At 36.9% G+C, this 70736-nt stretch overlaps 2 protein-coding genes and 2 pseudogenes across 2 annotated transcripts; all 4 read right to left on the minus strand.

Moving 5' to 3' along the window:
- Positions 1-25139: 25139 nt before the first annotated feature.
- Positions 25140-28247, minus strand: LOC113328571 (pectin acetylesterase 8-like). Its single transcript, XM_026575650.1, has 13 exons — positions 28052-28247; positions 27665-27786; positions 27474-27556; positions 27213-27342; positions 26964-27043; positions 26784-26870; positions 26574-26698; positions 26395-26455; positions 26155-26208; positions 25996-26073; positions 25796-25901; positions 25519-25664; positions 25140-25418 (listed from the first exon to the last, which is right to left on the minus strand). The coding sequence occupies exons 2-13, from the start codon at positions 27783-27785 to the stop codon at positions 25311-25313; spliced, it is 1179 nt and encodes a 392-aa protein (XP_026431435.1). The 5' UTR covers position 27786; positions 28052-28247; the 3' UTR covers positions 25140-25310.
- Positions 28248-30629: 2382 nt separating this feature from the next.
- On the minus strand, positions 30630-36470 carry LOC113328581 (annotated as a pseudogene).
- Positions 36471-37032: 562 nt separating this feature from the next.
- LOC113328580 lies at positions 37033-39865 on the minus strand (annotated as a pseudogene).
- Positions 39751-44012, minus strand: LOC113328582 (XIAP-associated factor 1-like). The gene is made up of 6 exons (XM_026575656.1): positions 43853-44012; positions 43676-43766; positions 42042-42177; positions 40972-41109; positions 40769-40890; positions 39751-40106 (listed from the first exon to the last, which is right to left on the minus strand). The coding sequence occupies exons 2-6, from the start codon at positions 43717-43719 to the stop codon at positions 39935-39937; spliced, it is 612 nt and encodes a 203-aa protein (XP_026431441.1). The 5' UTR covers positions 43720-43766; positions 43853-44012; the 3' UTR covers positions 39751-39934.
- Positions 44013-70736: the final 26724 nt, after the last annotated feature.

Raw genomic sequence — 70736 nt, forward strand, 5'->3', positions numbered from 1 at the left:
TTCCGTAGGTTGTGGAGACCAAAGATTGAACTTAGGGTTTCCTCACCATTCAAGGTTAGCGTTTTATTTGTCTAGGCCTTTAAGTGTTTAGATTACTAATTTCAAAAAATGCACACCAGATTTGTTACAAGGTTAAGCATAATACATCAGTCATTTTTAACCGGGAAAGAAGATAATTGGTATCCTTTTTATGCGGTTGTTTTAAAGCGTTTTTCTACTTAAAGTCACATATGCAAATTGAGATTAGTTAATTCTAATTTTCTTGTATTAAAGGCCAGTTTACTAACAATGGAGGAGGAACTTGCTAATTTTCTTCAGATACTGCTACCCATTAGTAGGTAGTTGCTTAATATTACACAAAATTGGTTAAAAAGATCAAAATCAACAATTCCTGGGTGAAATGGACAGTTAGATTTTATATTGTTTAAATGGACAAAAATGTAAAAATAGGCAGGATGTAACCAGTTTCATCGTGCCCATTTTCAAATATTTTTTCTTATTTTTAGTTTACACAGGATGTATCCAGTTTCATCCTTGCAATTTTTTAAATTTAAGCTAAGGATGAAACTGGTTTCATCCTTACTATTTTTTTTTGGCCATTTCATCCAAACTATTTTTTACTCGTCCATTTGAACCGTGATTTAAATTTTTTTGGACAAATGACCCATTTTCCGTTAATATTACAGAGAAAATCGGTAGCATAATATATAAGTGGTACGAGGAATAGATGAAGAATAAAGCAAAATCAATGCTGAATATCATAAATAAATTAAAGCCATCTCAAATCAGAGAAATTAGGTCAATTGCCCAAATATTTTTAAAATATGGTTCTAATGGACGAGTAAAAATTAGTGTGGGTGAAATGGACACCAAAAAAAATAGCAAGAATGAATCTGGATTCATCCTGACTTAAATTTAAGAAATAGCAAGGGTGAAACTGGATGCATCCTGATGTAAATTAAAAATAAGAAAAATATTTGAAAATGGGTAGGATGAAACTGTTTACATCCTGGCTGTTTTTACATTCTCGTCCGCTTAAACAGTATAAAATTTTACATGTCTTTTTCACCCAGGAATTGTCGTTATTAGGTTAATTAACCAATTTTATGCTCAAATTATCATGTTTCTGTTCATGCCAGGCTATGTTGACATAACCTCCGAAAATGCTTCTTATCCCCACTTCCTTTCCCGTGACGTGTAGCAAAGGTTCATAGTAAGGGTGCACAGGAACCGAGCCGGACCGACAGACCGTCTTGTACCGAACCGAGGAGCGGGGTACAGGTACCGGTCCTAAAAATAGGAACCGAGGCTAGGGAGGTACAGGTACACGGCCCTGACCTAGTCCCGTGCCGAACCGTACCGTCTGTACCGATTAGTTGTAGCCGTCAGATTTAGGGGATGATAGATCAATAATAACCGTTGGATTAAGTGGTGGTATATAAGCAAACATTATAGGGCTAGGGTTTTTATTCTCAATTTCGTTTCTTTTTTTCTTTCCGTCTCTCCTCTGTCTCTGAGAAGGAGAATAAGTGAAGAACTCTGTTGGATTAATCCTCTGTCTCGTTGATTGATATTGGTTTATATGTCACTTCTTACTAAGAGGTAATCAGATGTTGCTGATTTTGATTTCTTTTTTCAATTTAGGTTAACGTTTCTTCTAATCTGCATCTTCTTATCTGTGTACTTCTCTTTCATTATAATCATGTTTTCGTTGATGATTCGTGAATAATCAATACAAAGCTTTGATGTGTAATCATTACTTTTGTGAAGTTTTGAATCTTTTGATCTTGAAAGCTATGTCTGATTATGTTAGGGTTTCAATTTCACAGGGTAAGACAAAGGAAAAAGAAAGGAACTGAACTGGATTAAGTATCAATCAGATTATCTAAGGGAGTGGAGAAAGAGAAGGAAAAGGTTAGAGATTTGTTGTTGTTTTGGATTATGTTGTTCCTAATTCACTGTCTAGTGTGTAGTGCTAATCTTTGAATGATAATGGTGATGTTTTAGTAATTTGAGTACTTCTTTTTCTTTTTGTTAATGAAATTAGGGTGTTAGTAATTGTTCTGATTTCTAATTTACATGATTGCTAGAAGTAGGAAGATAATTAGTTAGTTACTCAATCTTTTTGGTGTTGTCAAAGTGCATTTACTTGCAGTGATGCTCCAATTCTGTGGTTTTGTAACTTTTGTTTATAAAGTTAATATGGGTTAGGTGTTCCTACTTGTTACAATTAGCAATCTGGGATTACGATTTGGTTCATTATACTGATGTTAGACTTTGTTGATGATGTTATATAAGTACCAAGTAGTGCACTGTAATTACATGTTAGAACAGGACAAGAATGACAAGTAGTTAGTTCTTATGTTTCATGAATCTTCTTATGTTTCATCACCTCAATGTTTGTCTAAATAAAATGGATTTTATTGAAATGAAGAATCAATAGGTACTGAGAAGTTAATGTGAATAGGTTTTGTGTTGCTTAAAGTTTTTGGAGTAGATAATCTTGATTTGTTTATCTGACTTGATCAAGTGTATTGTTGCAGGTAATCTTGATTAGTTGCTGAAATTTGTTATTGGACTAGAGACAGGCTAAGGAAGCCAATACAACTTGATCTTCTATCTGATTACATACCAAATGATGATGTTGAACTTGAAGAAGGTAACATACAATTATACAAACATATATTGATATACATATTACATTATTACTTGTGTTTGGGAGTAATAGATATAGACTAATAGTTACTAACTGATATTATTTGTTTTTGCAGCGTTACTTTGTCCTATCAACAATAATGCCACCACTACAAGTGTTGCTGACATGGATTAGAAGATCAAGATTCAAGACTTTGTATTTGTCATTGCCACCACTGTCCAGTCATTGCTATTGCAGCTCTAGCTGCATTGCTAGTTGTTCTTTTTTCAGATTTTCTCATTTTCAAGACTTAGTGTATGTGTTTGTGTGCTACTGCCTACTGCTACTTGTTCTTTTTTCGGATTTTCAAGACTTTAGTGTGTGTGTTTGGCACTTTGGTTTTCTAGTATTATTGCTACTAATTAGTTGTTGCTTTGTTCTTTGATTGAGATATTACTTAATATATTGAAAAACAGGTAAACACATGTATTTAGATTGTCTGGGAAAATGACAAAAATATATGTCTGGAAAAGTACCGACTGGTACCGGAACCGTACCTGGTACCGTACGTGTACCGAATGGTACCGGAACCGAGGTACAAGATACAGGTACCGGTCCAAAATTTTGGAACCGAGGCTAGGGAGGTACAGGTACTCGGTCTCGCCAAGAACCGAGCTGAACCGTACCGTGTGCACACTTAGTTCATAGTAGTCCATTAATCCCCAAAAGCTACTTCATGAGGCTAAATGATTGAACTTCAATGTTTAAATGCCTAGCATCCAGTAAGGTCTACTAGGAAAAACGGTTGCAACAGTTTCTCATGAGTAATATATATCTTGGAACATTTTAGGTCTGTGCTCCTCCGATAACAGAACAGCAATGAAAAAAGATTTGCAACTTCACAATGGATATCTCTACTGCGGTGCTTTGGGCAATATGGTCTGAGCGAAATTAAAGAACTTTAAGGAAAAAGTGTCACATCCAGATCTGTGTGGAGGCTAAATCATCCATATATGCTTGGAGTTCTGCCTCAACAAAAGCTTCAATTTTTTTAGGCTCGACTGAGAATTATCATATTTCAATTTATCATGAAAAAAAGCTTCAGTTTTTCTTGGGATAAGCATGTTCCATCAACTAAAAATTATCATCAATAACCTTCCCTCTACTTCCAAAATATTTGGACTATATCCCTTTTGCTTTTAATTTATTTTTTGTATCTCACAGTTATTCATTGCAACATGTAAATGATGTTCCTCTCTACAATAAACTTAGGAGCGATGGTATTTTAGGAAATCCCGATTTCATTTTTCTCGACAAAAATAGGTAGTAGTCCTTTTTTTTGACACGAAAATAGGTAGTAATAGTTCATTACATCCAATGCCGAACCCATTGCGAACCTCATAATATTTACGATTTTCAGAAGACGAATTTTTATGGGTGTCACATATACATATATACTGGGGGAAGGATGGAGAAGATTTTAGCCGACACATAGTAAAACTATCACATAACTTATGTGTACCGATCTGTTTTTCCTCCCTTTTTTTATTTGGAAAAGACGTCTGCCTTCACAAGAGACATGAAGATAATGTGTGTACAAGCTTTATAAATCCACAACCTAAAAAAAAAAAAGAAAACTTAATCTAGCTAGGTATCTATTTCCATATATGGCAACTTCAGGTGAATGTTTTCAGAAAACAGTCGAGCAGTATAAATTAAGCGTATTCATCGTACTAACCTCAGGTGAAATTTTCTTGGAACTTGCAGTAATTCAGTACAAAAAAAACGTATACAATGTTGGAGAAGAAAGTAAAAAAACTTGGACAGGTTTTATGCAACTTTTATATTCGTTGAGGCCATGTGAATTAGCCTTTGGAGATTTGAAGTAACCAATGTGATATGCTAACCAAACCTTAATCAAAGGATTAACGGACACGAAGACCTATGATTTGCACGTGGCATCTGTATACCTGAATAATTTAAAATTATAATATTAAGAAAAACTGTGGTTTAAACAGTGTCGGACACCGTATGAAATTTAAAACGAAGTAGAGTGGTTCAAGTCTAACCTGCTACTTGCTTTCTGAAGTCGCACATAACTTGTGGTTATGTATGTTTTACTTTTTATTTTTATTGGTATTCTTTCCTAGTGGTGTAAATTGGACTGTGTCAGCGCGGTCACAGTCCAACACAACACGTTAAAATTTGAGCCCAGCACAGCCCAAAACATGACTTAGTCCAGCACGGCACAACACATTAATTTAATGGGATGTGTTGGGTTTGACTAATAGGCACAGTAGCCTAGCACGGCATGTGGCACGGATTAGCACGTGGCACGACACAGCACAACACGTTAAGAAAGCACGTCATAATATGTATAAAATACTACACAACATGGCACAGGACATCATATTTTGTGTATATTTCACAAAATAGCTTTTATTCTAGCCAACTGTTGACATTTTATTATCGCTATGTTGACTTATTTTCATAATAACACATATAATATCTAAATATTTGGAAAACATTTATATTGCAAAATATAAAATAGATGTGCCCGGCACAGCACAACACGACACAACACGTTTATTTTTCTGACACACCCAACACATCACGCCTTTTAGCACGGCACACCATAATCTCCGGCACAGCACAACACGGCGCATAGCACGTGATTTCGTGGTCTGCGTTGTGCTGTGCCGGCACGTTTTACACCTCTCCGTCTCACAAAAAAAAAATGAATCTTTTCGTTACTGTTAAGTGGTTCACAAAATGATGATATTTGACATGTATAGAGACACATAGATAGAGAAGATGACCGCCATAGATTATCATCAATGTGGCTCAAGGGCAATTCATTAATGATTCCACGACTTGGACACTATTTGGAAGGTTAATTTGTACTAATATAATCAGATTGGATGGCACTTGTTTAACACAAAATTGGTTTAAAAGACTAAAATTAACAATTCGTGGGTGAAAAAGACATTTAGATTTTGATACTATTTAAATGGATAAAATATAAAAATAGCCACGATGTAAACAGTTTCATCCTACCCATTTTCAAGTACTTTTTTTTATTTTTAATTTACATCAGGATGCATCCAGTTTCATTCTTGTTATTTCTTAAGTTTAAGTCAAGATGAATTCAATTTCATCATTGCTATTTTTTTGGTGTTCATTTCACCCATAATAATTTTTACTCGTCCATTTAAACCATGTCTTAAATATATTTGGACAAATGACTCATTTTTCGTTTATTTAATGAAGCTATTTTCTAGCGGGTGATCCATCTTTTTGTTTGGAAAGATTCTTGTGGGGGTGCGTTACGCTCTCCAGTTGCTCCGTATGGAACAAATTCATACTGTGTTTGTATGCTTTGTGATATTATTGTCACTAGTAGGAGGTACATGTCTACATGTACATGCTTGTAACTTGTACTCTTCAACAATGACGTTGAAAAAGAACATTACTTGCCAGGATATATTAAATGACCAATCAGTATCCGGAAAATATGTTTTTGAAATGACCAATCTCTTGGAAAATATGCATTTTAGACCCACCACTTACTCATCCATATATATTTTTGCGTTTGTTACTTTACACTTTGGGTATCCGCCAATATCTAGCCAAAAAACACCAAAACAAATAACGAAGTCATACACTCATAGCGACAGAGGTTATCTTTTTCCATAGCAAACGCTTAGCCAGAAATCATAATTGTGGCGAAGCCTTGGCTATATGTGATGTTTGTCTCTTAGGCTGAGAGATGCGACTTTGGTTCGACAGATCTAGCTAGGTTTTTATTTATCTAAATATAATATATATCAAAGTAATTAATCCCCTTCTGAAGAAATCTCCAAGCATTATGTATGCACCTACTATGACATCGCTGTCAAGTAGCCAAGTAAAAATGCGCAATTGTTGGGCGTTATTAGTGTCTTGGCCAAAATCAGATATGCAGAATGCATGTCTGAGTTGCAGCTAGACAATAGCATATGCCAAACAGGGTTTGGACATGTCAATGACGCGAGTTTAACGTCAAGAAATGCCGAATGAGTTTGGCAAGTAAACTGTATGCATGAAGCGTGTAGGCATGCAAGCAAGACTTGCATTGGCAAACTTGCATCATTGGGAGAATGATGCTCAGCAATGATTGCGGTACTTTGGATGGCAGACGCAATCATTATGCAACAAGGTTGGATGGCATGTGCTGGGCACATGGCCTTGACGGTTTCGAGTTATTTATGCGGAAGTTGCTTTTCCTTATGTATTTTTGAAGGCTAGGACTTGTTTGTTTAGCTTTAGAGTGTAGTGGCGTCAGTTGGAACGGTTGGCTAACTGCCTGGCATAAAGTAAATCTGTAACTGCCTGACAGTTACTTGTACATAGCTTTTGCAAGGCTATATAAGCATGATCTTAGAGCATCTCCAATGGGAGGATGTTAGGCTCCTTTTTTTAAGGCTTGTGCTATTTTTTCCTAAAAATCATCTCCAATGGGAATGTGTAGAGATATTGTGAAGATGATTTGGCAGGTAGTTAGATTAACATCCTCTAACAGAACCTCTAGTTTCAGATGATCACCTAAAGGATGTGAAGATATCTTTTCAGATTTTTAAAAGGTAAAGTTAGTTATTAGTTTCAAAAAAATATATTTTTCAAACTAAAAGAATATAATATGGTATCCAATAAAATAATTCCAAGTAGATTCCCAAATACAACAAGACTCTATCCGTTGGAGATGATTTTCTTCAACTTCCTCTATCTAAGAAATTTTTGAATACAAATCATCAAAGGATGTTTACTTTACCCATCCATATATGTAGGACAAGGATGTGCCATTGGAGATGCTCTTATGAAGGGATTGGGTAATCCGGAACAAGAAGAGTGTGTAACCCTAAGTGTGCAATAAATAAAAGGCTACGACCTAGTTTTAAAGCTAAGTTCTGTTGGTGCATTTGTCCCTTGTTTTGGCTTATGTTTATGCATCAAGCGAAGTGTGTGCATTTGGTTGAAGGCTTAGAATATTTGTGAGCAGAACCTCTATTTAGTATGGGTTGAATAGAGGTTTAGTCAAGAAGTTGAAGTATTGGCTAAGTACAAGTTGACTGAGATTGTGTTGTGGAGCATAATTTTCGTTATCAAGTTAGTATTGCATTATTGCGAACCTGTGACAATTCGTATATTAGATCCCTGGTTAAGGGTCTTTCTGTTCACGTTGAGATATAGAAGGCTGATTGAGTTTGTTGTTGTTCTTGAAGTTGGCCGCGAATTTCTTTTGAAGTGAAGGATCCACACTGAGAGTGTAAGGCATGGGAAAGACGGGACGAAGATCACGCCAAAGTTTTACATTAAAGGTACGTGACCTTTATCTTCAACAATATGCAAGCAATAGTCATACACAAAGGACGTCCTCAGAACAACTTGATAAGGGTAAAACGAGTTGTTCTACATATCAGAACTGCACTAAGGGTACCGAAGACGCTACAAGTGTTGATGAGAAACATCACGATGCTGGGAAGGCTCAGCATGATATTGGCAGGGGCCAATATCGCAACATCAGTCGTTTGCTAGGGAGTAAAGCACAAACATAGAAGAAGATGTCTTCTAGACTGATGTACATTGATGTGAAGATCAATGGAAAATGGGTATTAGCGATGGCTGATACCGGTGTTACCAAGTCTTTCATTCATCCAGACGTTGACATGGCATTGAACTTAACAGTTACTAGCGCGGCTAGCACAATCAAATCTGTTAACACAGAACCACAAGCCAGTCGATGGAAAGTTCGCAATGTAGATGTGCAAGTTGGAGAATGGAAAGTAAAACTAGATTTTCTAGTGATATTCATGGATGATTATGACCTGATTTTGGGCATGGATTTCTTTTGCGCGGCGAAGGAGTCGCCATTACCTCATAGGAATGGGATATCGATACATCACCATCAATACCCATGTTTTGTCTCTATGGTGAGGCAAAGTGAACCAGACAATTACTTAAGCCATATCTGTCAGCGATTCAGGTGAAAGAAGGTATACGCCAAGGCCTGGATACTTTCCTAGGAGTGTTGATTGAGATGAAACCAGGAAAGGTGATAGAAGTTGCGGATGGAATAGTTGAGGTCTTAAAGATTTTGTAGACACGATTCCTGTAGAACTTCCTAAGACGCTACCACCGCGGCGTAGGATCAATCATATGATTAAGTTGGTGCCAGGGGCGAGGAAGATTTCTGAACTGTTATAGGCAAGATATATACAACCGTATAAAGCTCCATTTGGTGCTCCAGTTTCGTTCCAAAAGAAGAAAGATGGCTCGCTTCGTATGTGGATTGATTATAAAGCTTTGAACAAGATAACTGTAAAGAACAAGTACCCAATTCCGCTAGTGGCAGACTTGTTTGATCGTTTAGGCAAGAAAAAATTCTTCACCAAGTTGGATTTGCGCTAAGGTTATTACCAAGTGCGCATAGCAGAAGGATATGAACCAAAGAGAATAATGGTAACAAGGTATGGCTCGTTTCAATACCGTGTGATGTCATTCGTCTTGACGAATGCACCTGCAACGTTTTGCAACCTGATGAATGATGTGTTTGATGAGTACATCGACCGCTTTGTTGTGGTATACTTGGATGACATAGTCATTTACAATGAGACTTTGGAAGAGCATGGGATGCACCTTCGCAAAGTGTTTGCAAAACTTAGGGAAGCAAGTTTGTATATGAAGAAGGAAAAATGTGAGTTTTCCCAGACCACAATTACTTTCCTTGGCCATGTGATATTGCAAGGGTGCGTGCATATGGACCATAAAAAGGTAGAGGCCATTATGGATAGGCCTGAACCAAAGAAGATTGGAGAGCTTCGTTCTTTCTTGGGTTTAGCTAACTATTACCGATGCTTCATAGTTGGCTATTCAAAGAAAGTAACCCCTTTGACAGATTTGTTGAGGAAGGTGTTGATGGTTGCTTTTAGTTCAGGGATAAAATTGTAAAACCCTGCATCTAATGGGTCGTCACTCTGCAAAAAGACAGAGCCATGTAAAAGGGATGAGTGTTCAACCTCTTCACTGACACATTCATTTAGCAACTCAATACTTTGTTGTAAAATTTACACAGAATGGTGCATGTACCAACAATACCAGATATTCTCTAAATTTTGGCTCCTTGCATATATTCACTTAATATAAGTTTCTTTGAATGTTTTCTGTGCTATGTTCCCCGGATGAACCCTTAATGTTGATATGTCACGACGATTTGTTTTCACTCGCAGCAGAGTAGCACGAATTTCCAAGTATCAAGGATAAGGTCTTCGCATAAGGTATTCAATCAGAAAGCATGTTTCTCTCTGACAATGAACTTAAAAAAACTTTGCTTCAACACATAAAATTCAATCCATTACCCTGACTAATTTACAAAAGTTAGGGTTTTGCGCCTGGCGCAGTATATCAGACCTTGCTTGTCGAAATTAAGCCTAGACGAACTAGGTAATTAATACGCCAAGGATTAGTAGGTACAAAATCCTACCCAAAAATAGAAAACAAGAAGTAGAAGATCCGCAGAATGAGAAGAACAACAAAGGGAGGCGTGGCCATGCCTTGGCCAGCCGGCGCCACTTGCCATTGTCCACGCCCCATGCTACCTAACCGGCCCTATTTCCCTCGACCAATCAGGTCCCTTAAACCCGCCACACAAACACATAAGTTGTGGCTGGGCCCATACTTGCTGACCCTATTTCCCATCGACTAATCAGGTCACTTTAAACTTGCCACACTTACACAAAAAGTGTCGCCATGCTCGTGTTTTGGTCGGCCCTCTCTTTCGACCAATCAGGTTGCTCAAAACCTGACAAAGTATTAAAAAAGGGATGTAAAAATTGGCTTCCTAAAAGTTGCGTCAATGCGCTAACTAACATGCCAAACGTGCATGCCCAACATGCCAGATGTGCCACTTTGCCACAAAAGCATGCCGAACACGGCAACATACCATAAATAGTACACTTACGTTCCAACCCATCCTCTGTCCGTGGCCAACGCCATAACAGATTTCAATATGGTTATCCTAACCAGAAACACGACCCCGCATGGTCGAAACCCTAATTTCCAGTCGTGGTGCAAATTATGCCACTTCGGGCCCACAACATGCCACGAGCCGTGTGAGACCCATGAAACCCTAAAAAAGACGCCATATCATAGCCGCCTGTGGTAATCCTACTCTTGTGGACGTTTCCACATGATGGCCTGGCTATGGTTCCTTTGGCGTGGCTATGACACCATTTGCACAAAACGCCGATACGCCACGACCACATGCCGCATGCCGCATGCACTAATTTAGGAAAAGTTGCTACTACAACCAAGACAAGTAACATTTCCAAGAGCATTGGGATTGATGTGGCAACAAAGCCAATGTTGTCGGAGACATATTTGGGTCTAACACTAATATGCCAAAAACAGTTGCCACGTCTATGCCATTGGCATGCCGCTATCCCATGGCTACGCCAGGCGCCACTATGCCAATGGCGTCACTTTGCTATACGACAAGATATGGCCATAATCAATGGCCATCCTTCCTCATGAGATGCAATCTCAGCCATCCAAGTTCGCCACCGAACTGACAGACTTGTGGCAAGTTTTAGGCTACCAGCCGCTTAAATCTCGTTGACATGGCTACGCCAGGCGCCACTTATACCACCGTGCCACTGGCATGCACGAGCTATACCATTCATGCCGCAGTGCCACTGGCATACACCAAAACGCCACTGTGCCATTACCAGGCGCCAACAGAAGGTATCCATAATCAACGGCTACCCTTGCTCATGAAATGCAATCTCAGCCATCCAAGTTTTCCACCGAACTGACGAACTTGTGGAAAGTTTTAGGCGACCAGCCAAGACGTGCTTAATAGCATAACATGCTATTTTTCTATGGCAAGACTCTTGACTTCGACTTGCCGCACGTAGCAAAGTGCTACATGTTTTCCAAGAAAACACTTGAGACATAAAACATGTCACAAACTGGGGGATACTCATTTGGGTATTGGTCTGGGGATTTACAGCGTGCGGCGTGCAAAACTCCCGTTATATGAAAGTGTCATGAAGTGGGACAATTAGTGGAGGAAAAAAGTAACGGGTGTAAACGGATCCACTTCCTTCATCATGGAAGCATGGATTTCTGACGGTTATACGTTATTCCACTCTTCCATCACCCAATCGTTCCCAATTCCTACGAGACCAGGATACGTTTCAATATGACTTGTATAAATAGGCTTTACCTATTTCCACCAAAAAATAAGTTTTTGGTCGGCAACAACATAGTATCCAGAAATCACCAAGAACTGATAGCTTTTCACTCTGCAAGCCAGTTCAACTTTCTGATATAAGTCATAAAACAAGCCACATCTTCAGAATTAACCATTCTGGTCTCAACACTCTCTTCGCTTCCCTACCTAAGACCAACCCTTCTCCTTCACTTTGTGACCGAAGCAAGCCTGGAACGACCATTTCTTGGTTTAGGCCAGGATTGTACGATTAATTTCTCGAATCAAAAGTACTGCCGTGCAGTGCATTGTTTAGGGTTTAGATTCGCTTCTCATCCACATACCCAAAATTACCAAAATCAGCATAAACAGTTTTCACCCACAAACAATTGGCGACCACAATGGGAGGTTAATCTCTCGGTTGCAAATTCAACTCTAAATTCCATCATCCTACCAGTGAATGCAACGCTTTGAATCGCATCGTCCAAGAAAAAATAGATTCAGGGAAATTGCATCTGGGGACTAGAGATTTTACGCCTTACCACGGATCGACATAAATATGTTTCACAGACAATAAAGAATGATTGGGTCTTCCAGCGGCAAGGATGGCGTCACACAAAAACTCGGATTTATGCCCTGAAGATTCAGTTTTGGTGAAAGACCCTAAAGCGAGTAAGTTTTGTCAGAAAATGTTTACACAACCTATTATTTTGGATTTAGATTTAAGAACCTGACGAAGGATTTTATTTGAGATAAACAAAAGAGCCTTTGTCGAACTCACATCACTTGGTTGAAGAGAGTTGATACCAAACAGATTGTTGTTCCTTTACTGTTTGGAATATGAACCAAAGGAATTGTTCCATGTACGTGAATTATTATAGGTCGGAGGTGTGGGAATACAAAAGGAACTAGGTGAACTATAGGTTTAGTTGCTTGGTCTCAACTATACGAAATTAGTTTGATTTTGTGTAGTGGCTTAATCCTGAGAGTATCCAATTCTGGACAAGGTCCCGGGGTTTTTATGCATTTGTGGTTTCCTCATTAACAAAATCTTTCTGTGTCATATACTTTACATTTCCGCATTATAACTGTTTTATTATAATTAAAGTAAATCACACAAATGTTAATTCCTATTTATTTGATAAGCAATCCTATTGTGTTTGGTTAAGTCCAAATCTTTTTATCAAGTAAATAGACTTCGTTGTTGTATTGTCTCGATCTCGTATCCATAGACGATCACACGAAGTGTGAAACGATTAGTTGCATTGTCTCGACTCAGTCCATAGACAATTACTTTCGGAGAAAGGACTTATAGGTAGGAAAAGTTTTAGCTTGAGGTATATTTGGGTACCCTCGCCTTTTTAATTGGTATCAGAGCAGGAAAACACGAAAAGATATAAAAATCTGTGTTTGGTGTGATCCAACCTATAAGAATGAACTCGAGTTCTCATGAATCGACTTCAATTAACGTACCGCCAAGATTTGACGGAACAAACTATCTATGGTGGAAATCTGTTATGAGATCTTTTCTTCAATCACGAGACTTTAATACTTGGCTATTAGTCGTCGTTGGTTATACTCGTCCAAAGATAGAAAATTCAGAATCTGAGTTTAAACGCTTAGTAGATTTTTCAAACGAAGAAAAGGCGCTTGCAAAGCAGAATTCATATGGTTTGAATGTTATAATAGATGTTGTAAGTCGTGATCTACAACATCATGTATCAACATGTCAAACATCAAAAGAAGCTTGGGATAATCTTCAAATCGTATTCGAAGGAAACACTTCAGAGAAAGAAGTTAGACTTCAAACTATTACGTCCGATTGGGAAAACCTTCGAATGGATGACAACGACACTTTTGAAGAGTTTAATCTTAAACTCTCTGAGATAATCAATGCCTCTTTCTCTCTTGGAAAAACTATCTCTGAAAAAGATATAGTGTGCAAAATCATCATATCGTTGCCACCAAGATACGATTCTAAGAAGCATGCAATCATTGAAGCAAATGATCTCTCAACTCTCTCACGAAGCACAATCATTGGAAAGTTAAAGATATTTGACCATGAATCACAGTCTATTCAAATTAAAGGAATCACTTTTAAAGCTGCAAAAATTTCGAAATCTCCAATGGACAGGAATAGACAGACGGATGATTCAAACAGATTGCAGAAAATTCTGATGATGAAATTGAACAATCATTATCATTGATTACTAGAAAATTTCAAGATCTCATAAAAGGGCGAAATAAGAGATTCATTAAGGATACTCATCGATCTTCTCGTCCACATGATCGAGTTCCTGTCAAAAAGGATCATGAAGAAGATGATGAATATCAGCCGCAATAATATAAGTGTAAAGGGTTTGGTCATATTGCTAAAGACTGTCCCAATCTTAAGAAATACACTGTAATCAAGGAGTTGGTTATAACTCTAGATGAGACCTCTGATTCATACAATTCTGAAGAAGGGGAAACAACTAATATTGCATTAGTTATCAATCTTATTTCTTTCTCCTCCATTAGTGATTTATCCATTTTAAAAATGGACATGTCTTCCGATGTTATTAAATCATCTAATGGTAAAGGGAAAAAATAAGACAAGATGCAAAAACGGTCTCAAAAACAGAATTGCTAAAAGTTGCATAAACAATCCAAGTCAATCTCAAGATACTTCGCTCTTTCGAGGTAACAAGAAGAGAATTTCTCATACGATACTAGATCAAGGACAATCTTGTTGTTCAAATTTCCATAATGAGAGAAAATCTCATACTAATACCACTTGATCAGTATTAGAATTCTTTCCTCACCATGTGTGCCAAAATTTGAGTGAGGAAGAAGAACAATAAGGCACTTATGTGTAGATTATGGAAATAAAATCTAGTATTTGATATATTCGAATATTATATATTCAGAAGTATGAAAATTATAAAAAGATCATTCTCCTTCTTTGGTCATTCCTTGTCCGAACCATGAGTCTGGATCCAACATCTTCTTTTGGCAAGATGGTAGATCAGAAAGATCAACTTAAGATTAAGTCTGGATCTTCTCTTGATATTAAGAGTAAAATTAGAAAAGGAGATTGGTTTAGCAAGAAGGAAAGAGAGAATACTCTGAAAATGATAAGTGTATTAAAGCATTGACACACTTTTGTGTTCAATCAAAGACAGAATTGCATGCTCTTGCAGAATCCTTCACGAAATTTTCTCACCTGCAAGAAATTCTGGTCAAGCAACAAGGTTTTCTACTTGAAGAAATTCACAAGCTGAAGACTGAAAGTAGTAATCCGCCTTCATTTAGTACTGATATGAAGGACTGAGTTGCAAAAAGGAAAAATAGACATCAATATTTGATTTCTTTCAATGATTGTATTAAGTCTATTACGAATAAAACTATTATGAATAAAATTATTTGATTTATAATTTTTCTTGTGATGGTTTTTGATTTACATAGCCTGTGCTTGAATGATTTATTATTACTATGGATGTTTGATTTCAGTTTTATTACCTTGATATTCGATCTCATAATGTTGTGAACCCTTTGGTTTAAGTGACTTTTTGATTTAGCAGGATTAAGTTCTAGCCCATGTTGGTAGGATTTATCAAAGGATCATGAGGGGTTCTAGTAGAAAAAATATGTGAAAAAGTCACAATATGTTGAATCGATTTTGGTTTAGTGTTTCGATGGTTTTCAACTTTTGCTTGCAATAGTTAAAAACCGGTTTTCAACCTTTCTCTGGTAAATCTTGGTGGTTGTTATTGTTTTCTTTTTTTTTGCTTAAGGTTGAGAACATGATGATATTTCGATATCAATTCTCCCTGGAAGAAGATGCAAACATATTGGAGAAGTGGATGTGAAATTTGAGGTAACAATGTTGTTAGTTAATTGTTTTCATGTTTAAGAAAAGCTTGATTTTATTTCATATATATTTTTTTCTTTTGCTTAACAAAATTTCGGTACAACTGATGATTTATTCCATTATGTGTGTATGGACGTGTGTGTCATTCTATTGGTTCTGGTTAAGAAAAATTATTGTTATCTTGCTTTATTGTGTGGTATCAATCGTTTAGGCTTGCAAAATTTTGATTCAATTGCTTTCGGTTGAGGTGAATAATTATGCAAGTTGATTTATTTTGGTTCGTACGAATTATTATGGCTTAACGAAAGAATAAGTTTACGGGATGGATTGTTTAGTCCAATTCGATTATGGATAAGAGAAGCTAAGTTATCTTAGTTATACTTATCAAAGTGGAGGTTTCGGTTATTCAAGTCTAATCGAATGCCTTAAGAAGAAATGCTAGTTAACTAACCTAGTACTTGTCTTGTTTAAAATTTAAAGGTCTAAGTTATACGGATAATTAGAACCTGATGATAAAAATAGAGTTATCTTTATTTTGGTCTTATCGAATGAAGCGATTGTATTTGTACAATTGGTTTAGCAAAGGGACTAAGGTGCTTAGTTGATTTTTGGTTGACTAAACTAAATTGGGAAAATTGCTTCGGGAAATTGTTTCCTTGATAGCATATCAAAACAAATTACTTTTTAGTTTTGGTTTTGATATTGGTTATCAAAAATGGTATGTGGAGCCTCATGCTTAACTCTATAGGTTTGCAAGTGTATTTTGAGATTTGTAAGATTCTTTTCAGTTTGTCCTTTATTTTTTTCGTTTCTTTGTCATTTTGTGGCAAAAAGGGGGAGAAACATATGGAGTAAACAAGTGATACTAGCATTGCTTTTATATTGATTGGTATCACTAAGGAAAATCACAATGTGGTTAAACGTTTATCTAACGAAAGAGTGAAATCATAGACTAAGGGGGAGTAACATATCATATTAATTGGTATAAAAAAGACGTGCGGATTGATAAAATCTACCTATAGGGGGAGTATTAGCTTTTTTATTATGATGTCAACATCATCATTTAAGGATTGAATGTATACATGTTTTTGTATTGTTGAATTCGGGAATCAAGCATATGTTTAATGAATTCTTGAAATTTGTTTATCCATATGATTGTAAGAGTTTTGTCACTAAAATTGACAAAGGGCGGGATTGTAGAGCATAGCTCGGTTGAACTCACCAAGCGTTGGTATGTCAAGTTTGGTTGTCATATTTTAGTGAATAAAAACTTATTTTAAGAGTCGCTAGATTATGTACTAGAGTCAACTTCGTATAGGTTAGCTTGAAAGTATTAGGATATGAGACATTACAAGTATTGTGAAGACTTGCAGAAGTGAAGAATCTACAACGACAACATCATCCTTCCACTTGAGGTTAGTGATATTTGACTTGAACTTTTTCATTCCCTAACGTATCTTTCAAGTCGTGCAAATTGAAAACAAAAACTGCGAAGCATGAACACTCTAGATAGACATAGTATTAAGGAATACTATACGCGGTTTATTTCTTAACCATTAAACTTTGTAGATAAGACATCGACATAATCGTTTAAATGCTATTGTGGTTATGTATGGGTATGAGGTGAGGATTTCATCCTAGGAAACATTTTTTTACATGTGTTTTAAGGAAGTAAGTTCATAAACTTGTTTATGAATCGAAAAGGAAATCGCTAGGCATTATTGGGATTGTTATTCATTGCATATCTTGTGAACAACCAATATGTGTGATTTTGTATAACCGCTCATGACTTGTTTTTGTTCTTGGTAAAACTATTCACAAAGTCCTGACTTATGTATTGGTATGACTTTTATTAGTGAAACCGATCTTAAGTAATCACCTGAGATGGTATGACCGAGTTTGTGATTTGTGTATGACCGAATATGGGTAAAGAGTAACCGATCCTAGTAAAGAGGTGCAACACTTCACAAAGGGGAATCGATCCTTGTATGAGGTGCAGCAAGTTTGTAGCAGAAAGGAGAACCGATCCTATGGACATGTGTAACACGTTTTTAGGCAAAAGGGAACCGATCCTATGGACATGTGCAACACATATAAGTTAGATACCATATATATGTGGGGAACCGATCCTAGTACCTAGTCAACCGAATTTTGGAAAGCTAGTGTGACTATGCACAATACTCACATGGAGGTAGAACCGAAACTTGTTTTGGTAGAACCGTTAAACCCATGATTTATGATTGAGTGTTCTTGATCAATCACATAGTTCTTAAGAATCAGTAATGTGCATTTACTAGTTAAAGATTTTCCAAAGAGATTTTCGGTCATTATTTTGGACAGAACATTTCTAAGAATTATGGAAACCGAATTTTGAATTATATTGCATATCTTGAGAATATTTTCGTTTTTGGAAATTTCTTGGTGTCCAAACTTCCTTGTCTATAAATACTTGAAGTTTGCATTTCTAGCAAACTAATCCTTCGTGACAACAAAATTCCTCGGTTGTGTTGTTACTGGTGAAACCGCCTATTCGGAGAGGAAAGTAACCTAATTAAACAAAATCTCTTACGGCCGCTCAGATTGAGAAGCTCTATTAATACCGTTGGTGGGAGACTAGATAATTGCGGTTTATCTTGTGTTTTCGGTTGAATTGATTGACTAACGGTGGTTGAACTTTAATTGCACCTAGTTTGTTTATGCTTGAGAATCTTCTCTTCTGATATAAGATTCACTCAAACTAGATCGAAGTTTCGACAGGGATCATTAGACTGTTGTTAGTGCTAAAGACGATCTTGTGATAATCCATTGTTAAAAGACTCCGTTCTGTGCGTGATTGATCACAAGAGATTCAAGTTATTGTGTGCAGGAGTTTATAGAAAATCTAAGAAGATATTGAAGATTTCTGATTTGGCGTTCATAATCTTTGTTGTGCAGAATACTTATTTCGGTATAGAGGATCCAACTATAATCGGTTTATCCTTGTGGTAGATTGGATTTATTAGTTGTATAGATCGTCATCAATACAATTCTTTGTGATTAAAAGTATTGATTGCAAAATCTTAACAATTATCTTTGGTAGTTGATCATAAGATAGATCTAAGAACCTGACGAAGGAGTTTATTTGAGATAAACAGAAGAGCCTTTGTCGAACTCACATCACTTGGTTGAATAGAGTTGATACCAAACAGATTTGTTGTTCCTTTACTGTTTGGAATACGAACCGAAGGAATTGTTCCAAGTACGTGACTCATTACAGGTCGGAGGCGTGGGATTACATATGGAACTAGGTGAATTATAGGTTTAGTTGCTTGTTCTCAACTATACGAAGTTGGTTTAATTTTGTGTAGCGGCTTAATCCTGAGAGTATCCAATTCTGGACAAGGTCCCGGGGTTTTTATGCATTTGCGGTTTCCTCGTTAACAAAATCTTGCTGTGTCATTTACTTTATATTTCCGCATTATAATTTTTTTATTATAATTAATGTAAATCACACAAACGTTAATTCTTATTCACTTGATAAGCAATCCTATTGTGTTTGGTTAAGTACGAATCTTTTTATCAAGTAAACATACTTCGTTGTTGTATTGTCTCGATCTCGTATCCATAGACGATCGCACGAAGTGTGAACCGATCAGTTGCATTGTCTCGACTCAGTCCATAAACAATCACTTTCGGAGAAAGGACTTATAGGTAAGAAAAGTTTTATCTTGAGGTATATTTGGGTACCATCGTTCAGTTTTACATCAACAGCTATAACTCACTTTCAACACTTCTCCGCTCCAGTATCACGTTTTCGTTGCAGACCAGTTCACCCTTCGTTCCAGTTTTTACATACAACAATGGTTCATGCTCAATTATTTCTCGTCGATCTTCCAATCACAATAGCCTCACTTGGGGGCGTCTTGATTATGATTTCCACAAACAACAAAGGAAGGTTGACAATCACTTCAGTAGCAATAATCCACACTTGGGGGCGAATTTTGTCATTTAACAAGGAAAACAAAATTTTCTTAAGAGGGGGCGATGTTTGTACCATGAGTAAAAATGCCACATAATGGGCCAAATTGCTACTTGAATCACCTTTTGGCCCTAATCCAAGCCTTCCATCCAGCCGACCGACGTAGTTACCAGCTAGTCCAAGCGTTTCGTAAAGTCAACGACCGGTCTGTGGAAAAATTCAACATCCAGTCAATGGTAAGAGTCAACCATCGTTCAACTATCGAAACCAAATTTCCAGTCGCGCTTCTAGCCAGTTTTCGTCCATGCTGCCAGCGATGCTGCCAACCAGTTCCCGGGCATGTCCCCCGGCCATGGTTCTCAGCCATGTCCATAGGCAGAATCCTCCATCCATACTACGAGCCCATTATACTTGTCAACCAGTCAAGCTGGTCTGCCAGCATGTCATACCATTGAAAGCTTCATAGTCGCAGTCAAACAACAGAAAGGAGGCCTGCAGAATTAATACAGGGAGGAATGCATGGCAAGTTAATGCATTTATGCCAGGAGGTATGCAAGGCAGATTAATACAATTTATGTCAGGAGGCATGCAAGGAAAGTTAAATACCATGTATGTCTACCTCGCAATGAGGGTAAGACTGTAATTCACAATTGTATAAATAAGGGGAAAATCCTAAACAGGAGGGAGAGGGAAAAATGTACCAGCAAACCTTAAAAGGGATCAGAAATGATTGTAACCCATATATCAATAAAATATCTCTCCCTACGGGGATTCATCCGTGGATGTAGGCAAAACATGTCGAACCACGTTAAATTCGTGTCTTTCATCTTTAAGCTTGTTTTCTGTATAACCCTAATTCTGATCAGCATCACCAAAATCATCGTGTTTAGTTTCCGGAAATATCTCTGGGTACAAACATCCATGGATATATGATATATCTATTCACTTTCAAATTTCTGCCGAGAATATGCGCATATCGACATCTAAGCAACACAAATATGTTCATTATGTATCCAGAAAACAATCTTTGATGTTCATTATGTATCCAGAAAACAATCTTTGATATGTGCATAAAGTATTCACGCATACCCAACTAAGAAACACGGATCTGTTTCAATTGGTTCCTTTCAACAACTTTTCCTTTTGGTTTCTTCTTATTGCTTCTTAATCTTGTTTTCACCATTTTTATTTTTTTTCAATTTTGAGTATAGAGGTTGTTACAATTAACGTTGCTCCTAAAATGTTCAAGGGTCACAAAATAATTTGCATTATTATTTAAATAACCTCACGACCATGACAATAAGCACTTGCGGGGACAAGGGTCGATTAATCCTGAATCTAGCCATCCAGAAAATCATAAAAGCTCTTTAACAACCCTTACTGATCTAATATTTTGTATTCGGCCCACCTAATATTTTATAATTAGTCCACAAAAATCCACATGTTTACATAATTTTTTTAGCCTCGCTAATAATAAAAATTTCTCACATTCTGACATCCATCACAAGATATGGGTTGCTCTTGCGATATGGAGCTCTGAACAGATAATTGTGGTTGTTGCTTTGCTGCAATTGATTTTGAACGATTTTGGATCATGGTTTTTTTGAGGGGACCATGGTTTTATTAGGTCACCTTCCCTATAATTATAAGGGATGTCCTAAAACATTGAAATGACTAATCTATTCTTAACCTAATTTAATTTAAAACCAACCCAATAACCACATATATATATATATATATATATAACCACCACCTCCTCCCACCACCACCTCCCAGCATCGCCGATTACCACCACCACCACTCTGATTATCACCACCACCAACCACCGATTACCACCACCATCACCACCCACCACCGCCGATTACCACCACCACCACCTCCGATTATCACTACCACCAACCACCGATTACCACCACCACCTGCGATTACCACCACCACCAACCACCACCACCACTATATATATATAGCTTAATTTAAAACATTAACAAAGATATTCTCACAAACCCATTACTTGTCATTCGTTTTTGGTTGAATAAATGAGAAGTAATCATTAAAATGAGTTGAAAATGAAAGTTGCAGAGAGGTTTAATGGAGGGTTTTTTCAGAGAAAAGTTCGGTTATCAAGAATTAATTTTTTCTTAACCGAACTCAGTGTTCAGTTAATTCGAAAAAAAATACTTTTAACCGAACTCCTTGTATTAGAAGAACACAAGTCCATAAGTTTCGTTCTTTCGCAAAATAAGTATATCACCGAACTTTAGTTTACGAAAATAATGAGAAGTCCACAAGTTCGTTTCGTTCGCAAAAATGTTAAGTTTTCTTTGTAACCGAACTCTACCTTTGAAACTTCGTAACTGAACTCTACCTAATTCGCCAAGAAATAAATTTCGTAGTAACCAAACGTTTTCCTAATTGCATATATGCATATATAATCCCAGTTCGGTTGATTCGAAAAATATCACTAGTAGAGAAATGATGATCCGTAACGGTTAAAAACTGTTACTGCATTATTTCCATAACAATTTTAGTTTTTTCTGCGGTGTTACTAAAGACCCTATTACGGAAAGTTTACAAAACCTGTTACGGAAAGGCTATTGAAAAAAGACTCATAAATTCTAAAACTATTACTGTTGGTAGTTTTCGGTAACACTTTATAAAATATATGTTACTAAATAATTTCTACTGTAACTATTTTACATAAAACCGTTACCGTTAGCAGTTTATTGTAACATGTTTGGGAACAAACTGTTGCTATTGTTTGAGTAACCGTTACAGTTTTTATTGAAACTGTCATAAAAACTGACAGTTTTTACTGACTACCATCACCTCCACCACTACCTCCACCACCAGCACTGCCACAACCATCAACACTAGCATCCGCTACCATGAGTTGGTCTTCTTGGGAATGAAATATAAATTCTATAAAAGTACACTTCACAAGATTCGACCTTGAGACCTATTGCATTAATTATAACTCTTTAACCACTCTTCCATGTTTTCCTTTTGTTTAAATGTTATCCAAATAAAATATTTACTCTCATTAGACAGTAAACTATACCTTCACCACCTTCGTCGTCACACCACGCAACTACAACATAATTTATATTTTTAATATTCCTACATATTTTTACAACTTGTTTATTATTTTGTATTATATTCGATTTTTTCTCAAACCTTAGGTAACCATCAGTATGAGTCATGGCTAGCTCTCGTGCTTATAATTAAATCAAGATGTTAAATTAATGTTAGTCCATAACTAGTTATTTTTTGAACCGGATACCCAAAAACTAGTTATACAAATAAATAATTTACAGAAATGTCACAATAATGTCAACTATGGTAACATAGTAAACATGTTGCAGTAACATAGATATATAGTAACATTTAGTTTAAAAAAAGTTACGATAATGGCAACTACGGTGACATATTAAATATGTTACGATAACACAGGTATATAGTAACAATTGCTTTAAAGAACTGTAATGGTAATGGCGACATACGAAATATGTTACAGTAACTTGAGTATATAGTAACACTTACTATAAAACCAGTTACAGTATACAACCTGGATGACATTATGTAACAGTTCTTACGAAAAGTGTTACTGTTATTTAACTATCTAACATTTAGTAACAGGCATTTTACGAACTGTTACTTTATAAAAGTTTTAACTGTTACTAAATGTCACTTTTCTACTAGTGTATGTTGAAGTTTGCGAATCAACCGAACTTCTAACAATAGGTTACTTTTAACCTGCAGTTCGGATGGGAACTTGGTTGCGTTGAAGTTTGCGAACTAACCGAACACATAAGATGTACCCAAATAAATTGTTAAGTTCAAAGTTCGGTTACCTACCATTTTATCATAGGTAACCGAACATTACAGTGTACGACCAAAACCTCCATTAACGAGCGAGTTCGGTAACCTGCGTGTTTGGAAAACGTAACCAAACTACACTTTCAGGTGTGTTCGGTTACATGTTCTTGACATATGGTAACCGAACTGGCCCATATCTACATAAAATTTCATTTTTAAGTTTGGAGCAATTCAACCAACATTATCTAAGTTTGAAGCCTACCTGGGTACCCAAATACCCTTCCTCCGGTTGTGGTTGGTAAAATCCATCGTTTTTCATGTTTTCCTTCTTCATCTTCTCTAACTTTACTCTCTCAATAATTCTACTTCTTTAAAAAAAAACATTTGATTTTTTAATCTCACTAATTATCTTTAACTTAATCATCTCACTAATCATTACACTAACTATTATTAACACTAACTAATCAGCACCTAAAATTAATCAGGAGGGTAATTTAGATATTAATATAAATATCTAAATAAGGGGTGACCTAGATTTACTTCTAATGTCTTTACTCAAAATAAAGCCATATATGATCCCAAAAAAACCATGGTCCCCAAAATATGGTTCTTGATTTTTCACTCACTATGGGCTTTGGATACGACGAAATAAAGTCTTATGACATATTGTATAGGGTATAATAGACTATAGGAGCTCATAAAATGTACAACTAATTCAGTAACGTCTAAAAATAAAAATGAGACCATGGCTGCAAAAACTCTCACCTCAGCAACCCATCTTCCCACCTCGTGTTTAAAGGCTCATGGCTGTCTCCTTCTTGCTCATTTCTTTTCAGCTTTATCCAAAATGTAAAAGGTTATCTGAAATCTATATTCATTTGCCTTATGGTTAGGACTGCACATGGGTTGGATTGGGTCGGATTTGGCTTCACCCATCACCCAACTAATTGATGGTGGGTAACAGAAATTATCACCCGCAATCAATCCAACATTACAATACGGTGGGTTGGATTGGGTGGGTGGTGGGTTCCCCACCATAAAATATAATGAACATTACATTACAGACTTACAGACTTACTGTTAAACTTACCTGTATACAAATATCTAAGACTCTTACAGATTGGAATTAATAGCTTTTATCAAAAAGTTGACCCAAAGTCAAGTGTAGACAAGTAACATCATAAGAAGTTACTTAAAAGTGTTTACAAAATAAAAATTCAGAGAAGTAAGAAGTTGGTGCAAAGTTGCAAACTGCATGCAAAGTGATAAAGCTAACAAATAACAAGAAATGAGTTCAATTGTTCAAAGCTCAAAAGATAAAAGAATGCATTACTATTTCCTACTATACTAGCCTAAGATCATATATCATTATTTTTACAGTTGTGATTCATCTAGGATAGGTAATCTAAGGATTAGAATTAACTTAGAAATATTTAGATGGATGGGTGGGCTGGATCGGATGAGGGAAGCTGTCACCCATATTCGACCCACCATACGATGGGTTTTAACGTTGTGATCCATAATCGACCCACTCCTAGATGGGTTGGATCGGATGTGAGTAATCTCAAGGGGGTGTGGATTGGGTTGGTGGATTGAGTCGGCTTTGTGCAGCTACCTAAATCGAAGTGTAAACAAATTTGGATGAAATTTATAAGTGGAGTTGGGTAAGATGATTATTACAGCATCTTCCAGAATGCTCAGAACAGTACAGTACTCCAAACAGACAATCCAACTATCAATTTGAATCGCCAATAAATAAAACTATCATATACATAATTGTTCCATATGAGATTTCATAATTTTATTCAAAAATACGATTGTGACAAGTTGAGTCACATGGGTAAGGACAATCAATCTTTTCGAATGGAGCCCGATCATAATACCAGTCTCCAATAGCCTTTGCAATTGGCTGCAAAAATGTAATAGACTTCGGTTAATAAAATTCAGAACTCGAACATAAACATAGTAGACTTCGGATCATATTCAATCATAAGAATTGTGATTGTCACCTTTTTGTTCAATACGGGAGAATCATTTCTTAACCAAGTTTCCTGCATTTCTGATTGGCAATGAGCGTAGCATGAGTTTATGAACGTTCCTCTGACTGTAGATTTCCCTAGTTTTGCCAGTGCACTTAGAAACTCCATCCTGAAACCTGCCATCACATTACCATGAGGAGATTCAATTACGGTCATAGGGATAACAATTTTTCTATATATATATATATATATATATTATATACCCACTGTATGTACATGTGCACAATGAAGAAAAATCGGAGATTACCTTGCATAATTTTGATTTGAGCTGGAGAACATTTTTTTATATCAAGCTTGCAGAAATGCCACTTTCCGTGTGGATCAGAAACACCAGGAGCCAAAATGTTCTTTATCTGAAGTTGAATTAAGCAAAATAAAACATAATAGTATTAGCTAGTGTTGTGCAAAACAAACATTAGTTGGGTATTATAGCCGGGACATACTAACCTGCCATGAATCGTAGGCGGCATTTAATAGAAAAAGTGGTGTGCGGATCTGTTGTGCGGCATACTGGGGGAAAAAACACTGCAATGATATTTATTATTATGCTGAGAGAGAATGCTTGAAGTAACTAAACAAATATCAGAGCGAATTAAGTGCACTCACCAGAATCGGGTTTACTCTTGAAGTGCATGATGCAGGAAGATTCTTTGCTGAGCCCTAAACACATTATTAACAAGAGGCACAATATATTATATTGATGAACAAGAAGATGTATTTTAAACTTTGCTAAAACTAATCGATCAGGGTTTCGAGAAATAAATGGAAATAACTGAACGGATTGAGTTTCAGTTCAGAGGCAATCGTGCATGCTTGACGCCTTACAGGATTAAGCGTTAAACTTACATGGGTTTTCACAACGTCAGCATAGAACTGTTGTATGTGCATTGCTCCCGAAAGGTCTTTCCTGTAACAAGGTTAATTGATGTTAGTTGTCTAATTGCAGAAATGATTATAATTAGTCATTTCCCGACCAAGAAAACAACAATGGTGAGTTTACTATTGTATCGAAAGTTTGAGCTTACGCGTTGATAAAATATCCAGCATCTGCGAGACATTTTACTTTGGTACTCCTTGGTAATATGCCACGGAAGTTATCGCAATGAAGAATAGAAGTTAAACCACCAGCCGAACATCCAGAAAGAATAGCCTACAAATTAACAAACTTGGTTAATTTGGTTACGAACACTCCAAAAACGATATAATAATGAAAAGATTTCAAGGATTTGACATACATTTTTAGCATTTTTCATCCCTTTTGCTAGTAAATCATCGATCACAGCACGAAAAACCCTTGCTCCTCTGTAATGAAGCTTGGTGGCCTGGTAAAATTGATGGATACTCAGTTACTAAAATAGGAGATCCTAGTTAAATGGTAAACTGAAGTTGATAGTACTTGAGGTTGAATAACTCACTGGATCTACTGCTTCAACATCTCCAGTAAATGAAGATCCATCACAATATCGAACTTTAATCCTATTCCAATTATAGAAGTCTGGATATATTCACCATTATGAGTTCTAATCATTGGCACAATTCAGGTCCTATATGAGCATTCTCAACAAAATTTGAAAATTCGTTTACCAAAAAAAAAAAAAAAAATCGAAAATTCAAATCCATGAACTAGAAGCATACCAACAAATTCATGAAGTAGTCTTACATACCAGGGTTGAATTTTGCCTTGTTATGCAAGAGTCCTGAAAATGCGACTTCCTTGATCATTTGCTTTGAAGAACCTAAACGGTTATTTTTACGTGCAAGGCAAGTCGTGGCATTGTTGCACCATCCTCCCCCCTGCAACAGCAAAAGAAAATTGTTAGATTCTTGCAGCTCTTTCAATAAAAATTCTATTTAAGACTTTTATTTTAAAAAAAAAAATTTGCATTATGAACTAAAACAAGTACAGATGGATTTGCAGAACAAACCTCAAAATGAACAAGCCAATTGTTAATCCCGGCGCCAAATCCTTTATCCATATGATAAGCTGGTGGACTGCCATCCAAACAAACTATACAATTTTTTCCAGACGATCCAATCACAAAATTAGTACTAGATTCATTTAATTAGCTAATTGGAGTACTGAAAACAGAATTCAAGTAGCAGATTTTTATCATACCTGCTCCTTTTGCAACGGCATTTTCGACATATGTGATTCCTACGTAAAACCCATTTGTCTTCAGTGTAATACATAGAACGATAAGCACATTCAAGAATCCATGCATTTTCGAGTTGAGCATCCTGTTCAGGTAAACAGAAAAAACAAACATGAAAAGAATCAAAACGGAGGAAAGTATTTGTAATTAAAACTTTGCCATTTTGACGTCAAAAAATAAGAAAATCTAAGAGGGTACACATTTAAGATTATACACTAAAAATATCAATGAAGTAATAAATTTATATTCACTAACATGAAAACTGAATTCTTCCAAATTTTGGTCAGATTTATAACAATTTTTTTGATACATACCCAATGAAGAATATAAAACTAAGAAGATCATATTACCTGAAAATAAGAGTTTCTGTTCCTCCGGTAAATCAAGTAAGCCGGAATCTAACTCTGTTTTGTCAGCTGACAAAAATGAAAATCCTGACCACACAGACTATATATAGATGTACTATTTATTGTGAATTAATCACCGACACTTTGAAATCTAATCTTATTTCACTACTGCTACTTCAATGAATGAAATTGAGGTTCACAACCACTCATCACTGATCTCTACATATAAATGGTGCTCGTAAATGCTGCATGGGGTAGAGAATGTGACTCTGTGACTCTGATAGGGTGCGGTGGATGATGGTGGTAGGCCATAAAGAACAAACCACGTGTGGGAACACTGTTTTATCAAGTGAATGTGGGCGCAGCAACAACAACTGGTCATATTCATATGAGGGCTGGAGCTGTCAGCCAAATAAATGTAAAATGGACAAATGAGAATGACTAGTAATTCACTTTTTAAAAGCAAACAATTAACAACCTCAACTTTTACTAAGTAAGGATTATGCAGTACTGAACTAGAAAGTTTGCTATTCACAGGGTTCTCATCAAGTCTGCTTCCATTAGATTTCCTATCTCCAAACAAGAAAAAAAATTAGGCGGGGTTTGGTAATGCTTCTTTTTTTCCCAAAAGCACTTTCAAAGCCATGTCAATAATTTTTTAAGTTGGCGTTTGGTAAAAAAAAATCAAAGTGCTTTTTATCCAAAGCACTTCCGGAATTCTATATCCTTATTTTAAGCTGGTCCCTCCAAAATTTAATGATTGATTTATCTTTTTTGTCCTTATTTTATTTTGTAAATAACAAAAATTATCCTTATATATTTATATAGAATCAATTTTTTGTTTCTTATATTTTATTCTTTAAATATTATGATATTTTATTTTCAAATTATTTTATAATACATTTCATTTAATTTGTCAAAAATCATATTTACCTACATTTTCATTTGTCAAAAAAAAGAATATTAAATAATTACTTAGTTTATTTTGAATTTTTGTTTGAAAATTACATATATATATATATATATATATATATATATATATATATATATATATTTAAAAGTGGTTAAGTAAAATAATTTTTTTTAACAATCATAATAATAACAACAATTAGTAAATTTAGTATTTTAATTTAATGGAATACAACTAAGATCGTCATACAGTCTTGGTTGGTAACCTAGCAACAAGCTGGGCACCAACTCCTTTTTGAATAGCAGCCTTGGTTCGTATTTTATCTATTTATATTTAATAAAAATAAATTAATTATTTGTAAACCGAATAAAATTGAATATAACTATTGTCAGAGATAGGTCTGTTTTTGTCATTTACCACAACAGTAACTGTTGAATCTGATATTTTACCAGACACACTTTGATCTTTCACGTTAATCAATATTTTACCAAACGCCTAACTGCTTTTTCTCACAACACAACACAACAACGCACAGCAGAAGGGTGTTTTTATAAAAGCCCCAACAATACCAAACTAAGCCTTAATTATGTGCTAACTTCAGTCCATTCCATAATTAGTGCACTAAAACAAGTACTTGTGATGGTCATTGACGCATTGCCAAAATAAGCAGGGTAACATCTACACTTAACCTCTTTAATATTTATACTTTTTTGTTCTTTTTGGTATTTGTTCAGATTTTTTGAGTTGTCAACAACAAATAGAAATAGATAAATTGAGATGAGATATGTAATATTTGGTTCACATAGTTGTCATAGATAATATAGAGTTGTTTGGATATCAGCCCGGAAGTAAATCACCGGAATTTCAAACCAAAAACAATTTTTTTCATGAAAGGTAGATTTTTTTAGATTATAGACGTCATTCTGAAATTCTGTTCCAGACTATATTCTGAATAAGTCCAAAAATAATTTTTGGAAGGAAAAAGAAAAAAAGTATCCAAACAACCTTTTCGGCAATTCATTGATCAAGTAGAAAAGTAAAACTTGTAATGATATCCAACAACTTTAGAAGGAACAAACATATTCCCTTAAGTTTCTGATGATGATACAAAGACTAATACTGGGTGAAAAGTGGAAAGCCTAACAAAATTTCTCCATCAGTTGCTGACTTTACTACAACTAACGATGAGAAATACATGCACTCCAGCTATTACTAAAACAAAATGTGCCGTGTGGACCATATGGAACAACAAACTTATCTTTCCTAACTACCAGCCCTATTCATCCAAGCATTTCCAATTTCTTTTCCCACATGCTCAAAATCAGGAACCCATTCAGGGTCTGGGAAGGAATTGCCATATGAATGATCTGATTGTGATCAGATGTATTACCAGACTTGGTAGTATTGAAAATGGCCTATATGTCGTATTTGGAGGAATTGGATAAACAACAGGAGAAACAAAGAAAGCAAGTAGTAAGAACAAGTTACAAACTAAAAGCAAAAGTTCAAATTGCAACTACATAATCAACCCCAAAAAACTTAGCAAATGAAAGTTTTGCAGAACCGTTCTAATAATTGCAGACATAAATCGGACAGTTCATAAATAGCAGCTGAATATTGGCCAAACCAACAGTATTATTAAACTCAACAAGCTAAATGTTCAGTCCAAATTTAGCGACCCATGTCAATGCTTGTGCTAGTGATAGAAGTTGGTTCACTAGAAATAAGATCCAATTCAGGTACATGATACGAAGGAACTGGCATTTTTGTAGGGAGAGTTGGAATACTTGCTTCCATTTTAAGTACCTGAATTGCTTGTTTGATTGAAGGTCTGAAACTTCGATCGGGGTGTGCACACCATAACCCAACAACCATCAAACATTCGGCTTGGTTTGCATCAAACTCCAGGTTTAGTTTATGGCCTATTGCAGCCAAGACTGCATCTCTACCATATAGGTCCCAAACCCACTCTACTAACCCTACATCAGAAACCTCTTCCATACAATCAACTGATTTTCTACCACAAGTGATTTCTAAAGCCACTACCCCAAAGCTAAAGACGTCAGATTCTTTACTAGCCTTGCCTGTGTTTATGTATTCTGGTGCTAGATAGCCTAATGTCCTAGCTAGCCCTGGTGATTGGAGACCTAGTCCATGATCCGTGAGCCGCGCTAGACCAAAATCACCGATCTTTGCATTGAAATTTGAATCCAACATTATGTAGCTTGACTTCACATCACGATGGACTACGCATTGCTCTCCTTCTTCATGAAGGTAGAGCAGTGCAGAGGCTAACCCAAGAGCTTTTTTGAATCTGACAGCCCACGTAAGAGGAATTCTTCGACCGAATCTAGACTACCATTAGGCATCAACTCATAAACAAGTAAAAACTCACCGCTCTCGTGACACCAACCAATGAGCTGCACCAAATTTCTGTGTCTCAGAGATCTTCTTCACAGCAATTGCCAAATCCATTTCATTTATAAATCCCCTATAGACGCCTCCGTATCCACCTTCTCCTAGTTTTCTTTCCTTGGAGAAGTTGTTTGTAGCTGAAACTAGTTCTCTGAGCAAGAACCTCTTTGGCTCATATTGCACTCGGCCTGAAGAAACCCCACTTAGGGTGCAGTCTCATAACCATAATCCCTATAGGTAAAAGGGATAAGAGGCTGCGAAAACAACTGGTTGTTGTTAAGACTGGATGGGAGGAGCTAGCCTTGTATGGTAGAAGTACGTCTCCTTGAAGGGGCAACCAGTGGGGAGATAAGGGAAGCACCTTCCATTAGGGAGCTGATAAGTGTTTTAAGACGCAAATGTCATGAGGCTTTTTATTCGCAAGGATATTAAGGCTTGTCATATTTGTGCAACAATCCTGAAGAGGCAATAATACAAAAGAAAAAAATAAGACGAGATCAATGGGTTTTCGCATGAAAGTGCGAAGACGTCCTGCGATTTCGTCGCAAGACGGCAATGTCATGGGGCTTTATTTTCGCAAGAATATTTAGGCCTGTCATATTGTCGCCACATTCCTGAAGAGGCCATAATAAAAAAGAAAAAGTTAAGGCAAGATCAATGGGTTTTTGCATGAAAGTGCAAGGACGTCCTGCGATTTTGTCGCAATGACAAAAGGTGGCATAATAAGACCTTTAATTAGGAAGGAAAAATAAGACCATCTGATGAAACAAATTAATTATAAGTATTCGCAACAGATTATTTTTTGCAAGAAAGATAATGAGAGGCAAGTATGTGAATCAATACACAAGAAGCATTATCTTTCTCATCAACTAAATATTAAAAGAAAAGTTGCTTCCAAAGTTGGTAGAAAAATGTAATTCGCAAAACTGATAAAAATAAGTTAATTCAAGAAGACAATGCTAGATAGAGAGCTCAAGATTCAATATTAATTTCAGTAGCAGGAGATGAAAAAATTTCTTCGCCGACATTCTCGCCAATATTCTCGCAAGCCTCTCCTTCATTTCGGTTTGGATCTTCGCCATGATTAGCATCGCCAGCAATTACTTCTTCAGGAGAAATTTCTTTCTCATTTTGATTAACACCAGCAGACGCTTCTTCATCTTCTAAGAAATTATCCTTTGCACCGCTTTCATAATCATAATCACTATCAGCAGGACGAGGAACTTCATCGTCATCTACTTCTAAAGGATCAATTGATGTAGGAGAAAGAGAGTTGGATAATAAAATGTCATTTACAAGGACTTCAGCCCGGAGATGAACTTGGCGAAGAAGTGCTCTCTGATGATTCCTATCTTGAATATCCTTAAAATAAGCAAGATAATCAAGTCTTTTTTCCGCTCGATCGCGAGAACCAGTGTAGAGACAAGCAATGCATTTTCTTTGCGAATTTTGGCATATTTGGCCTCCAAAACAGAAATAGAAAAATGAAGATTCTTCTCAGACTCTGCGAAAGATAGAATACAAAATTTCATTAATATAAGGAGTTCAGAGAGATATGACAAACAAAAGATAATTAAGGCAGTCAAACTATTATGACTACCTTCCTTTTGCGAAATAAGGTGTTGAAATAAGGACAGACAACTATTCTCCCAACGGTCCATTGCGTCATCAAATTTATCTCCAACTAAACCTTTAAGTCGAGGCTGAAGATTTTTCTCTTTAGAAATAAGAAAGCCATTTTTCTTCGCAAGAGAAGAATAAGATTCTTCTAATTTGGAATATTGTTCTTTAAGCTGATTCGCCTTTACACTTAAAGTTATTCTACCTTGAATGAGTGTATCTCTTTCAGCGATAGATGACTTTGTTACTTCTTTAAGTTCATTTCTCAAAGAGCGAAGAGATTGCTCTTGGTCAGCACATACTTTTTGGAGAATACTAAGTTGTTGCGAAGATATCGCCATCTTGTTTAATTAAGTTCGCTTCTCTTGAGATAAGGTTTTATTCTCATCTGATAAAGTTTTCATCCATAAATTAGCTTTAGTTAAAGAATAAGAAAGACGAGATACTTCATTACTTAATAGATCTTGTCTTTGAACTAATCGGGTATTTTCATTGGTAAGATTATTAATCTGATCAAGAGAATATGAATAGAGGTTATCTAATTGGTTATATTGATCCATCAAGATTTCTTTATCAACATGGGCTTCTTCAGCAGCAGATTCAAATTGATATCTCTCCATTATTCGTTTCTAGTTTAGTGCTTAACATGCGAAAGAGGGATTTCAAGGATAATTAAACATGGGAAGGGTAAAACCATCGAAAAGGCAAATTAAAGACATAGATAATAAAATCATACCTCTCAATTCATCATTATTCTTGAGAAGATTGTCACGATCCAGCAAAACATTCTGAAGCTTCTGATTTTCAAGACGAAGAGCATTACACTTTTTTTTCTAAAGTTGTCTGCAAAGCAGCTCTGTCAGAACCCAAATGTTTGCTCAGAATTTCGCAAACATTAGACGTGATAGGATCAGTAGAAGACTTCTTGACATCATCCAGAATTTCAGATAAAACTTTGAAAGCAATATCTATCCCTTCCACGGTTTCTTTCGAAAGAGGTAGAGACTTGGGTAGAAAACTGGTAGAGATAGAAGGTTGAGAAACATTCTCAATGGGAAGAGAAGAGGTTTCATTCGCAGAAGGATCCACAAGGGGAATTTCAATCGTAGAAAGGTCAGCTGAAGAAATGAAGTCAGAGGAAGCATTTTCGCGAATTGGAGATAAAGGTTTATCTTGCGAAGACGTCGCAGGAGATTTGGAAGAAAGTTTAAGGTGGCGAGATTTCTTGATAGGTTTATGAAGATCTTTATCACCCTGCGAATTACAATCCAGATAAGAAACAGATGCAACAATATTGTTATTAGAAAAAGATAGTGTTTCTTACTACCTTCTCATTCGCAGACTTTCTTTTATGTGGGACAACCTTATGCTGTGATTTGGGAATGTTAGGGTTTTGAACTGTAAATTTAGTGTTGGAGCCGCTTTTGCTGAAATAACAAGAGTATGAGAATCACATAAACAACATCAAATAAGGCAATAAACAAGATAAATTTCAAATATATCAATTCAGCAAAACTCATAAAGAAGAAAAGAGAAGACTAACCTTGATGAATCCATGAAAAATAATGGCAGGGAGATTGTCTCGAAGAAAATTACGAACTATGAAGATCTAGTATGAAGATGAAGAAGAACTTAAGAAGGTTGAAGAAGAAAGAAGAAAAGTTGCAATAATGGAATTTGCAGGAGAACGATGAATTTGCAGAGAAAATAAAAAGAAGAAAAAAGAGAGTGAGAAGGAATATGTATAGAGGGAATTTCTCCTCGAGAAAATCAACACGATTAATACGGAAATATATAAGCGGTTAAAAGGCATCGGTTACAAAAGACGTGTCGAGAAATAAATGGAAGAAAGAATACGTGTGATAAATGCAGAATATAAAGAAGAGAACAGCTGCGGCATTTCTCACATCATTCTCTACTTTGCAGAGAAGATATGAGAAGAGGCAAGATGTTGGATCAAAATCTCGCAACAATAATGTCTCAGCGAAATTATCAATGGTACAACACAATAGCGTCGCAAAACAATTTCAGGAAGAATATAACAAACGACGTCAACTAGGATCATGAGAAAGATGTGATAGTCCTGCGAAAATTAGAGAGGTTGCGAAATTAACATTTGTAAGGTTGCGAGAATGTCGCAAACCATATCCGAAAATAAATGACAGATTAGCTGTCATCCACTATGTATTTCCCCATAAATAGTCGTTCAAGTTGTAAAGAGGGGGAGATCTTTTTTGAGTAAGAAACAAGTAAATAGGAAAGAGAAAGTTTAGAGCTGAGATTATTCTTTGAGTTCTTTATCTTTTCTTATAAGAACATCCAAAAATTAATCGATAAAATTAAGAATACAAACCTAAAATGAGTTGATTAATAATGAAATCATATGAATAGTGTAATGTAGGATTTCCTGCAACTACAAGACCGGCTCCTCTTTCAAAGTCAGATGTGAAGTTAACCTTCTCCTTCTGTTTTCTAGCTCGTCGTCTTTTCGACCTGATCATCCACACCACAAGTAAAGAAAGAACTAACAAAACAATTCCAGAAACAGATAATCCAACTATCATGTTGACATTTGGTACTTTTTTTTTCCTGAATTTCCAAAGTTGAATTAAAATCCCAAGAATAAAGAATATGCCGCCCACTAGTTGCACTGGTAGCAGCGGAGAATCCTATGGTAACCTTTTCTGGTAAAATCTGCTTCAAATCAACTTGGTATGAAAGAAGAGATTCTCCTTGATATACAGGATTCTTATCATATGTCCAGTACACGCTGAGATTCTTAGTAGTAGCATTATAAGTTATCCAAGCATTACCAGTTTCCTGACTATGCATGCTAGCATTCCAATAGGTTACAGCAGCAGACTTGATGGAATATTTATTAATCCCAACATGTGTAAAATCTGGATCCCATTCAGGATTTGGAGATGAATCAAATTCAACATGGATGATACGATTGAGAGACGTATCATCAGTGGTTGTTGTATTAAAAAGGCCTAGAAATCCACCTGGTGAATTCGAAGGGATTGGATGACCAACAGGAGCAATAAAGAAGGCAAGTCCAGCACCATAAAACGGTGTTGACTTTTGAATGGAAAAGGTGAAATGAGTGGTGAAGTGTGCGAGTCCTCCAGGGGATGAGTCCCACAAGGGTACCTGTTCGGCATAAGTAGCTCGACCAGCACGACACATGTATCTGTTGATCAATTCAATGGTACCTATGGAAGTCGCTGCATCACCTTCCAGTATGATATTTCTGGTCTGGGGTTCAAACCGAGGTATGTTAAAGGAGATTGAGTTCATCATAGGAACCACAAAGAAGAGAATAATAAAGAAAGAATTACAGAGGTTTTTGTATATTGACATGGAAGTGGACTCTGCAAGTGCAAGAGCACCGGAGATTGGGGAGAGGTTGGGAGGAGGGAAATAACTGAAAAATGAATGCGTAGGTGGGATTGAAAACCAGATCATAACGATTTGGCTTAAGAAATGTAAGTTGATGTCCCTATCTATTTATAAGCTAAAATTCCAATATAAAGTGACAACTGAGGGAAAATTATAAGAAACTCTGCTGAACCTTGAGGGGGAAATTACTTCCACAAAAGTCAAACATGGAAACATAGGATTATCAAACAAATGATATGTTTTCTTCTTTAACAATTTCTAGTGACATTGCGTGATAGGCACATCTGCATTTTACTAATCCTTTCTTAAAGGATTAGATATAAGCCAGGAAATAATTTCTTAAAGCTGCAGATTGAGAACGGATAACAAATGACGTACAAAAATATTCAGATTGGTAATAAGGAATGACAATTTCTTCGAAGTCAGTGGATCACTTAACTGTAGATAGTATATGATTTTTTGTTTTTAAAAGATCTAAGATATCGTTTTTTTATGTTTAACGCTAAGTTCGAAACCTCATATGTACATCGTTTTGTTTCCAATCGCTAATAACCATGGCATGGTAAACCACATGCAAACCACTTTATCCTTATCTGATGATGGCACACACAAATAGCAAATGAATGTTGACAAAATCAACAGTATTATTGAACTAGACAAAGCTAAAAGTTCAGTCTAAATATAGCGACCTATGTCGATACTTGTACTAGTGATAGAAGTAGGTTGATTAGAAATAAGATCTAGTTCGGGTACATGATAGGAAGGAACCGGCATTTTTGCTGGAAGATTTGGAATACTTGCTTCCATGTTAAGAACCTGAATTACTTGTCTGATTGAAGGTCTGAAACTTCGATCAGGGTGTGCACACCATAAGCCAACAACCATCAAACATTCGGCTTGATTTGCATCGAACTCTAGGTTTAGTTTATGGTCAATTGCAGCCAGGGCTGCATCTCTGCCATATAGGTCCCAAACCCACTCTACTAAACCTATATCGGGAACCTCTTCCATACAATCAACTGATTTTCTCCCACAAGCAATTTCCAAAGCCACTACATCAATGCTAAAGACGTCAGATTCCTTGCTAGCCTTGCCAGTGTTTATATATTCTGGTGCTAAATAGCCTAAAGTCCCGGCTAACCCTGTTGATTGGAGACCTAGTTCATGATCCATGAGTCGAGCTAGACCAAAATCACCAAGCTTTGCATTGAAATTTGAATCCAACATTATGTTGCTTGACTTGACATCACGATGGACTACACATTGCTCTCCTTCTTCATGAAGGTAGAGCAGCGCAGACGCTAACCCAAGAGCTATTTTGTATCAGACAGCCCACATAAGAGGGCTTCTTCGACCGAAGAGATGAGAATCTAGACTACCATTAGGCATCAATTCATAAACAAGTAGAAACTCACCACTCTAATGACACCAACCAATGAGCTGCACCAAATTCCTGTGTCTCAATCGACTAATAATCCTGACCTCAGTTATGTACTCCTTCTGACCTTGTCTAGATCCTCTAGAGATCTTCTTCACAGCAATTGCCAAATCAATTTCATTTATAAATCCCCTATAGACGCCTCCGAACCCACCTTCTCCTAGTTTTCTTTCCTCAGAGAAGTTGTTTGTAGCTGAAACTAGTTCTCTAAGCAAGAACCTCTTTGGACCAGCTCCTCTTTCAAAGTCAGATGTGAAGCTAATTTTCTCCTTCTGTTTCCTAGATCTTCGTTTTTTTGACCTCATCAACCATACCAAAACTAAAGCAAGAACAGATCCTGCCAAAACAGTTCCGGACCCGACAATCCAACTATCAGTTTGACATTTGGCTTTCCAGATGGTACTTCTCTTTCCTGATCTTCCAAAGTCGAAGAGAAATCCCATGACAAAAGAATATTTCGCTCACTATATATACCAGTTGTTGCAGAGAATCCTACTGTAACCCATGCTGGAAGAATCTGCTTCAAATCAATTTGATATGAAAGAAGAGAATCTCCACGATAAACAGGATTCTTACCGTACGTCCAATACACGCTGAGGTTCTTCTTAGTAGCGTTATAAGTGATCCAAGCATTTCCAATTTCCTGACTATGTAAGCTAGCATTCCAGGGAAAAACTACAGCAGACTTGATGGAATTATTATTAATCCCCACATGTCCAAATTCTGGATCCCATTCAGGATCTGGGTATGAATCGAATTCAACATGAATGATCTGATTGCGAGATGTATCACCAGTCGTGGTGGTGTTGAAAAGGCCTAGAAATCCACCAGGTGAATTTGGAGGAATTGGATAACCAACAGGAGCAACAAAAAAAGCAAGCCCAGCAGAATAGGGTGTTTTATTTAAAGTGTCAATGGAAAAGGTGAAATGAGATGAGTTGTGAAGTCTGTCAGAACTCCGGTGGACGAGTCCCAAAGGGGTACACGTTTGGCATAACTAGCTCGACCAACACGACAAGTGTAATCGATTTCATTCATCAATTCAATAGTACCAATTTTAGTAGTAGCATTACCTTCCAGTATGATGTCATTGGTCTGGGCTTCAAATCTAGGTATGTTAAAAGAGATAGAGTTTACTGCTGGAAGGAGAAAGAAGACTAAAAGCAAGAAATGAGCAAGGAAGTTTCTGAATAGGAACATGGTCATGGACTCTGCAAGATGATATGAGATTTGAGTAGAGATAAGTAGAAGTTCAACGAATGCAAGAATGAAACTAAAATAGATCAGAGCAATTTGATGTTCAGGAATCTTAATTGTCATCTACTTCTGTCTTGGACTTAATGACAAGCAACTTACCAAATGGACAGGAAAAACTAAGACTCTAAAGCACCATTGCCGGCAATCCTTTTCAAGAAGGTCAAACTCCAACTAAATAGGTTTGAAAACACCAATTAAATAGGTTTTCTAATGACATTGCGTGGTGCACACATCTAAATTATTGATAATCCATTTTAAGGTTATACTATTATGAAAAACCCTGCACAATTTCTTAGAACTAACGCCTGCAAACAGATAAGAACTGACGAAAATAATTTAATTGGCAACAAGGACTGAGAATTTCTCTGGTGTCAGAGAATCACTTCAAATGCAGAGAGTATATGCTCAATGAAGATAATTTAAAAACACTAGCTTCTGTATTTTAAGCTTAACAGAAAGCTATAAACATGGTACAAACAATTGTTCGACACGTATGGAGGCGTGAAAAACGTTATGGGTACAAAAACAGATAAGCGAACATGGAAAAGAGTAATCGAAATTCAGCCAGTCAAAAGAGTTTTGAGAACAGGAAATATTTCGTACCTGCACAGCAAAAGCTTACTCCGGGTAAAATATGAAGTAATCCAAGGAAAACACGAGTTACTGCAGTAAAAATGGGGAAGAATCTCATTCATTCTGTAGTAGGTAGCTATATATCGTTTTTATTTACATGAATTCCAGTTCTGTAAAGTCAAGGAATTACAATTTATATGATATCAAATCCGCATAAACAGAATACATCTCTTGTGACAGTAAAATGGGCACCACATACAGCTCCACTCTCTTACTGCAGTTGCTGACTATCACCTTTCCTCTGTAAGAAAATTGACCCAAGTAGAACAGCTATGCCCGTGATGGCAATAGTGAAAAATAAACGTTTCTGTGAGTATCCATTTCGATTGGGTGGCCTTCTTTGAGCAGGAATTTGATCCCTATCAATATCCGCATTTCCACCCCTTCACAACATTCCAAGACACTATTTCAGAAGTTTGATGATATCATTATCAAGGTACTAACTTCTAAGTTTCCCTAGTTTCAAGTAAATGCGATGAAAATCTTAAAGATCCAAAATTAAAACAGAACAAGATTGCATTCACATGCTTGAAGCAGCACCACGTGAGCCACTTTCTTGCAAATAGCAGCCGATCATATTAGTATCGGCCCAACCCTCAAAAGCCAGAGACAGCGGTGAAGAATATATAAAATGAAATTCTATATACAAGCATTATTATGAATGGGTTATGAATTTTAAAATCATGGAAACCCATTTCCTGGCAGGTAGCTCTTCTTAAGATTACAGTTAAGGTTCCAGTTCTAGGCAGCTTAATAACTGAACCGGAACCAATCCTTTGGAAGAGACGTAAACACTAAAAACACGATAGGATATTCATCCAATCACACAAAAAAACTGACTAGTGAGTGTTTCCAGTGGTCATGAATTTCAGGATAGATATAGGTAGAAGTTATTCCAAGCATCATATATAATTATTCAACCGTGTTGTTAGCAGACGTGAGACGTTCCTTCCAACGTACTACCAATAATAGAACAGGTAATCAACCTAGGAAAAGGGTTTAGGTTAACATTCAGAACAGGTTAAAATCAACATAAAATTCTCACCTAGAAGATCCTGCAGTACTATCTGAAGTCCCATGAAATCTGATATCATGGTCAAGTCGTTCACGCAACCGGACATATTTGCTACACATAGGACAGTATTCTGTCCGGTTTCCACATACTTCCTGAATAAAGGAAAACATAAAATTTAGTATAGAAAACATAATTATGCCTTTATTAGACGAGAGAATGTTAACCATAGACACCTGATGCTTTACAAGATCAACTGCAGGCAGTGGAAACTCGCAGTATTCACACGTTACAATCCTCCGCGGGCAGTTTTCACCTTTATGCAGTGCTAAAATTCCACGATCAACTGTCTCGCTGCATAGCGAACAAGACACCTGCTCCCATACAAAATTTATTACCAACTTGACATATGGAACTGAAGAATGTTTATAACATGTGCATGATAATTAGAACCGTACATTACACTGCATTCTGCATATATCATTACATAATACAGCCAGGTGTTGGAATTTCCCAGCAACTTTCAAAGAGGGAACCTAGTTCTTTTACTGCTTTGTGAAAGAAACTATTCTCAGTAGAGCAACTAAAACTGATTGCAAGCAACCTAGTTAAATATATGGGCACCACTATTCCTTTATCATTTAAACTAAACTGAAAGCAATGATATCCAAATTTGCCTCACATATTTTCTAACAGAAATGAGAGCTCTGGTTCAGAATATACCTTGAGGCTAAAACAAACAAATATGACATAAGCGGACAAAAAAGAGAGAGAGAGAGAGAGAGAGAGAGAGAGAGAGAGAGAGAGAGAGAGAGAGAGAGAACACTGTGAATTTGTCACTTGACTAAAAGGGTGTGTTCTCCAAAACAATGTCATTCATCATATGCATATCAGAGATTCAAGATCTTGAAAAAACTAATATGGCATGGACAATGTATCGCTCCCTTTCAATACCTTCTACAACCTTTTGATTGTGGCTACTACAAATATATAAAACTATTCAAGTGACACCAGTACTAACTTATAGCTTATGCAGCATCTGAATATTGAATTTCTAACCGACTGATTCAAAGGCACAATCTACGGAACAGAACAACAGTGACAGTTGATATATGATAAGTCAGATGCTTTGAAAATACAAAAGTTCTAAAGAGAACAACTTTGACATAGTTACTTTCTCATTACAGATTGCTGTAAGGTACTTGCACACAGAATCGATCATTACAATTATGTAAATCGGAGGTCATGAAAATTGCATCAGTTAAAACAGTAAAATATTTAAAAATAAAATTGCATATGAACATACTGGAGCATGAGCATCGAGATAATGTTCTTCAGCGTGTCTTGTAGGGATCATATCTCCACAAAATTTACATCTTTCCAGATTTCGAGAGCAGTGTGCATAATGTAAATCAATATTTGTAGCTGGAATAGCTCTGTCACTGAATAAAATTCAAAGATAATCAGTACATAAGCAACCCAGGACATACCAATAAACTTACAGTTTGTGGACAAATAACATTAAGCGTGCGAACTCTACCGCATTACTCTTGGCAGTGGACACAAGCACAAAACGTTGGTCCAATGAACCTCAAAAAGAGTCTTTGACTGGTCTCGGACAAACATTAATTAACATACTATCACCCTGTCAATACGAGGATATTAATAGCCAGAGAGGCTGACTTGAACTTAACCTTTTCTAATTTCTTTTCTAGTTTTATGCTACTTTTCTAATTTCTTTCTAGTTTTATGCTATGATGTTCATCTAAATACTCCTTTTATTTTCAATCTTAAGGTAGCATGTTTTTCTACATACTCTTTTATTCCGTTCGTCGTGTATTTACTTTTCCACAGAGTTGGCTACTGTTGATCTCTGTAAGCGTCATTCATTTTAAACTGCAAAGTTGAAATACAATCTATGCTGTAGATTTTACAAAAATATATCACTTTCTGGCTGAAAACCTGCTTGGTGTCTCTAATGACAAGCACAAAACTCTACTACATTAGTCTTGGCAGTTGACACAAGCACAAAACTCTCGTCTAATGAACCCCAAAAAGAGTCTTTGACTCGTCTCCGGCAGACAGTAATAAACCTACTATCACCCTGACAATACGAGGAGATTAATAGCCAGATACAGCTGAGTCGAATTTGAAGTGTTTTCTGGCTTCTTTTCTAGATTTATGCGTTGATGTTCATCTAGATACTCTTTTCATTTTCAGTCTTAAGTTTTGATGTTCTTCTACTTATCTTTTGTTCTATTCGCAATGTATTTTACTTTTCCACGGAACACAGAAAGTTGACAACTGTTAATCTTTGTAATCAATGTAATGGTTATTCGTTTTAAATTGCTAAGTTGATATGCTACCTATACTGTAGATTTTAAAAGAATACATAAATTTCTGGGTAAAAATCTGCTTGGTTTCTCTATCAATCCCCTATACAAAACCTATTTCCTTTAATTTACAAACGCATTAGGACATGAAAATGCACGTGTTCTCAGGACAATCCTTCATCAAACTACGCCAGAACAATTTTTCATTTCCTAGATAATACCCTTTCAGGTTTCCATTCCTACACAGAGCTGTTTTCAAGAAAATCTAAATTCTAATAACATTCCAAAATTAAACCAACAAAACGCGAAACAGAAACAGAAACAAACTAACAGTTTTCAGCTACAATTAATCAAACCAAACAAACAGAATACCACAAGATTTCCAAAATTATCCAAATCCCTGCAATCCCTACATTCGGCATTATTCACAAAAGCTCAAATGAGGTATATCTATCAATATGAAATCTATATCTAATCAACAAAGAAACCACAAAAACCTAATTTCCCCCCCCCCCCCCCCCCCACCCCCCACCCCCACCCCCCGTAAAACAAATCACAACGAGATCAAATTTGCAGAAATTAAAACAAATCAGACGGATGCAATTACCAGTGGTTGCATATACTAGTAGATTGCTCAAAAGGAATCGCCATGAAGCCAAAATTTACAGCTCCTTCTCGTTTTCTCCTCGATCGAAACTCTGTTTAATGAAAAAAAAAAGATATAAGAAAAGAATCTGAATAGCAAGGAATTGAATTAAGAGTTGGATGAAATGAATCCAAATACCTTGATTTCTACGCTTTCGTTGATGCGATTCTTGATTTTAAAGAAATAGAAGAAGAAAAATGAAAACCTAGAAATTTGGGGATCGAAATTTTGGTAGGTACGTCTACTTGGAGATATTATTAAGTCCGGATTGGGGTCTGCCGATTTTAATTGGGGCTGATTTGGTTTCCCCCGTTCATGTTTTACTGATAAGGGGTATCCTAATACTTTAAACACACCTATCCTTTTAGGAAGAAAAAAAATCCACGAATTCATGGTCGGTCAGATCAACAATCCGCACTGCTTAGTTGATCAATGTCATGCACACTGTCAATGGTCAAGACACGACCGTTGTCTATTTTGGCCGAGGTGGCTGAGATTTTGTCAAGAATATAAGATCCGGTTTATGGCGGAGATGAGTCTCTTGAACTCGGCGAACGACAAACTCTCTAAGACGATGGAGATTTAATCGACAACTTATGTAATCCTAGATGGTCTTTCTACAGAGAATTCCTGAGAGATATCTAGATAGAGAGAAAGTGAGAAATCTATAAGAGATCTGTAACTCTTTTAAGGGTAAGACCTTATAATCAATAAGCAAACATCTTCTTTCCCAAGGACGTAGGTCTTCATGGCCGAACCACGTTATATGCTTGTGTCAATCTTTACATTTCCTGCTCTTTACATCTTGTTCATAGTTGAATCTCGTATGTTTTAGTAGTTTTTAGTATTTCATTTCACTTGGATGTAGTCATCAGAAAAGATGCAACTGTATTTTGGCGCTAGACACAGGGAGGTACGAAGATCTAATCTACCTCCCTAATAACAACTCTATATTGTTTTCATAATCTCCGTAAGAGAAGTGTTTTTTCACACTACAAAGTAGATTTCTGTTGAGATGAATGAGTAGAGCTCGGACTCAAACATGATCTTCACGATCTGAGAAGTCCAAGAGAACCTCAAGATTAACAGATCTGCGTTTTTTACTGATTTTCTTTAAGATTTCTTGTTATTTCAAGGATTTTTTACACCTTCCTCAAGGAGCTCAGGAGAGTTGTAGATCGGAGTAAAAATAAAGTTTCAAAAACTTCGGTGCTCAAATGATCTACTCCATGAGAGAGCCGGGAAGAAATACTAGTCAGTAAACTACATAAGAGAGACATTACCTTATGAGAGTTGAAAAGACAAATTTCATGATGTTTTCTTCATCAAACTCAACAAAGTCCAAGATCTCCTTCTTAAGAACCTAAATCTAAGTCAAGGGGAAGGATTAACGAGTACATAATCATTCATCAAAATCAAAGTTTGTCCAAAGTCAAAAGCTAAAAGATGATGAGAAATAGTTCCTAGAATGGGAAAATATGTTCAATCGTCATAATTTGATTTTTCCCTAAAGAGGTATAACATGTTGAAAGAGGTATTTATCTCGAAAAGAGAGAACTGATAAAACACCTTTTCTTCATCATTAACATCTCGTGCAAAGAGGGAATGTTTTGGCGTTTTCACATGTCTCCAAAAATTTACTGCAAAGTCTTCCTATACTAAACTGTCCAGTCTGAACTATGACTTAGTAATTGCACGTGACCTGCAAATTTAGGGTCCCACTCTTCTGAAGATAAGACAAATTGAGTATTATTGCATATATTGCAGGGAAGGTAATAGTGACGCGACGATCTGCTCGCAGGAGCCAAGGAGAAAACGGTGGAGCCCAATCAGAAGGACTCGACGATATGGAGCCAGGCGAGGCTCTGATGAATGATGAAGTCCCAGGAGAGGGACAACCCAATGACCAGTATCGGGAAGGACTAACTGACAATTCTAGATCCAAAGGTGAGGGAAACCCCTTCCAGATGCATGATGACGTCCATCTAACTCAACCGGGAGGGTTGAACTGTTTGCCAAGGCAAACGGCGAACAATGAGGCCAAGAAGGGCAACCCTTCATACCTCGGCGATGCCAACACTACCATCGCAGCCATCCTGAAAGACCAAGAAGCCCAGGGTGCGAGAATGGAGAAACTAAAAAGGTGAAACAGAAGGCTTGAGCGAAGAAACCGCAAGCTTAAGCAAAAGCAAAAAAGAAGGTGCCACTTGCTGCCATCGAGGAGATCCCAGAGGAGGAAAATCCCTTTGAGCATCTACAAGATGATGAACGAATTAACATCCCTGACACCTCCAACGAGGAAACAGCGGATCGCTTCCCCAAGGGAAGCAGAGGTGTACTCGATCGTGAGAATAGCTCATCCGAGGGATCGTCAGATATTGATCCCAAACATCGGAGAGACAAAAACCTGATCCAAGATGTTAAAACCAATTGTGAGTCCGAGAACCTCACAGATCCAAACTCCAAGCAAGGGGAGACCTCAAGGTCAACTCGTTCTAAGATTGTATCGTATGCCGAACAATCGGGCGATGACTCAGGGAGATCAAGGCGTCGCTATCATGAACCATCTTTATCACCAGAGAAAGCTCTAGGAAGAAAAAAGAAGGTCGAGACAAGGTGAAAAGATGACCAACTTCAGGCCCGACTCAACCGTCTTGAAGCAATGTATAAAGAAGCTACAGGAAAGCAGGAGAGTAAGAAGCTGGCGGTAGTCATGTAAGAAGCGGGATGATCCCCCTTCTCTGAGAATCTGTTGAGATTACCATTTCCAAAGAAATGTTCTCTACCGATGTTCACATCCCCGTTCACCGAAACGGGAGGCGCAATTGAGCAGCTTAGAACTTATCGTATGACGCTAACCCAATGGGACCATCATGATGTGGTACTGTGTAAATTTTTCCCTGCCAGTCTGAGGGATGAAGCCCTAATGTGGTTCAACAACCTGCCCAAGGGCTCAGTCAAATCGTTCGAACACCTATCCGAGCTATTTTTAGAAACATACATTCACAATAGCAGGGTCCGACCAGAGGTCGATGCACTGTTCCAAATGTCCCGAGGGCCAAACGAGTCACTCCGCTCCCTGGTAACACGGTGGAGGAAGTTACGCGCTGAGATCGGAAAGGTCCCTGAGGACTATGCGATCTTGGACTTTAAAAATAGTCTTAGAAAGACAGACCCTCACTTTGTTTGCATGTATGAAACTATGCCAAAGGACTTGGGCAGACTAAGAGAAATCCAAGAAGATTACATGGCATTGGAGGAGCTCCAAGACGGAACTTACGACAAGATGGCAAAGGGAACTAATATAGGAGAAAATGTGGTAGATCCACAAAACCCACAGGCGCCATCCCAATGAGCGGGGAGGTCCAACAACGGATCAACTCAGTTCGATATGCATCGGACTGGAGGATGGAAAGGGCGAGACCAGGCCCAACAAAAGAAGGGAAAGTTCGTAGACCCAGTCTACATGAAGCTAAATACCCCCATATCCGAGATCCTCAAAAAGATTGAAGGACAACATAAAGTCACTTACCCATGGAAACAGAGGTCAGCATCCAGAGCGCACTTAAAATGGAACTGACTTCTGCGAGTTCCATCAATTCCAAAGCCATACGACAAACTCGTGCAGAGACTTGAAGAAAATGCTGCAAGAAATGATCGATGAGGGGAAGCTCCAAGAGTACATCGTGCAACCAACAACTCCACCTACCGCTGGGGCACCCATACATCGTGTGGAGATCCCCCGCGAGGCACAATACCTAGGGTGTAACACTATATCGCACTCGAAGATTACCACTTATACGAGAAGGAAACATTACAGAACGAATTCACAAACGAAACTTCCAGGGCGGTGAAGTTTTCAGTATTGCCAGAGAACCCCTGATCGAGGGACGGATGAACTTACCCATTAGATTTTCAGCCTCGGAGGCCCCCCTGATGAAGGACGAAACCATAACGATCCACTGGTGGTCACGATGGCCATTGCACTCCCTGATCACGAAGGCGAGGAAGGAAAACCTAAAGTGTTACCATGTGCAATGCCAAAAATCTTAATTGATGGAGGTAGTTCAGTTGAGATTTTGTTCTGTGAAACATTCAAACAAATGGGTCTTAGGGAAGAGTGTCCCATGCCCTCCACTTATACCATATTTTGCTTCAACGGGTCATCAACCCGCCCAAAAGGCGAGGTAACGTTAGAAATCTGGGTGGGAAAAATCCTCACCCTAACCACTTTATGTGTGGTAGATGTACTATAACCATACACAGCCATTGTCGGGCGATCCTGGGTTCACGGAATCAAGGGGGTTGCCTCGACTTACCACCAAAGGCTCAGATTCCCTACTCCTGATGGAGTGGCAGAAATAATTGGCGACACGGGCGAGGCGAAATATTGTTACAAAATGGAGGTCCGGAATGGTGAGAATAAAGTAAACTCCGCCAGAGCAAAAAAGAAGAGATCTAAGAATGCCAAGAACCAGGCAGAGATCGATGCATATATAACTAGCACCAATGAGGCAAGACGTACAATCGATGAACCCATAATGGAGGAAAATCCCCCATCGGACTCACCCATGGGACCCATACAGATTTACGACATAGGAGAACTCAAATCGAACTTTTCAGCCTCGGAGCCGACCAAAGAGGTAAACATCTGAACACCCGAAAATCCGGGTATGGTAAAAATAGGAACACTCCTCAGCAAGGAAGAGGAATAGAAGCTAATACAAGTACTGAAGGAATATTCCGATGTCTTTGCATTGAGCATGGAAGACATGCCAGGGATATATCCAGAAGTATGTTGTCATCACCTGAAAATCGACTCAAAGCACAAAACACATGCGGCAAAAGATGCGCATGGTGGCATCAGAATACCATGAAACTATCCAAAAAGAGCTAAAGAAGATGGAGGCCTCAGGGGTAATACGTGTAGTGCAGTATCCAACGTGGATATCAAACATGGTAATAGTGCCTAAAAATAATGGGGGAGTAAGAATTTGTATCGACTTTAGCGATCTTAATAAGGCATGTCCGAAGGACAGCTTCCCACTCCCTAACATAGACCAACTCGTAGAGGAAACCTCTGGATACGGACTGCTATCTCTCATGGACGGATATTCTGGATATAACTAGATCCCCCTCTCCGAGGAAGATCAAGAGCACACTGCTTTCTTCACTCCTCGTGGTCTATACTGCTACACTAAAATGTCGTTCGGATTAAAAAACGCAGGGGCTACGTATCAAAGAATGGTAGAAAAGATGTTTGACGGATGGATACATAAAACCCTAGAAGTATATGTAGACGACATGCTTGTCAAAAGTAAGCTCCCACGGGATCATACAAGCGATCTTAAGGAGATCTTTGCACAAATGCGAAAGTTTAACATGAAAATCAATCCTGCAAAATGCGCTTTCGGAGAAACCTATGGAAAATTCATGAGATATTTGAACACCAAACGAGGTATCGAGGTTGATCCGGAGAAGTTACGAGCCATACTAGAGATTCCATCCACAACAACGGTCAAAGACGTGCAAAGACGAAATGGTCGACTAGCAGCCTTGGGAATGTTCATCGCTAGATCATCCGACAAATGTAGGGACTTTTTTAATACCTTAAGAAAGGGTGAGAAATTTTCATGGACCAGTGACTGTGAAGACGCTTTTCAAAAAATCAAAGAACATTTAGCAACCTTGCCAATCCTTCAGAGGCCAGACCAAGGAGAAAATCTCTATACCTATCTATCCGCGACCAATACTTCAATCAGTGCAGTACTCACTCGAATAGACAAAGATGTAGAACAACCCATTTACTTCATCAGTAAAACTCTGACGTCAGCAGAAAGGAACTATTCTAAAATCAAAAAAATGGTGTTGTCTCTGGTCTACGCAACACAGAAGTTGCGCACTTATTTCCATGCACACATTATGATAGTCATCATGAAGGCCCCAATAGAATCTGTACTCGATCATGCCGACAGAGCAGGCAGGATCTCTAAGTGGGGATCCCAAATCAAGCAATTTGGTGTGAAGTATCAAGCTCAAACGACAATTAAGACACAAGCGGTCGCGGATTTCCTGGCCGATTTTCCATTAAATAACACCGTCGAGATCGAGGAAATCCCTGGAATAGAGGACAAGCTCGAATACCCACCCGAGCTACTTCGCTCAGAAGATCCAAGCCGATGGGAAGTCTTTGTAAACGGGTCATGTAATTCGGAAGGATCTGGCATCGGAATGGTTTTTACAACCCCAACTGGCCGAAGAATCGTCTACAGCTTGAGACTTGAATTCTCCACTACAAATAATATAACCGAGTACGAAGCAGTGATACACGCCCTCCGAGTCATCATCTCACTAGGGATCAGTGACGTTCGACTCACAAGTGACTCGCAACTTATCATCCGCCAGATAGATGGAGAGTACCAAGACTCAGACCCATGTTTGCAGCGATATCTCCAACTCGCCAAACATTACATCCAGCAGATATCGAACATCACGTTCCATCATCTAAACATAACCAATAACAGATATGCTGATTCCTTGGCATTCATAGCCTCCATGGCAAGAGAATCCGCAGCCACCAATGTCAAAATCGAAAAGGTTCTCCTTCCTTCTATCCCTATAGAAGGAAACATGGACATCCTCGCTCTCGACTCAGTAGCACAAGAAGAGAGTCTACCCGAGGATGACTGTAGGACACCAATCATAAAATAACTAACTAATGGGCATCTCCCTAGCGACCAACTCGTTGCACATAAGATAATAGCAAGGTCTGGGAATTACCAGCTCGGAGACGGCGTTTTATACAAACAATCTTACTTAGGACCTCTTTTTAGGTGTCTCTCATTTTTAATAATAAACCTTATATATTAATATAAAGTCGTAGTCCCAACTTGGACTAGTTATAAATAGTAATAACCTTCATATTTTAATATTAATACATTTTTATGGTCACTCCATTAGGAATTACTTCCATATATTAACAATCAACATTATATTGGAAAATCATAAATCTTGTTATATCAAAATTTAAGATGAAACACGATATATATACTATAGTTGTTTGATAAAAATATGTAATTGTCTAGGTTGTTATGTCATGCATATTTTAACTTGCGGATGTATGAGACCTCATCACCATGGACACCTTCTTGTTAAAGCCAAAATATTTCCAACTTGTCGAGCATGTTTAGAGACTCTTGGCCGTACAAATCGTTAGATATATGCATTATTTATAGTTGCAAAAAACACTAAAAAAATATCTTAATAATCTTACAAAAAAAAATTTGATAGATACATGTATTTTTGTATTAATATTATAAATATGTGTGTACATTATCCAATAGCATTTACATCCATTGAGTAAGTTCAAAATTCCTTTTTTTTTGTATACCTCTCTATATTAATGAACTTCATATATTAATAATTTTGTGACTATTAATATATGGAGTTTTTACGGTATATAATTATGAATGTCGTATCAACTGTTAATTGTATTCTGGCCCATTGTATTCTTCGTTTTTGCATTGACGATCAGCATGGCATTTTTAAATCTTTAAATAAGTGATTGGGCCGTAAAACTTCAAAGTTCACCAGGAAATTCCAACTTACCCTTGTTCCTTCAAGGGTGCATACCTATAAAGGCTAATGGTGATGCATATTGCATGCATCAGAATCTTGTAATCGTTACCCGGCATAGGCAGTGTCTTTGGACTTTCATATAGGACTGCAAGCCTATTTTTGCTCCCTTTACTTCGATTTAGTTGTGAATTGGATGCATACACTAGTTTTTCTCGTGCCAAGGATGCATCATCCCAGCAATGCAAACGTCTTAAGCAAGCTTTCCCTAATTTGCAATCTGGTTAGACTCCTTTCTTGGACATCTTCAGTCCACAATTGATGCACACCTACATGGAATAACTTGACATGAAGTATGAGCATCCCAGGAATTGACTACAACTGCCTCATTAAGTGTACCGAAATCATCCCGTAATTAGATTGTACAAGTGATAAGGAGTTGCACTACAAGTGCGATGCACAGTAGTTTCCTAGTATCATCCTTCGTAGATTGCAGGGATCAAGCACATACCACGTATAGTTCATAATATTGGAACTATCAACTAAAGACAACTGGTGTTGTGATGCCAAAGTCAAGCAAAGACTAGTCTCTGTATGCCAAAGGGACTTTCACAAACGATGCACAAGATAATGCATCATTGATCTTTCCTTCGTGATACGTCATAATGATGCATTCTCAATAAAAAAATCCTACAACGATGAAGCGTACGCATCATGAATCTCACTCGAATAAGAAACTAGGATAATGATTATTTTGCATCATATATGCTCAAGGACGAAGCCAGGACCTATATGTCATGGGGTCGAACAAACTTAGTTCCGGTATTCACAAAAAAATAAATTTGATCAATATGGGATCTACATTGTATATTTACTTGCCACTTCGGCAATAGTATGTAGATCCCATTCTAGATATATCAATTATTAAAAGAATTGTGCACATTGATGCTAATAACCAGAAACAAAGACATTGAATACCACAATAACTGAGTATTTCGTGTTTCTTCCGCAACGACGATGATTATTATACCTGAATTCTTATACCAGTGTCTTCTAATCCATTGTCATTTACATTTTATTAGTTCTCCTCATAGGAAGTTTGTCATATCATAAAGAATAAATAAGATTTAAAGTGTCACACTTACATTTTAAAACAGTTATGCTATATCATTTGCACCCCCAAACATAAAATTAAAAACTACCCAAGCTGTTTTTCATAGAATTCCAAAATTTGGTGGGTGCAAGTGATCCCACTTGCACCCACTTCCCTCCGTCCTTGTATATGCTTTACCGGACAAGCTTCACATCTCGGTGATGTAGTTATGTGTATGTACCTTCTGTCTTACTCGCATTTCTACATATAAGTTTTGGGAAGATGTTTACCATATACCAAAACCCTCCTTCTTCTGCGATAATTTATTGCATAAAGATGCATCATTATGATGCATATCCAGTTCTGATCCATTGTTCATCTTGCGAAATTACCCATAGTGATGTATTTTAACTTTTATCTAGCATCCTACTTGCATGATGCACTATAATGGTACATTCAGTTCTTAGAAGACATTCCCTGAATATATAAGCATCACGAAAAGTTCGGGTGCTACAATATTCCACCCAACAAAAGCGTTTGTGAACCAGCTTCATTGACTGGTGTTCTATGAGCATACGTCTGATACCATAATACGCAAAAATCCCCCAAAAGGTTCTGAAGTTGTTGTGAACAAAGATTATGACCTTCTGAGCGTACGTCTCATACTGCATACCAAGGAATCCTAAAATAGTTCACAACACTACCGAGAATATCGGCTTGGATTTTTATGCCTATGTCCAATACCACTTATTAATAAATGCCAAAAGATATCTCAACAAAATATCTTAAGCGTACATCTCATAGCATACACGTAGGGATCGATCCTAAGAGATCATAGTGGTGCAGCCAAAAATTTGGAAAGCGTGATTGAGTATGACAAGCAATTTTTATCGTAGTACCCTGAGTACCAAAATCCAAAGGAAGTACAGTCGGACAGAAGCCTCTGTCCCTGATTCCTGGATGTTATCCAACCATGTTGGCAGCTTTCCGGAATGTCCCCAGGTTTTTTGAGATGCTAGCGAACCTTAAAACACGCTCTTTTAACGAGTGTGAGGTGACCAATCCCAATGTTAGTGGTAGTCAGATACTAACCAACCGTCGCAGACAATTTTCCGGGTTACCACAATGTGGTATAATCCAATTTAATCCTGCAAAAATTCACAATACTAAAACATGTCCAAAATTCGCAAAGTTACAATCATAGTAGTTGCAAATCCTCTTCCTACAACAATTACCAAGGAAATTCATGTAGTATCATTACAACGCAAACAATAGGATTTCCTTTGACTTATACGGACTAAGCTTAATTTGCTTGGTTTTGGCCTTGCATTATTGACCATGTTATAGCACTGCTAGGTTGAACCCACCAAGCGTTAGTATGTCAAGGTTTGTTGTTATATTTAACATCAAAACTCATAAGTCGCTTGATTACTTTACTAGAGTCAACTTCGTTAGGTTAGACTAGGAAGTTTAGAAATTTTGAGACATACAAGTATTACTCAAAAGACCCAAAGATTCCGAGGACGTATCGACATCAACGATGACATCATCCTTCCACTTGAGAGAATTTGTGAATTAAGAGAGAATTTGTGTTTCACGAAATTTTAGATAAACAAGTTGAACAAAACAAGCTAATGGTTGGAGAAATAACCAATGTCTTGAATGAATTAAAAATTGTTACAAGGCTAAAAGATATGCCTTAGTAATGGTTAATGACTATACTCGTTTCACCGGGGTTGCTTTTCCAAAACAAAAATATGATACTCTTTAAGAGTTTAAGATAATTATGAATGGAATCCAAAATGAAAAAGATTGCAAACATAAGAAAGTAAGAAGCGACCATGGTATAGAATTCAAAGATACAAAAGTCTACGAATATTGTAACGATCTAGGAATCTCTCATCAATCCTCTAATTTGATCACTCCTCAAGTCAATGGTGTTGCATAAAGAAAGAATATGAATATTCAGTAAATGACTAAAGTCAAAAAAAAACTTGCCTCTCATTTTCTGTGGAGAAGCTGTTTTCACGGCATGGTACCTCATAAATAAAGTATATTTGAGATAAATAACGCTTAATACTCCCTATGGATTATGGTATGGAAGAAAACCTAATCTAGGTTATCAAAAAGTTTTTGGAAGCAAATGATACATATTTAAAGATAGAGAACATAGAGGAAAGTTTGATTCCAAAAAGTGACGAGGGAATATTTCTCGGGTATGCTTCAGATAGTCGTGCTTTCAGAGTTTACAATATTCGTTCTAAGGTTATGATGAAATCTAATAATGTTATTATTGATGATATTATTAGGTAGGGTAAATATGTTACTACAGAGTTACCTCTTTAAGAAACTGTTGATAAATCTATAGAAAAGCACGATGATGAAGAACTTGATGTCGTTCCCACAGTAAGTGATCCATATGACAAAGATGATACTAACAGTTTTGTTGAGATCCCAAAAAACATTGAAAATGAAATTCACAAACCTCCTAAGTGGGTACATCTTATACATTATGAAGACAATATTATCGGTGATGCAAGTGCTAGGGTAATGGAAAACTTCAAATTGAGTGTCACTATATACTTACTTTCTCTCATCCATAGAACAGAATAATGTTGAAGAAGCTCTGGATGATCCTGCTTCGATAAACTCAATGATGAGGAACTCAATTAATTTTAAAGACATGGAGTATAGGAAGGCGTGCCAAGACCATAATGAGTTAACATTGTTGGTACAAAATGGATCTTCAAAAACAAGTCTGATGAATATGAAATTGTTGTTCGGAACAAGGAAAAACTTGTTGCTCAAGGATACTCGCAAATAGAAGGTATATATGATGAAAATTTTGTTCCAGTAGCTCGTTTAGAATCTATTAGATTTTTACTTTCTTATATGTAACCTTAAGATCAAACTCTTTCAAATGGATATTAAGTCTGCATTTCTTAATCTAATGGATTTTTAAAAGAAGAGGTTTTTTTTGCTCAACCTAATGGATTTGGGGATCCTTTTTTTCTAGTTCATGTGCTTAAACTTAAAAAGGCTCTATGGCCTTAAACAAGCTCCAAGATCTTGGTATGACAAACTAACATCCTTTTTGCTTCTAAAAGGATTCTCTAGAGGAGGTTCAGATAGAACTCTTTTTACCAAATAGAGTGGTAAAAATGTTCTAGTCAGGGGAGAATCCACAGTGGGGCCAGTGGGGTCGTTGGCCCCGTAGGTTTTTCAAGAAAATAAAACTCTGGCGTAATTTTCATTCCATATCAATGTTGTTCCCCCATAATTTGCGAGAATCACCCGTATAAAATGATACTTTTGTAACTAAATTCAGCCATGTTTCCATATCAAAATCCACGATATAACCAAATCCCTATTTTATCGTAAGAAAACATATAAATAATTCATATGAACTGCTAAGGACTAATCAGTTTGGGATACACCGATCCCGTATCCAAGGACCAAGAAACGATAATGTTTAATAGTGTTTTATTCGATCTCGTTTCCAAGGAAGAAGAAACGATAACGATTAAGTCATTTTCCTTCGCAAAAATCATCCAAATCATCTTGCAAAGAATAACTCATGGTCATCCAAATCCAATGCACCGAACAAAAATCATTTCCATGCTTTTTAAACTCTTCCAAATGTCATTGATTCAGTCTTCCTTATGTGCACAACAATCCCTTAATGGACAATGGAAAAAGGTGTTGCCTGTGCATATAATTGATTGATGATATTGGGATATTTATGAGATGGTTTATCATCATCTTTTCAGTTACCTTTTCAGTTATGATCTTCGAGGATAAATTATGCCCTCAATGAACTTTTGTTCTGGATTCGCCAGTGGTTCTAGTTGCACAAATATATCTTGATGATATCATCTACGGATCAACCTCTAAAAATCTCACTAATGAGTTTCTGCTAATTCTTATAAGTAATAGATTATAAATGAGTAATGTGGGAGAATTGTAATATTTCTTAGGCTTACAAATCCAGCAATAAAAGGACAATATTTTCTAATCACAAGAAAAATATGCCAAGAACCTGGTTAAAAAGTTTGACTTCAAAGACGCAATTGTTATAGTTACACCAATGCCAACCACTGGAAAGCTTCAATCTAATCCAAATGAAAGATTTGTTGACCAGAAACTGTTATGTTCCACATCACATCTTAAAGATGTAAAAAAAATCATATAATATGTCACATCTGGATTCGTAAGGTTTCAAGCGAATCCAAAAGAGTCACATCTTAAAGCTGTAAAAAGAATCCTACGATATGTCAAAGGAACCGTTGTCTATGGCCTTAAAAAGAGATCTCTATGGCCTTAAACAAGCTCCATAGATGAACTCTATGGCCTTAAAAAGGAACTCTTGTGGTTTTCTAATCACAAGAAAACTATGCCAAGAACCTGGTTGAAAAGTTTGACTTGAAAGACGCAATTGCTATGGTTACACCAATGTTGTAGGATCAGAATCTCGCAATGACAATATTTCAGCGAAATTATCAGTGAAACAATACAACAGCGTCACAGAACAATTTCGAAAATGATAAAATAAATGACGTCAGCTAAGATCACGAGAAAGATATGATAATCCTGCGAAAATTAGAGAGTTTGCGAAATTAATGTCTGTAAGGTTGCGAGAATGTCGCAAACCATACCCGAAAATAAGGTATAGATTAGCTGTCATCCACTATGTATTTCCTTATAAATAGTCGTTCGAGTGGTAAAAAGAGAGAGAGATCTTTTTTGAGTAAGTAACAAGTAAATAGGAGAGAGAAAGTTTAGAGCAGAGATCATTCTTGAGTTCTTTATCTTTTCTTGTAAGAACATCCAAAAATTAATCAATAAAATTAAGAATACAAACCTAAAATGAGAGTTGATTAATAATGAAATCATATGAACAGTATAGTGTAGGATTTCCTGCAACTACATAATGGCGCTAGAAACGGGGAGGAGTTGAAGATTATTCTAGAAAAAGCTAAAGATTAATATTGAGATTTGTGAAAATTTAAGGTGATTGATTAAGAATTTTTCATAATTTCTTGCAATACTGTTAACATTGAAGAAATGCTAGAAGAAGAAATACATCCGAACAACCGACTACTGTTAGAAGAAGCAAAAGAATTGCTGGAAGAGAAAGAAGTGAAATGGGATAATCTACTTGAATGAGAAATAATAGAGAAAATCAAATTCAACCGCCAATTCAACAAACACTAATTCAAGAGAGGAATACAGATTATGACAGGGTGAGCATACACACTTGGCGATCAAATTCAACAGAAGAAATAGAAAAAAAGCAACAAAACAGAAATTATAGACAGGAAGAGAGAAATCAAGAAGCAGATGAAGGAATAATTCATGGAGGTGAAGAAATTGGAGGTTAGAAACATTGAGACGAAGAATACATGAAGAAAGAAGAGCTGAGTGAGGCAGAAGACAGAAGAACGTGCAAATTTAACAAGGCAAAATCACGAATTAAGGATGGAGAATATAAGACTACAGAATAGAAGATCGAGAAGTATTACAAAATCATATTCAAGATCGACTAGAAGAGAAATGAGGCGAAATTCACCCACAATCAATGCTGGAAATAATATTCAAGAAGAAATATCAAATCCTAATGAAGAATATCGCGAAAATAGAGAAAGAACTGATGATCGTTACGTTCCACAAAATGAAACTTTTGATGATGGGAAAATTGGAGGAAATCAAGAGAACGGACAAAATCAGGGACAAAATAACCAAGATGGCGAAGGAAATCAAGAGGAAGGAAGAAGAATTTTACATGTGAGAGAAACTCAAAGAAATCAACAGACAATTGAAGAAGAAATTGAAAGACATTATGCTGAACAAGCACGTTTAATCTGCGAACGTGAAAGATTGAGAGCGGAAATGGAAGAACAAGAGCTTCAGGAGACAATTCGCCAGAACAATCATGACAATCGAGAAAGAAGGCGTACACAAAACCGGAATAACGATAATCTCAATGAGGAGTATGATAGAGTAAAGAGAATGGCTGAAAGACAGCGATTGAATTGATGAATAAGAAATGAACAAAATATGAGGGGAAAATGAAAGGCATCATCATTTGCGAATTCAAGATAGAGATGAGGAAGAGAATCGCAGAAGAAGACGAGATGAGGATAATGAAGAAGAGATGCAAAATTTCGCGAAGAGAAGATAGACGTGAACGCAGAAGAAGAGAAGCAAAATTAAAGAGACCAATGGATCAAGATTCAGGTGTAAATAAACAAATCTTGAAAGAATTAGAAGAAATGAGAGGAATGTTAAATAACAGAGGAGAAGTAGGTAGAAGACAATTGGATGAAGCAATATAAGAAGCTGCGAAAACTCCATTTACAAGGGAAGTACAATTAGGAGGAATACCACCGAAATGCAATTTTCCCGCACTAACCAGCATTTTTGATGGAACAACTTGCGCAATTCAGCACATTAAAGCCTATGTGTGGTGCATGTTACAATGGGAAAATCATGATGCGGTATTGTGCAAATATTTCGCATCCAGCTTAACAGGAGAAGCGTTAAAATGGTTTGAAGGTTTACCAAAGAATACAATAACCTCCTTCAATCATTTGCAGACTACATTCTTGGGAGCATACATAAGTAATAATTCCTCACGACCTGGTATAGAAGATGTGTTTGGATTAAAACAAAGGATTGGCGAAAGTTTGAAACACTTGACTAAAAGATGGAGAACTATGTGTAGCGAAATGGCTGGCCGTGTAGATGAGAGATATCTCATATTATCATTTATCAATGCTATGTTTGCAACAAACCTATTGTATGTCCAAATTTTCATAGTCAAGAATACGATTACAATGACTGAATTGCGAGAACTTGAAGAAGAATACATTGCTTTAGAGGAAAGGCAAAATGAAATGGAATCATATCCAGTTGCGAACACCAGCTCACAAACAACGAATGCAAGCTTATTACCCAAGCTAATAAACACATTGGCGAATACTTCGCAAGTACAACAAGAGAAAGTGACAAGTAACAATCAGCAGAAATTGGTAGCTATGGGAAGCCGAGATCAAAAAGATTATGAGAGAAAAAGAAATTTCTACAATCGTGGAGGAAATAACAAGATTCAAAGGCTCGATCAACCGCAAGAAACTTATGGAGGTCAAAGACAAAACCATAATAAAGTACAAGGAAGTCACAAGGTAATATGAGAAGAAATCAAGATGCCACCTCTAAATGCAAGTGTGGAGAAGATATGGGAAGCTATAATCTTGATGGAAAATATACCAACACCGTGGAACATGGGAACAGAACCGCCTCCAAACCACATGAGTCATGAATTTTGTTCTTATCATCATTTTTATGGACATACCACAAATGATTGTAGAAATGTAAAAAGAATTATTTTGAGAATGATAGATCAAGGAAAACTAAACGACTTTCTGGTAGGGCATCCGCAATCTCAACCATTACCACCACTAACAGAACATCAAAAACTGAATACGATGAAAAAGAAAGAAACATTCTTCATAGAAGTTGGTGCAAAAGAAAAAAATCTATTCTGTCACTCTATCGTACATTCATATAAGACAATTGAAGATTTTCATGATAATGTTTTGAGTAGAGTGTTCGCAAGAGATAATGATGGAAGAGAAATTATGAATATTGCGAAAATCTCGCCATTAGAGGAATGGTAGAAGCAGATCATTTCTTTTACTGCAGAAGAAATTCCAGAAGGAGAAGAGGTGCATGACAATCCATTGGTAATAAAATTAGAAATTAATCCAAAACCGAAAGAAAATAAGGACGATGAAGCTGAAGATTCATGGGAAATCAATAGAATTCTAGTCGATACTGGAAGCTCTGTGAACATCTTATTTTATCATACTTATAAAACCATGGGTGGAAGAGATGATGATCTTATACCATCAACATATAAGATATATGGTTTTAATGATACTGCTAACAATCCTAAATAGGAGGTTACTATGCGAATTCTATTGAAGGGAATATCTTCTGAAATCTCATTCTGTGTCGTTGATGTAGTTACACCTTACAATGCGTTAATTGGTCGACCTTGGCTACATGGAATTCTAGGTGTAGCTTCAACTTTCCACCAATGCATCAAATTCCCTCACCCCAATGGTGTAGGAATCATAAAGGGAGATTGGGTCGAAGGAAAGAGATGTTACAAAACTGAGATAGAATCTTGCGAAGGAAGAGCAAACAAGAAGGAAAACTGGCGACACAAAATCAAAGATATACAAAGAAGTGAGAGGTTGATGGTGGATACAATCGAAAGGAAAGAAGAAGAGATGTTGCGACATTAATGCTAGCTCAGAATAAAAAGGATGAACATACCACTACCAAAGAAGCAGTAGCAGAAAATAATAAAGAAACAGAGGATGGCAAAGGTAATAAAATAGAGAAATGTATGAATGATTAAGTTGTTGCGATACTCTCGCAATAAGTTAAATTCTCAAAAATACATTTGATTGAACAACAAAATTGAGATTGCGAAATTCAGATATAATATAATGATTTGCGAGACTCTCGCAGAGATAATGAATTTTACAGAAAATAATCAGAGAAGAATGACAAAAGAGAAAGAGGTGAACCTTTATGGCGTACACCCTAGTTCGCGAAAACAATTTCTCAAGAGGAAAATGTAAGACATAAAGTACGTCATATAAGGGGGTACCTGTAGCATGGCTCAGGGAAAGGCTACACCACCCCCGAAACCTGAGTCATGGAGATTTGGGGTCAATAAAGCCCATACGGGAGAGGCACCTTGGATTCTCAGCTTAAGCATATGACTTGGGTTGGGCGACTAAGGTTTTAAGGACTCTCCCAAGGAGTGCAGATCTGATCAAGGCGCCGAGGTACACGGTTTATTCAAGAGTGTCGGGGGCGTTTGAAGCGTCCTTGCCATTCTTGACAAGTCTTGGCTTATACTGCACTCGGCCCGAAGAAAACCCCACTTAGGGTGCAGTCTCGTAACCATAAGCCCTATAGGTAAAAGGGATAAGAGGCTGCGAAAACAACTGGTTGTTGTTAAGACTGGATGGGAGGAGCTAACCTTGTATGGTAGAAGTACGCCTCCTTGAAGGGGCAACCAGGGGGGAGATAAGGGCGGCACCCTCCATTAGGAGCTGATAAGTGTCTTAAGACGCAAATGTCATGAGACTTTTTATTCACAAGGATATTAAGACTTGTCATATTTGTGCAACAATCCTGAAGAGGAAATAATACAAAAGAAAAAGATAAGACGAGATCAATGGGTTTTCGCATGAAAGTGCAAAGACGTCATGCGATTTCGTCACAAGACGACAATGTCATGGGGCTTTATTTTCGCAAGAATATTTAGGACTGTTATATTGTCGCAACATTCCTGAAGAGGCCATAATACAAAAGAAAAAGTTAAGGAAAGATCAATGGGTTTTTGCATGAAAGTGCAAGGTGATAGACACATTTTTGTGTCTAATTTGTCCTCAATGTCAGTATTGTTGGAACTCTATTTTTGTACTAATATTGTGTTTTTATGTATTTTTAGGAAATAAACATTTTTGGAAAATTTGGCTCGAAAAGTTGATTTTGGTACCCGGAGGACAAGTGTTATTTGGACTCTCGCTTTTGGATAAGGGGCAACCTAATTACTAAGGGCACCACCAGAACACCTTCTTCTCAAATTCAAATTAATTTTTTTGGCGGGAAAAATAGGTTCATCAACTGGCAGATTTTCAATCGACAAAATGAAGGTGTTGTGGTGCGATTCAATGGCTCAAACTTGGTAGGAAGATGTGATATAGCTTAAGAAACACATTTATGGCATCTAATTCGATCGGATTTGGCTGGATAATCACCAGGTGATGAAAACATCAAGAACAGTTTTGGCGGAAAAAAATTGTCTTGAACTGCCGTGACTAGGGTTGATGATTCGAAGGTGTTACAGTGAGATTAAATGGCCCAAATTAAATGGGTTTGTTCCTAGGGCCTAGACAGAGCTGGTATGGGTGTTGGATTCGGTCCAATTTGGTTAGATAATCGGTGGGAATCAAAACAGGGAAGATATTCTCAAATAAGGAAGATATCCTATTTTTAGAATTTGTGGATGGAAGAGACGTGCATGGGTTAACTCTATTGGCTGGAAACTTCTCCTACAACTCAAGGATGACGCGTGAGAAGAGATAAAACATGGAACAATCCGTAACAAATCAGAGAATTAAAGAAAAAAATATCGGGAATATTTTCATTCACTACCGAGTAATGGGAAGATTTTTTGGATTAATGGAGGAGATTCAATGGTTCAATTACGTATAAATATGTTCCTAATGTTCTACAGAGAGTCTGTCGAGAGTTTGGGGTCTATAGGAGGAGTGTAGACTCCACAGGAATTGAGAGAAAAATTGACAGAGAAACTGCTGCTGCTGCTGTCTGAAGAACAAGGAATCGGCCACGGTTTCTTCATCCGAAGCGCAACAGTTCTTCATCTTCGCAACAGTTTCTTCAACCGATTTGCAACAGCTTATTCAGCCACAGAACTTTATTTTCCGTCACCATTTGTTTCTCTGTATCAGTCCAACATCGTCTTCGCAACAGGAACTGCTGTTGCGATTTCTCTGTTGCATTGTTTACTCATTTGTAATCAACTTTGGAGCAATAATAATATATTTTGAGATGAATTACACCATGATGAGCTAAACCCCAACACTGGGGTGATGGAGGAAGCCTTATTTCACACTTGGGTAATTATATTTAATTCTTCTCATGACTTTTGCACTAATTTTAATTGAAATTATGATTTGAAAAAATTAGTTGTCATTTGATTTGATGCGGCATGCTTAGCTTAGATGATTTGATGCCTCATGCATAACATTTACATCTAATATTTGGAGAATTTATCTTGGCAAATATAAGAGTCAATATTTTATATTTACTGAGCTATAATTGTTAAAAGAATCATTATTTGAACCTTAAGAAATGAATTCGGTGGAATCCTAAACCCCAGTACCTCTTGCACCATTGTTAATATTTTTGTGTATATAATTTTTATAAATCTAAAAATCCATTACCTTCACAAGTCCGAGTTTGAACGATACCCCTTATCATCATTACTACAACCACGAAAAATTTAATCATGGCGCCGCCGACGCGGATTTGTGCTTAGGTAGAATTTTTTAGGTATATATATTTTTTTTTTATTTTTGTTCCTTTTTACTTTGTCTTTTTGTCTTTATTTACAGGTTCGAAGTGGAGCACTAAGGACTTGGAGAGGAAAAAGCTTAAAGCGAAAAGAGAAGAAAAAAGGACAATTTTAGGATTTAATTTTTTTTTTTAGAGTGTGTGAGGAAAACTGTAATTTTTTATTTATTTTGGACTTTGGACTTTATTCTGGACAATTGGACTTTATTTTTTTTTAACCCTACGGAAGGGTATAAATTAAAAAAAAAATATATTATATAAACTGTGTGCAGGGAAGGACGACGATTACTATATCGTCTCGGCCCCTCGGGTTCGCACACGGCATAGGAGTCGTGGCCCGAGTCGACGACAACGGTTCATCGCCCGTCTGGTACGGGAGGTAAGTCCAATCGAAACACCCGCGAATCTCCTGCAAGCGGGTTACTGTCTGCCTTAAGGTGATAATTGTTTGAGGACGAACCGGACTGTCTTTATTTTCCTAGTAAAGGGCAAGGCCTGGCCTAAACAAGATAAGGGTTCGGATTTCATCACCGTTCCCTTCTTGCCCGCCTTAGGAAAACGAAACCTAACGCGAACCCAAGCTTAAAATTTGGAATAGAACGAGACCGATAGGGTAACGAGCTTAATAGGAAACTCGTTCGAAAAATATTGGTTGCTCTTTAAGCACACTCCAAAGTTCATGATGGTTTCTGTGGTTGAATGCGTGACTGCGCCGCCTTGTGATAGCGGTGAGGCCTTGGGTATCAAAGCTCCACTGAGCTTCCCTCGCCTCAATTCAACTTACTTTGACTCGGATTGATTCCAGAGGGGTTTGCTCAAATTGCAACGAATTCCCTTTCGAAAGATAGAAGCTGGTCTAGAAACAATCTAAGTGGAGCCATCATGCTTTTTGTTTGCTAGAAATCTTTAGGTTTGCTTTGGTGGAGTCGAGTCGGCCTTGTTTGTGATTGTATAGAATCCCTCTGTAGTTTATATTTCTTCGGTGATGAATCCTTTTGAGGAGACGCCACCTGCGATGACGTTGCGAGAATATATGTCTAGAAATTCTCGTTATCAAGAGACGTCTTCGGAAATGACTCTTGGTGAATATATGCGTGGGCAGCGATATATGGATACTCCAACTTTTATTGAGGAATCACCTCTAACGATCTATGAGAAATATTATAAACATAGACCATGTAGTTTGGAACAAAGATTGAGAATTCTTGAATTTCAAAAATTGTATCATGATGATGAGGATAGTGATGATGAAGAATCTGAAATATGTGGGAATAGTGATCAGGAATTTGTTACCCCAGTTGAGCCTTATAATGATTATATTATTTCTGATTCAGATCCTAATAATTTTAAAAATTATTCACCTATTCAAAAGGACGAGGATTTGACTAGAGATACCCCCGTTTCAGACGATGTAGTATGTCCTGTTTACGAAACCGATGATGGTTTAGAGGAACCAGTTTATCTTGAGATCGAGTCAAACGATTTAGAAAAATAGTCTTAGATGAACTCGTAGAGATTAGCGAGGATGAACCTGACTTAGAAAAATCAATTGCCGACCTAGAAATTAGGGAGGTTATGACTAGTCTATCTAGAGACGCCGAAAACTCTAAGTTTGGGGGTGAGTATCATTCTCCATGTGCTTTAACTCTTAGTAAGGTCCCTCACTTGGGACTTGACATCAATGCCTCAACCATCTTACAAGATTATCTTCATAATCGTTTTCCAGAACCTAATGATATCCAACAAGAGTCTCAAATGTTAGAAACCCATCCTCTGGTTGATGTGGTTAACCCATGCAATAATACCAAGATTGATTTTGTTTTCCCACCAAATAGTTTTCTTCCAATTGTGGGAACGTATAGATTTCAAATGTGTCACTTATTAAGTTCTGAGACTAAGCCTAAGTACTTTAGGTTAATGGAATCGACACATTTTCCTAAGAATGACCACTACTCTCACTGTGGTCAACTATGTAAGTCATATCTGATTGACTTAGAGGATCCGCAATTATTTAGGTTATTACTTCGTGATTCTAAGTTCGTATTTGAGTTTTTACAGACTCTAAGACCTAGTGATTCGGATCCCATCTATGAAGAAACGCAACCAATGAAAATATTCTATCAAGATCCTTTCATAGAACCTGAACCTGAACCACAATGGGACATAGGTATCTTCATCAGGAAACTAGATAAGGGTATGCAGTACATGTTCACTTTCTTGGGTTATTATAGTTTCCTTTGGTCAGCTCTATTTAGTTTTGAAGACCCACAGTTATTTCGACTGTTACTTTATGGTTCGAGTTGACTAATCCTTTCCTAAGTCTGGCTGAAGACTTTAAACTTAGCACTTTTGGGAGGTAACCCAATCTCACGCAACACGGTAATATCCTTCCTTAACTCTTTTACTTCAAATAGTAACGTTTCTCCTTGTTCATGTTTTTAATTTTATCTTTAGAACATTGAGGACAATGTTAGATTTAAGTTTGGGGGTATGGGAGAAACTTTTTAGTTGCGTAATAATAAACTCCAGAGCCTAGAAATTTATGCGTATTTAGGATAGCACTAACCAATCTAAGTGGATGGAAACATTTTTGTTTTAGGAGTTGAGGAACCAATCTGACTAGATGGAAACATCTATAGAGTCTATTCATAAAAGCACAGAGCTCAGGTGTTAGAAATAACATGATAGTTTCGCCATATCTTGTCGAGTCCTTTTCACTTTCTATTTTTAGTTTTCTTTTATTTCAAGTGATTTGGTGGGGCACACGATTCAAGTTGTTACCTTTGCTAGGGTGAAATAGAGTGACTGAGTTACCTTTTCAAAAAAAAAAAAAAAAAAGACCGGACCAGTTAGACCAATCGGAATAAGTATTAACACTTGGATAGCAATATGCGTGTGTTCTCCCTGTTTCCGTCGCCTAAGCAAGCGTGGAATGCAGGACCCGTGGGAACTATCGTGTAATCTGCTGACAAGAAGCATGCGCTTGGATCCAAAAGATCTATTCATGCCGTTATTGTTATGTGTAGTCAACTGCTGGTTCCCTTGTATTTGCCAGTTTGTTGATCTAGATTTAAGTTATTGACCACTGGTTCCCTTGTATATGCCAGTGTGTTAATATTAGTCAGACCGGTATCTCAGTCATTTAGGTTAGGTTCACCTTGGCAGAGGCCTTCAGACAGATATGGGAAACACCGTTCACTTTTCAACCATCTACATTTTTCTTTTTCCATCTTCTTAATCTTTTCATGTGATTAGTCTGACTCCGAGTATGATGTCCATCGTGAAACTATCTTAGTAGAGCTCTGTCACTTATATGAATTAGTATGCTTGAGTGCAAACTCGTGTACAACAATTGGAATTTCGCATCAGGGTTCTTCCTCTTAGAGTCAATAATTGTATGCCAACCAAGGAGGTTCTTTAGTGCTTTCCAAGGTTCTGCTAGATAGCTAGGGTCTGGAGTATTGGTTTTTGTGGGTACACCTCTGATAAACCCACCCGAGATTAACTCGGTCACTTTTCAAGAATAAATTTGCTCGAGGACTAGCAAACAATAAGTTTGGGGGTATTTGATAGACACATTTTTGTGTCTAATTTGTCCTCAATGTCAGTATTGTTGGAACTCTATTTTTGTACTAATATTGTGTTTTATGTATTTTTAGGAAATAAACATTTTTGGAAAATTTGGCTCGAAAAGTTGATTTTGGTACCCGGAGGACAAGTGTTATTTGGACTCTCGCTTTTGGATAAGGGGCAACCTAATTACTAAGGGCACCACCAGAACACCTTCTCAAATTCAAATTAATTTTTTTGGCGGGAAAAATAGGTTCATCAACTGGCAGATTTTCAATCGACAAAATGAAGGTGTTGTGGTGCGATTCAATGGCTCAAACTTGGTAGGAAGATGTGATATAGCTTATGAAACACATTTATGGCATCTAATTTGATCGGATTTGGCTGGATAATCACCAGGTGATGAAAACATCAAGAACAGTTTTGGCGGAAAAAAATTGTCTTGAACTGCCGTGACTAGGGTTGATGATTCGAAGGTGTTACAGTGAGATTCAATGGCCCAAATTAAATGGGTTTGTTCCTAGGGCCTAGACAGAGCTGGTATGGGTGTTGGATTCGGTCCAATTTGGTTAGATAATCGGTGGGAATCAAAACAGGGAAGATATTCTCAAATAAGGAAGATATCCTATTTTTAGAATTTGTGGATGGAAGAGACGTGCATGGGTTAACTCTATTGGCTGGAAACTTCTCCTACAACTCAAGGATGACGCGTGAGAAGAGATAAAACATGGAACAATCCGTAACAAATCAGAGAATTAAAGAAAAAATATCGGGAATATTTTCATTCACTACCGAGTAATGGGAAGATTTTTTGGATTAATGGAGGAGATTCAATGGTTCAATTACGTATAAATATGTTCCTAATGTTCTACAGAGAGTCTGTCGAGAGTTTGGGGTCTATAGGAGGAGTGTAGACTCCACAGGAATTGAGAGAAAAATTGACAGAGAACTGCTGCTGCTGCTGTCTGAAGAACAAGGAATCGGCCACGGTTTCTTCATCCGAAGCGCAACAGTTTCTTCATCTTCGCAACAGTTTTCTCTTCAACCGATTTGCAACAGCTTATTCAGCCACAGAACTTTATTTTCCGTCACCATTTGTTTCTCTGTATCAGTCCAACATCGTCTTCGCAACAGGAACTGCTGTTGCGATTTCTCTGTTGCATTGTTTACTCATTTGTAATCAACTTTTGAGCATCAATGAAATATTTTGAGAGCATTTTTACTATGATGAGTTAAACCCCAACACTGGGGTGATGGAGGAAGCCTTATTTCACACTTGGGTAATTATATTTAATTCTTCTCATGACTTTTGCACTAATTTTAATTGAAATTATGATTTGAAAAAATTAGTTGTCATTTGATTTGATGCGGCATGCTTAGCTTAGATGATTTGATGCCTCATGCATAACATTTACATCTAATATTTGGAGAATTTATCTTGGCAAATATAAGAGTCAATATATTTTATATATTTACTGAGCTATAATTGTTAAAAGAATCATTATTTGAACCTTAAGAAATGAATTCGGTGGAATCCTAAACCCCAGTACCTCTTGCACCATTGTTAATATTTTTGTGTATATAATTTTTTATAAATCTAAAAATCCATTACCTTCACAAGTCCGAGTTTGAACGATACCCCTTATCATCATTACTACAACCACGAAAAATCTTTTAATCACAAGGACGTCCTGTGATTTTGTCGCAATGACAAGAGGTGGCATAATAAGACTTTTAATTAGGAACGCAAAATAAGACCACACAAGAATGAGATTTTGAAAAGAAACGAAATTCACTTCGCATAAGATTGCGAATTTTTACAATAAGAAAAATTTATGAAATCTCTCATTTGGATTCAAATAACATAGGAAAGTATGGGAATATATGAAACTAGAAAATGTTATTTTCTCCCATATGATAGATTTACTCAAAGATTCAAGAATTAATGATTATATTGATTAACTGTATTGCAAAGAATAATTATTTTAATTAATGCAGGTCAAAATGAAAGAAACACAAATGTACAGAAAGAAGAGATAAATGTACAAGTATTACAAAAGGTCAAAAAAGAAATGAAGACTACTTCTTGTTTAATCCTTCATTATCTTCATTAGACTTATTCCCTTATTCGTCTGCGTCAGAATCTTCATCACCATCAGAACTTCCATTACTATCAGATTCTTCATCGTCAGCTTCGCTATCAGAGATAATCAGAATGTGGGATATTATGATCATCACAAACCATTTGGATAGTTTGATTGCGAAAATGCATAACATCATTCTTAAAATTCGCAACAGTGATCTTGATTTGATTCTTTAATCTAAAATACTTGTCGTTGCGAGAAGAAAGATTCTTTGCGAGTTCCTCCTTTTCAGCTTCGAGTTCCTCAATCTTTTCACGATATCTATTTTCAGAATCTGCGAGCAAAAGACAATCCATTATTAACTTTATGAGAATTCATAAGAAGCAAAAAATTAGTAAAGAAGAGCATTTAGTAACCTTCTCCGTCAGAAATCATATCTCTAATCAAGACTGTATGCTCAACTTGAAGACTAACATTTACACCTAAGTCTTTTCTAGCATCATCTAAGATTTTCGCAGCCCAAACAAATTCATCCTCACTACTTATAAGAAGACGAGAATGAATTTGATTTTCCCTTTCGCAGAGTTCGATATTCTTGCAGTTAGCTTCATCTCGTTCAAGTTGAACTTCAAGAAGAGCCTCTTGGAACCTCGCAAGAGCCTTGGCACCTTGATCAGAGATGCGATCCTTATCATCTATGAGACCACTAATTTTGGTTCTTAACTCATTGGTTTTATCTTTAGAATCAAGAAGGAGACGCTTAAATCGGTTGGCTAAGCCTAAACTAGATCTATGATCTATTTCTAAGAGGCGAAATTTAGATCTAAGCTCATTTAGAGAAAGAGAAGAAATTCTATCATTTGAGAAGCTATTTAAGGAATTGTTAAGTCGCTCAAGAAGGGTATTATTATCCAAGGCATTAGGAAATGAACGAAGAAGGGTAGCTTCATCAGAAAGACCATAAATGTCTGCAAAAAGGATCGTTTAAATAAGATAAAACAACGGGATGAATTAATAAAGAGAAAAGTAACATACCGTAAAGCTGATTATTAGCTTGTTGAAGACTATAATTTTTTTTCTTATATGAGGAAGAATCAATTTATAATTGTCTAATTTTCTCGCGAAGACCTTTAACTTCAGCTTCCAATTCTTCATTCTTTTTGCGAAATTGAAGATTCTTGTTTTCAATATTTTCACGTCTTCTCTCAAGATCCGAGGCAACAACAAAATAAGCTTTTCCAGCCTGCGAAAAAATAAAAAATATTAATATATAAAAAAATTTTGAATTACAACAATGAAGAAGTAAAAGGATAAAAATATACCAGACTATTGAGAGAATGCAAAATATCGGGAGTCATTGATCTAGAAACTCCACGAAGAGAGCTATCACCATCCAGTAAAGGAACATCGCAAAGGGTAGAGAGAGATTTACAAGTATCTGCGAATTGGATATCTCCCATTCCTTGTAGAGAATCAGAAAAGAGGCCAGATAACTTATCCATAGAAGATTCAGGTG

This window comes from Papaver somniferum, unplaced genomic scaffold (genome assembly GCF_003573695.1).
Source record: "Papaver somniferum cultivar HN1 unplaced genomic scaffold, ASM357369v1 unplaced-scaffold_11, whole genome shotgun sequence".
NCBI classification, from domain to species: Eukaryota; Viridiplantae; Streptophyta; class Magnoliopsida; order Ranunculales; family Papaveraceae; genus Papaver; species Papaver somniferum.

What these genes read in the sequence shown, in the direction of transcription:
- LOC113328571 (XM_026575650.1), bottom strand. Translation starts at nt 27,785, where the DNA reads ATGCTCAACTCGAAAATGCATGGATTCTTGAATGTGCTTATCGTTCTA. An exon ending in GCTGGATATTTTATCAACGC is followed by an intron (nt 26,456 to 26,573) that starts GTAAGCTCAAAC and finishes ACCTTGTTACAG; the next exon opens with GAAAGACCTTTCGGGAGCAA. An exon ending in TCAAATCAAAATTATGCAAG is followed by an intron (nt 25,665 to 25,795) that starts GTAATCTCCGAT and finishes ATGTGATGGCAG; the next exon opens with GTTTCAGGATGGAGTTTCTA.
- LOC113328582 (XM_026575656.1), bottom strand. Translation starts at nt 43,719, where the DNA reads ATGGCGATTCCTTTTGAGCAATCTACTAGTATATGCAACCACTG. An exon ending in ACTAGTATATGCAACCACTG is followed by an intron (nt 42,178 to 43,675) that starts GTAATTGCATCC and finishes AATTTTATTCAG; the next exon opens with TGACAGAGCTATTCCAGCTA. An exon ending in TTGATCTTGTAAAGCATCAG is followed by an intron (nt 40,891 to 40,971) that starts GTGTCTATGGTT and finishes TCCTTTATTCAG; the next exon opens with GAAGTATGTGGAAACCGGAC.